Source organism: Cavia porcellus, unplaced genomic scaffold, assembly GCF_034190915.1.
Source record: "Cavia porcellus strain 051 isolate PalLab524CR breed Dunkin Hartley unplaced genomic scaffold, mCavPor4.1 scaffold_1, whole genome shotgun sequence".
NCBI lineage: Eukaryota > Metazoa > Chordata > Mammalia > Rodentia > Caviidae > Cavia > Cavia porcellus.
This window is the reverse complement of record NW_026947484.1, coordinates 196996087-197068175: the sequence shown is the minus strand read 5'-3', so window position 1 is coordinate 197068175 and position 72089 is coordinate 196996087. Positions and strand designations below refer to the sequence as shown.

Genomic DNA, 72089 nt, shown 5'->3' with positions numbered 1-72089 from the left:
GAGGCCTACATGAATGCAGCAGAAAACAGAATGAAGAAGATAAGCAAACAACTGATGGCAAAAAAGAGCATAACAGAAATGAGGCAGAGATTTTATTCAAAACTGATATGATTGATAGTATCAAGTCTGAGAGTATAAGCAACTACACTGAAGATGACAAGACTCTACCATACACATTCTGGTTTGATAACTGATGGTTTTTGAAGTTCTATATTATATACAAAGTTGTGTTTTAATTAATACTGTTATGTAATGATATACTCAATTTTACTATGTCTGATTATATAGCCAATTCTATTGGAGATAACAAGAGATAACACAGGAACCATGGTAGAATGATTCATACAATGGTCTTATACGTTTATTTCATTTCCTGTGTTTATAAGAATATGTTTTGTTTTGCTTTGCTTTGTTTTGTTTCTCCCACTAATATAGTAAGGATAGAAATACAAAGACTCGTGCATGTGTAGAATCTATAAACAGTTTATAAGAACTGATCATATGATACATGATGAAATGAACAAATACTTTGAAGAAAAAGAGACGCTCCAGTGCTGATCCTGGAGTGTCATAATGTGACATCCAGCAATAGTATTATTCTTTGTTCAGAGTAATATTAGCCTGCTTGGGTTTATTCAATCTCAACATAATTGAAGAAATGGATAGCTGCGTGTATGTTTAAGTGTATAGGAATGATAACCATATTTCTAAGTTTTTGTTGGATAGTTGAACAGAACTGGTTACAATCTAACTGTTTGAATCCCCACTTTATAAGCTCCACTTTAGTATCTTGAATAACTATTTATAAGAAGACAATCTGTAATCGTCAACTAGTGATTTCTTACTGTTTTTTCTTTGAAATTATGTATTATTTCTATGCATTTCCCATTTTGTTTAATCTTTCTTTAAATTAAATTAGAAAAAAACACTACAGTACCCAGTGCTGATCATGGAGTTTCATGATGTGAGATCCAGCAATACTATTATTCTTTGTTCAGAATGATTTTAACCTGCTTTAGTTTGTTTAATCTAAATATAAATGAAGATATGCATAACTGCTTGTATGTTTAACTGTATAGGATTGACAACCATGTTACTAAGTTTTTGTTGGACAGTTGAACAGAACTGTTTGCATCTCACTGTTTGAATTCCCACACATGTTCCATTTTTGTATTTTGAACAACTATTTGTAAAACGACATTATGTAAACATCAACTAGTGATTTCTTACTGTTCATTTTTTTCTCAACATATGTATTATTTCTACCTATTTTCTGTTTAGTTTGGTCTTCCTTTAAGTTAAAATAAATAAGTAAATAAATAAATAAATAGTTCTGGAAAAACTGATTCTCAATATGCCAAAAACTAAAACTAGATCCATGTCTATCACCATAAACTAAAATAAATCAAAATGGATCAAAGATCTAAATATTAAAACAGAAACACTAAATCTGTTGGAATAAAAAGTAGGTAGAAATCTTAAAGCCATAAGGGTAGGTGGAGAATCCATGAGCAAAAATCAAACCACATGGGAAATACTTCCCAGAATCAATAACTGGGAACTCCTCTTATTAAACATACTGATCTTCAAAGAGTTTCTCTTTGTCAAGGAATTCAAGCAGCAAAAGAAATCTCTAACAGTGAAAAGAAAACCCAAAATTTGAAAACAGATCCTAGCCAACTGGCTTTCAGACAAAGGACTTCTGTCTAGAACATACAAAGAATTTTTTAAAAACCTGAAAGAATTTTAAAAAGAAATTCAAAGACCTAACCCAAAACTGGGCATCTGAGATGAATACACAGTTCTCAGATAAAGAAATACAAATGGCAAATAAATACATGAAAAAATGTTCAGCTTCATTGGTCATTCGATAAACGCAAATTAAAATCACAATGAGATTCCATCTCACTCCAGAAATAATGGCCAAGATCAAGAAAACTGCCAACAACAAAGGCTGGAGAGATGTGAGGGGAAAAGAACTCTTCTGCACTGTTGATGGGAGTGTAGACTGGTGCAACCACAGTGGAGGTCAGTCTGAAGATTCCTCAAAAATCTGGGATTGGAAGTCCCATTCAACCCAGCTATTCCACTGCTAGGCATATTCCCAGGAAAACTGAAAGCATCATACCACAGTGATATATGTGCACCCATGTTTATAGCAGCACAATTTGTAATAGTAGATCAGATCCTGGAAACAACTGAAATGCCCATCAACTGAGGAATGCATAAAAAAGATGTGGTGTTTTTATACAATGGTGTACTACTAAGCTATAAAGAATGATCACATTGAGATATTTATAAGTAAATGGATGCAACTCGAGACTGTACTCATAAGTGAAATAAACTCATATGTGTAAATACCAATTATCTCCCTATAGTAAGAGTACATAAGATATAAAATATGCAGTAAATACAGTGAAAAGTAAGAATCTGCTCACAGAGGAAAAACTAATGTTTCAGGGAAAAGGAGGAAAAACAAAAAGTAAGAGAAAATAAAAAATACCTAAATTTGTATAAGCACATTTAGGATAGCTAAGATGATTGTGCTACAAATTCTGCAAGTTCGTGGAACAAAAGAGTTAACATTCATAGGATAGAAACAATTTTGCATGTTAGTGCCTTGTGCTCTGAGGATCTCTTGAAGATCAGTATGTAAAACAACAATGTTAGTTCATTCCTGCCACCTTGTTTTGAAGGCCTATATCGTCAGTGTTTTGAGCTCTTTGCTATTGTTATTTGTCTTTTTTGTTTCTTGCTTTTCTAGTAATCTGTTCTGTTTTGTTTTGTTTTTCCCTCTAATACAGAAAGGATAGGTATACATGGAGAGACTTGTAGATGCCTAGAACTTCTCCTAAACAGTTTACAAGAATTGATTATATTATGCATGATGAAATGAACAGCTACTTTGAAGAAAAAGAGATATTATGGTATCTATTGCTGATTCCCTATTTTCATGATGTGAAATCCAGTAATTGTTTTATTCTTGGTTCATAGTGGTTTTAGTCTGTTTTGTATTGTTTAATTTCAACATACATGAAGGTATAGACAGTTATTTTGAAGAGAACAAGAGACATTATGGCAGCCATTGTTGATTTCCCTATTGTCTGGTTTTGAAGGCCTATAATGCCTTCATCACTCTTTTCTGATCAGTTTAATACTATTTTGTTGTGTATGAATTCATTGTGTGTGAAGATATGGACAATTATTCGGAAGAAAATAAGACATTATGATAGCCACTGGAGATCTCCTGTTTTCTTGCTTTGAAATCTGTGTTTTCTTCTGATCTGCTTTGTTCTGGTTTGTTATGTTTAGTTTTACTCTCTTTAAAATTAAATAAATAAAAATATTGCTTAATTAATTTCAGTCTCAGTGAGTTTATTAGTGGTGTATAAGAATACTATTGCTTTTTAAATGTTGACTTTGTAACCTACTATGCTACTGATTTTGGTTACTAGTTATAGTAGTCTTTTGCTGGAGGTTTTGGGATCATCTACGTAGAGGATCATGACTTCTGCAAATAGTGATAATTTAATTTCTTCCTTTCATATTTGTATCTATTTTATTTCTTCTCCCTGCCTAATTGCTCTGGCTAATGTTTTGAACATCAATAGTGATATCAGACAACCTTGTGTTCTTTCTGACTTTAGATGGAAAGTCTTAAGTTTAATATGAGATCTCTATTTAGTATGAGGTTAGCTATTGACTTGTCATGGATGATTTTTATCAGATTGAGTGAAAGAGCTCCTAATCCTAATTTCTCCATGGTTTTATAATGGATCGGTGTTGAATTTTGTTAAATGCTTTTTCTACATCTATTGAGATGATCATATGATTTTTGTCTTTGCTTATATTCATGTGGCATATTACATTTACTGATTTTCATATGTTGAACCATCTCTGCACTCCTGGAATGAATCCTCCTTGATCATGTTATATGATCTTTTTGATGACTTGCTGCATCCTATTTGGAATATTTTGTTGAAGATTTTTGCATCAATGGTTATTAAATAAATTGGTCTATACCTCTTTTGGTCCTTTTCTGGTTTTGAAATCAGGGTAATACTTGCTTCCAGGGATGATTCTGAGAGTACCGCTTCCCTTTTGGTTTCATTGAACAGTTTAAAGAGTTTTGGCATTAGATTTTCTCTGAAGTCTTTTTAATAGAATTTAGCTGTGAATCCATCAGGGCCTGGGTTTTTCTTAGTAGTTTTTTTTTATTACTTCTTCAATTTCATTGACTGATATAGGATTATTTTGGATTTTTATATCTTCATGGTTCAGCTTCCATAGTTCATATGTATCTAAGAATCTATCCATTTCTTCTGAATTCCCCATTTTATCAGAGTAAAGTTTCTCAAATTAGTTTTTAATGATCTTTTAGATTTTGGCAGGATCTATTGTGATATTTGTCTTCCATTTCTAATGATATAGATTTTGGCCTTTTCTTTCTTTATTTTAGCAATATTTGCTAATGGTTTGTCTATTTTGTTTTTCCTTTGAAAAACCAACTCATCAATTTATTGATTCTTTGTACTTTTAGCTTCTATTTTGTTAACTTCTCCTCTGATCTTTGTAATTTCCTTTCTCCTACTAGCTTTGAATTAGGATTATTCTCGTTTTTCTAGAACCTTGAGGTATAGCATTAAGTTATGTATTTAAACTCACTTTGTTTTTCTGATGTGGAAGTTCACTACTGTGAACTTCTCTCTGATGGTTACTTTTTTGTGTATTTGTGTGTGTCCCATAGGTTCCAGTATGTCCTATTGGTATTATCACTTGGTTCTAGAAACTAATTTCTTCTCTAATTTCATCTGTGATTCACTGATATTTCAAGAGTACATTGTTTAATTTCCATATGGCTGCATATTTTCTGTGGCTTCTTTTGCCATTGATTTGTAGTTTCATTGTACCATGATCTGATAAAATGCATAGGATAATTTCAAGTCTTTTGTATTTATTTCAGCAAGCTTTATTAGCTCATATGTGACCTATTTTGCTGATAGTCCCATATGTTACTGAGAATATCTATTCTGTTGTGGTTGGATGGAACAAACTCTAGGCATCTGTCAAGTCTATTCCTTTGAATGTGTAGTTCAACTCTGATAATTCTTTGTCTACTTTGTCAATCGTGACAGTTGAATATTGAGTTCTTACATTACATTGTACAATGTTACCTCAGTTCATGAACTTTATTTGTTCTATGATTTTAGAAAAGATGGTTATGTTCATGTAGGAAAGATGGCCATGGTTGTGCTTGTCCTCTGACACAGAGTTGGCAAACAAAAACAAAATTTTGCTAAACATTTCTGTTTGCAATCCAAATTGATTTTTTAAGAAAAGCATTCATGAACTGAGGTATTACTGTATTAGTGTTTATCTGATATTTCATGCCTGCTAGTGTTTGTTTTGAAGTTAAGTATGCCAGTATTTGGTGCATATATGTTTATAACTGTTATCTCTTCTTGTTGAATTGTTCCCCTAACCATTATATATTAATCTTTGTTGTTTCTTTTCATCAGCTTTGACTTGAAATTCATTTTATCTGAAGTTAGGATAGCTACTCTTTCCTGCTTTTTTCTGGGTTCCAATTATGTGGAATATTTTCCATTCTCTAGTTTTTAATTTGTAGAATTTTCTTTTTAATTAAATATGTTTCTTGCAGCCCACATATTGTTGGGTCCTGTTTCTTGATCTATTCTGTCAATGTATGTCTTTTTATTGGGGAAATAAGATAATTTACATTGAGAGTCATTACTAACAAGAGTTGATTTATTCCTATCATTGCACTACTTTCCTGTTACTGATTCTTTAATTTTTCCCTTCCTCTTAGCTCTCATCCCACCAGGTATACACATTCTTTTTTGATCATTGGTATTGTTGGGAGGGACTGGTTCAGGTCCAGGAGGCAACAGCCAGCCCTGCCCCTGTGTGCACACCAGCCACCATCAGGGACACTTCCTGCAGGTGACCAGCTTAGGTCTCAGAGACAGTGACCGTCCCTGCCCCACATGCCACCAGCCACTGTCAAGGATGCTTTCTGCTGGCAGTAGCTAGCATGGGCTGGGAAAAGAAACATCCAGCCCCACACCAGTGCACCCAATGGTCACCATCAGCTACCCATAGCCAACACTGGCCAGAAGAACCAAACAATCATGCGTCAGAGAAAGTATAGCCAGGATGAGAAGTGCCTGGGATCTCACTATCCACTTGTCTGGAAGAACTCAGGAAAATGTCAAGACAAAGAAGCAAAAAGCAGTCTCTGGCCTCCAATCACACAGAGTAAGTAACTCCAGGAGATGTAAACATGGAAGAGACTGGGAGTTGCATTCCAGAAGTTTCTGAAGTGATGGCAACTGAAGTGAAGAAACAACTTGATGAGGCTATAAATGAAATTAGAACAGAAATACTATCTCAGGTTAAAAAAAAGAAATGAAAAACATAATAAAAGAATTGATAAGCATCTCTAAAGAAGACATAGATAGCATACAATAGAGGAAAGTAGGAAAATGAAGGAATGTTAAATGAACAATGTAAGAAGGATTTAGAATGCATGAAGCAAATTCAAAGAGATACCCAGGATATTTAAAACGCCATTGAAAGCTGGAAAAATCACTTAAAAGAAACTGAAGACCTTAAATACATGTTTGCAGCTAGCCATTGTGAAAGGAAAGAGCTCTTAAAAATAACAAAGAACCAGGAAATAACAATTCAACAGCTGTAAGACTCTGCAAGGGAAAATAATTTAAGAGTAATAAGTGTCAGCAAAAAAGCAGGAGTCAACACAAATGACATGAAAAATTTATTTACAGAGGTAACAGCAGCAACTGCAGCCTTCTCTGTAGATGACATCCTGAGACCTGGGAACTCCAGCCAGAGGTGCGCATAGGGCCGGGTTAGACTTGGGTCCCTTCTTCAACTCCAGCCTTCTCCACAGACAACCTCATGGAATCCGGGAACTCCAGCCAGAGACACACATGGGACCAGGCTAGACCCAAGCCCCTCATGTGACACCAACCATCTCTGCAGTTGACCTCATGGGATCTGGGAACTCCATCCAGAGGTGCACATAGGACTGGGCCAGAACTCAGTCCCTACCATGTCTCACAGTTCTGGCCACCCACCTCAGGATCTAGGGACTCCAACCTGTGATGTGGGCCCTGCAGTCCCATCTCTGCCATTTTTGGGGACTCCCAAACCTCCTGTATCTAGCATTCCTGTAGATTTTCAGCTCCCAAACCTCCCCCCAGAACCTTGGACTGCAGTGGATTAAACTATGAAGTATCAAGAGGAGACTCAGTAAGAAGAACTCAGCAGGCTTCCATCAGTGAGGTGAGTTTTCACCTAGAACAGGAATAGAGTTTGCCACCTTCAGTGGGTAAACAGGAGCAATAGTGAAGCTTCCTCCAGAAGTAGGCCATAGGTGAGCTTGGCAAGAGGGTGGGTGAGTCCTTCCTCCATACAGAGAATATCAGGTAGCTTGAGGAGGATGCCAACAAGGCCTCCCTCAACCTGGAGAAAATTAAGGGGGCCTGTGGCACATCCAGAGTCACACTAGGGTCCCAACCGAGACAAACACTACAAACAGGGAGATCTGGTGACTCTGAACAACCTGAGGACATAATAACAGTGGGAATTAGGAATTCATTTCCATCAATACTCCTAAGTTGGTAAGCCTAGGAAGAACATAGGACTCACCCAACAGGCCCTGCAGGGGGAATTCAAGTGACTGACACATCTCTTCATTGTGGGACTCAGCAACTGGACCAACATCAACCTTACATAGTAGGACCCCAAGATACAAACTACCAACAGTTGACATTAGTGGAGTTGAAGAACCAAATATTAACCCAAAAGGGGAAATGACAAAACAAAAAAGCAAAATGCAGTTTCAAACATCTAGTCCAGCAGGAACCAGTACAAGAGACATTGAAATAGAGGAATTCAAAAGTAACACAATGGAAATCTCTGAAAAGATAGCAAGTGAGATTAAAAAAAAAAAAAACTCCATGAGGCTATCAAAGAAATCAAATTAGAAGTAATCTATCATGTAAAATCAGAAATGACAACCTTAGCCAAGGAGTTTCTCAGCGCAGATAGAGAAGAGATAGGGAAAAAAAAAGTACAGGAGCATGGGAAACTGATTGAAACCTTGAATGAACAATATAGAAAACAAGCAGAATTCATGAAACAAACTCATCCAAGAGACATCCAAGAAAGAAAAATTCTATTGAAATCTGGAAAAACCGTTTAAATGAAGCTGAGGATAGAATTTCAGACCCTGAGGACAGGATTGCAATTAGCAATCATGAAAGGATAGAACTTTTAAAAATAACAAAACAGTATGAAAAGACAATCCAGCAACTTCAAGATGATGCCAAGAGAAACAATATAAGACTAATAGGTACCAGTGAAGATGCAGGAGTCAATGCAAATGACATAACTGAAATATTCACAGAAGTAATAGAAGAAAATTTCCCAAACCTGGGGAAAATATCTGATATGCAGATAAGTGAGGCATATAGAACACCAAACAATCACAACCAACATAAATCTACACCCAGATGTATAATAAATAAGATCTCAGACATTCAGCATAAAAACAGAATATGAAAAGTTGTTAGAGAAAAGACACAACTCATCTATCAATGAAAGCCCATTGGAATCACAGCAAACTTTGCAGCACAAACTCTCAAGTCAAGATGAGCTTGCAGTGAGGTATTTCAAGTTACAAAAGAAAACAACTTTCAACCCAGACTGATGTACACAGCAAAATTTTCATTCAAATTTAATGGAGAAACAAGACACTTCCATGACAAAGAACTGAAGAAATTCATGCCAATGAAACCAACTCTAGAAAGAGTGTTGAAGATATACTAGACAGAGATAAAAATGACCACAACCCTCAGAACAAAAACAGAAAGAAACCACCAAGTAGGACAAGCAATTAAACAAAGGGGCAAAGCAGAAAGTAAACAACTAGAACATAACATGGCAAAGTCAAGCCAGTACAAATCAGTTATGTCTATAAATGTAAATGGCCTCAATTCACCTATCAAAATAAATAGATTGACAGAATGGATCAAGAAACAGGATCCCACAATATGCTCTATGCAAGAAACACATCTGCCCCAAAATGAAACACATAGGTTAAAAGTCAAAGGATAGAAAATAGTTCTCCATGCAACAGGAACCCAGAAAAAAACAGGTGTAATTACTCTATTTGCAGACATGAACTTCAAACCTAAAATGATTAAAAGAGATAAAGAAGGTCACTACAAACTTAACAGAAAAATTCAAAAGGAAGAACTAACAATTGTAAATATGTATTTCACCAAATACAAGATCACCCAAATATATAAGACAAATACTAATGGACATGAAAAAACAAATACACAAGAACACAATTATAACAGGGGCCCTTAATACCCCATTGTCCTATCAACTAGACAAAGACGCAGCAAAAAAGTAATAGAACTGAATCATACTTGTGAGCAATTAGATTTAATAAGTCTACAGTGTGTTCCACCCAACCATATCAGAATACACATTCTTTTCAGCTGCACATGGGACATTCTCCAAAATAGACCATATATTATCACATAAAACCTTCTTAAGTATAGTTTGGGATCCTCACTCAGCCCTGGACAGGGAACTTCACGGCTTCCTGTTACACTGGACCAGCATGGTGGGTCTTGAACCAGCCTGCACAGGTCTTACCACTCCCTGCTGGGCTTGGTGGACTCTGGAGTTCTGGGTCTGCCAGTGCCATCAGTTCCAGAGGCTGGGTGGCATGGGGTGAGTGTCCCCACATCATCCCCAAGCCCAGCTAGTTTGGGATCCTCACTCGGCCCCAGAGAGGGAACTTCACAACTTCCTATTGCACTGGACCAGCTTGCCAGGTCTTGAACTGGCTGGCACAGGTCTCGCCACTCCCTGCTGGGCTTGGCAGACTCTGGAGTTCTGGGCCTGCCAGTGCCATCCATTCCAGAGGCTGAGGGGCCTGGGGTGACTGTTCCCATACCATCCCCTGAGCCCAGATAGTTTGGGATCCTCACTTGTCCCCGGGCAGGGAACTTTGTGGCTTCCTGTTGCACTGGACCAGCTTGGCAGATCTTGAGCCAACCTGCCCCATCCCCAATGACCCTCTTTCATTCCAGGAAACTGGGCAGCCAGAGTCCCAGGAGCTGAGGGCATAGAAGAGGATTTCTGGATTGAGAAAAGATGGCAGATAGATAACAGCAGCTACAGAGGCTCTCTGAGATTAGCCAAATTAGATTCCAAAAATAATACAGTGTGGGGAGGCCCAAACAGAGGAAGTTACATGCTGCCAACCCAGGAACAAACTAAGCTGAGAGAAACCAATTAAAAATACAGTCCCAGTGCTACGACTGGAACAGCTAAAGTCTCAGTGCTGAGGCTTGAACTCGCTGGCACTGCTGCGCCTGAATTGGCACAGCTGGGATAGCCTGCTAGTTTCAACTCTCAGACATGAATCCTCTGAGAGTGGGAATTGGCAAACCAAATTGAGAGCAGAGCTGGTGGGGAACCCTGCATACCAACTGCGGTGAGTGAGAGGGGAAAAAAACCCTTCCATAGACAAAAAGGCTCAAACAAAGGACATTCTGGGTCCAGGCAGACTGGCCAGAACAAAGCTCTGCAGTGACTTCAGTCACATATTCCCTTCTTAAGCAGAATTGGTGGGGAGCACCTGACCTGGGTAACACCATGGCATGAGGCCAAATAGGCTAGCCCAAACCAACTCCCTGTGCCTAGAAGTGCACCCTAATGCAATGAAGCCTTCAGTAGGTTGACCTGAAGGGGCAGGACCAACATAGGCTGCCTAGGTCTGTTCCTCCTAGTACACTGCAGTGGGCAGGACCACCTAGTCAGGGCACTTCAGACAAACTGAAACCAACAAAGAAAAAAAACTGGATTTCCTATATACATCTGTATGGAATGAACAAAAAATATAAGAAGAGGAGGCCACAAGAAAGGGTCCTCAGCACCAATCCTGAGAACACTGATCCAGGAAAGGTAAATGCAAAGCAGAATGAGGACAGAAAACATACAATATCAGGCATGGCACCAATAGGCATAAAGTGATAACTTCAGGACCTCATAGATGAGTTCAAAAGTGAAGTATTTAACCAAATAAAGCAAGATATAAATAGAATAATTAAAGAAATGCTAAACAGCTCCCAAGAAAAAAAAGATGATAGAATGGAAGAACAAAAAAAGGGAGAATTATTTGATGGAGAAAAGTAGAGAAAACATAGAACACATGAAGTAGATTCAAAGAGATTACCAGGACACTAAAAACTCTATTGAAAGCTGGCATAACAACTTGAAAGAAAGTAGGACAGATTATCTGAACTGGAAGACAGGTTTGTAATGTGGGAGCACGAAAGGAAAAACTTCTTTAAAATAACAAGGAAATAAGCAGTAACAGTACAAAGGCTCGAAGATGACAAGAGGATCTATAACTTAAGAATGAAGAATGTGAATGAAGAAGTGGGGCATGAACAAAGGAACTGCAAGGCTATTCACAGAAATAATTAAGGAAAACTTCCCAACCATAGGAAAAGGAAAAGATGCTCAGATGTATGTCAGGCATGCAAAACTCCAACCACCTACAATCAAAACAGAACTACATCCAGGCATATAATAATCAAGATTCCAGAAATCCAATATAAGAACAGAATATTAAAAGCTGTCAGAGACAAGAAACAGATCTCTTACAAGGGAAAACCCATCAGAATTGCAGCAGACTAGTTGGCACAAACTATCAAATCATGAAGAGCGTGGGGCAAAATAATCCAAGCCTTGAAAGCCAATAATCTCCAGCCAAGATTGATATATCCTGCACAATTGTCTCTATAAATTAATAGAGAAACAAGGTACTTCCAAGATAAAGAGGAACTGGAGGAATTCACAACCACCAACCCAGCTCTACAGAAAATAATGCAGGACATTCTAAAGAGAGAGAAAAGTACCAGGATTCCAGAAACAGTGGCAGAGAGGCCACAATGAATGGAGCAGAAAGCAAAATGAAGACAAACAGACAACTAATGAGAAGAAAAGAGCACAACAGAAATGGGGAAAAAAGGTTGGATATAATTTCTAATAAAGATGGCCTAAATACACCAACTTAAGGGAAAAAAGAGAGAATCGCGGCAGAGTGGATCAAGAGATAGGGTCCACTGAGAGGCTCTTTATAGGAAATATAATTAGCCTAAAGAAGGTTGTATGGACCAAAATAAAATATGAGAAAATGGAACTCAATGTGATAGGGAACCAGAGAGTAATAGGGGTAACTGGACAAGTATTTATGGATAGGTTGAACATACAGGCTTTAATAAATGAAGAAATATAACTAGAAATCCAGTCCAGAAGTTAGAAAGTTCAGAAACACTTGGGTAAATAGCAGGTTGCTCCCCCACTATAAAACCGTGAGTGTTGGGAGACCCAAAAATACACACTTCATTCTGGGAGAGTAAAGGGGAGGAATAGTCTTCAAAAAAACAGCAGAGTTTATAGGTAATTAGGTATCAAAAACTAAAACCCTTATTACTCACACCACTCTGCTTTGATGGAACTTGTTCCATCTTTGTTTGTATGCAAGCACTGGATCTGAGGGCATAGACAGCTGTACCAAAGATAACAGGACATAGCACAGTGGTCATCTTTAATTTCCTATTAACTCAATCAGAATCCCTGTATGACTTGTACTGTTGTATCCTGACTGATCCTAGTTAAATCTGACTTGTTTGATTGCTGCTTATTATTGACAGATTTTATTCAAAACTGTTAGGTTGCTGGCATCAAGCTGAGGAGTATAGACGACTATACTGAAAATGACAATGATTAACCACAATATCCATTCTGACTTGATTACTACCTGTTTTTGTAGCTCTACCCTATCTACAAAGTTACATTTCTATTAATTCTGTTATGTACTGATATGTTCAATTATACTTTATCTGATGATATAGCCAGATCTGTTGATGATAACAAAAAACAGCACAGTGACCATGGTAGAACTCCATGGTAGAACAGCAGTTTTATGTCTTTTTAGTTTTATGTATCTATAGGAAAAAGTTTAGTTCTGTCCTACATTGTTCTGTTTCTCCCTCTTCTAAAGAAAGGATAGAAATATATTTTAAGACTCATGCTTGTGTAAAATCTATAAGCAGTTTATGAGAACTGACCTTAAGACACATGATGAAATGAAAAAATACTTTGAAGGGAAGAAAGGGGCACTGCAGTACCCAGCACTGATTCTGGAGTGTTATGATGTGAAATCCAGGAACATTATTAATCTTTGTTCAGAAGGATTTTAATCTAATAAGTTTTGTTAGGTCTCAACATAAATGAAGATATAGATAAATGTGTACATGTCTAAATGTATAGGATTGATAACCATATTACTAGGTTTTGTTGGATAGTTGAACAAAACTGTTTGCAGTCTCCCTGGGTGAATTCCCATTTACATGTTCCACTTTTGTCTCTTGAAGAAAGATTTGTGGGGGGACAATATGTATACATCAATTAGTGATTTATTACTGTTTATTTCTTTTTTTGAAAGTATGAACTATTTCTAACCATTTTCTATTTTGTTTTGTCTATCTTAAAATAATAATTTTAAAAAATAAAAGGATTTCCAATAGGCCCTGGGTAGGCCATGAAATAACACTTGAAACGCTGAAATTGAGGAAAATGACAAAATGAAAGAACAACTTACAATCTCAAGCCTCCATCCCACCCCTATAAACCTTAGAAGCTATGTACATATAAGAAAATATATGCCATACACCTGAAATATCAGACATAAAGCAACTGAAATAAAGAAGCAACTCCAGGAAGCTTTAAAGGAATTCAAACTAAAAATAATCTCCCAGGTAAAAGAAGAAATGATAAAAGAAATGAAAGAGATGCTGAAAACATCCAAAGAAGACACAGTTTAAAAATTGGAGGAATTAAACAAAAATGGTAGAATCCCTGGATGAACAGTATAAGAAACAAATAGAATACATAAAGCAGATAAAAGAAATATATAGGAAATCAAAAATTCCACTGATACTTATAAAAACCACCTCATTGAAAATGAAGATAAAATTTAAGACCTTGAAGACAAGATTGCAGCTAGTGAACAGGAAAGGAAAGATCTTTTAAAAATAAGAAATGAGGAAATAATAATTCAACACCTGCAAGATGATGCTAATAAAAGAAACATACAATTGACAGGGAAAATGAAAAAGAAGGGGACAACATAAAGGATGTCAAGAGGATATTTAGAGAAGTAATAGCTGAAAATTTCCCAAACATGAGATTGGAAACTGGTATCAGTGAAGCATATAAAACTTCAAATAGCCATAACCAAAATAAAACTACACCCAGACATATAATAATCACCATCCCAGAAATACAACAAAAGAATAGAATATTAAAAGCTGTCAGAGAGAAAAGACAGATCATCTATAAAGGGAAACCAATCAGAATCACAGCATACTTCTCAGCATAAACAATAAACTCAAAGAGCATGGAGTGAAGTATTTCAGATCCTAAAGGAGAATGATTTCCAACCTAGACTGATGCTGATTTTACTACTGTTGCTTTGTAGTATAACTTCAAGTCAGGGATTGTGATGCCTCCTGCTTTGTCTTTGCTGCTTAGAATTGCCTTTGTTATTCTAGATCTCTTTTTTTTATTTTTTTAATTAAAGGAAAATTTTTTTAAAAATAAGATATATTATGTTAACTTTTTGATTTCCTATTAACTTGATTTGAAACCCTGTATTGAAACCTCACCATCTTGTTTTGACTGATTTTACTCTATTCTGCTTTGTTTGATAGTATCAAGTTTGAAGGTATAGGCAACTACTTTGAAGACAATGAGATTCACTATGATGTCCATTCTGATTTGAGTATTATCTTCTTTTGAAGTCCTATAATGTCTCCAAAGTTTCAGTTTATTGTTTTTGTTCTGTACTGTTTTGTTCAATTTTATTATACCTGATGATATAGGCAATTTTTTTGAGGATAGCAAGAGGCATTATGGTAACCATGGTTGATCACCTTGTATTCTGTTTTTACATCATGTACTATGTCCATCCTTTTGTTTTGACTGACTCTATTTTGTTTTGTCACATTTGGTTTTATTCTCTTCAAAAAATATAATAAGAACTGTGGGAGTAATAAAACCAAATTGTGCAATTTTTAATGTAAAAAAGAGAGAAAAAGAAAGTGCTCTAAAGGATATAACTGCATATATATTTAAGTGTGTAAGCTAGATAACCATATTACTAAGTTTTCATTGGATCATTGAAGAGAAATGTTTGCAGTCTCACTGTTTGAATGTCCACTATGTATGCTTTAATTTTGTAACTTGAACAACTATTTCTAAGATGACGTGTGTAATCTATTAACTAGTGATTTCTTACTGTTCATTTTTTTGAAATTCTGTATTACTTGTACCCTTTGTCTGCTTGTTCTTTTTTCTCTTTAAATAAATTTTTTTAAATCCTTCTTAAGTAAATGCAAAGGTATTGAAATTATCCCATGTGTTATATCTGACCATAGAAAACTGAAATTGGAAATTAACAGCAAAAGAAATTCAAAACCTGCATCAATACATGGAAATTAAATAACAACCTTCTGAATAACCAGTGGACTACAGATGAAATTAAAGAAGAAATAAAGCAATACCTACAGTTCAATGAAAATGCAGAAACAACATACTGCAATCTGTGGGATGCCATGAAAACAGTCTTAAGAGGAAAATACATAGCAATAAATTGCCATATCAAGAAAACAGAATGGGCAGAAATAAACAACCTAATGCTTCATCTTAAGCTTCTAGACAAAGAAGAGCCAGTTAAACCCAAAGCTTGTAGAAAAGAGGAAATTGGAAAGATTAGAGCCAAAATCAATGCAATTGAAACCCAAAAAAAAAAAAAAAAAAATACAAAGAGTTGGTTATTTGAGAGAATAAACAAAATTGACAAACCTCTAGCTAACTTTTTCAAGAAAAAGAGGGGGAGAGCAGAGAACATTGTGGATAGATAACAGCAGCTACAGTGGATCTCTGAGATAGCCAGCTTAGATTCCAGAAATGGTGCAGTGTGGAGAGTCCTAAGCAGGGGGAGATATACCGTGTCGACCCAGGAATGAACTAAGTTGAGAGAAACCAACTGGAAATGCAATCCCATTGCCACGACTGGAACAGCTAAAGTCTCAGTGTCACCACAGAAACCCGCGCCTCTGGAAACAGCGGCTTGAATTCCCCTGCCACTGCTGCATCTGAATCTGCACAGCAGGGATAGAGACACAAAAGCTCTGAGAGTGGGAATTGGCGAACCAAATTGAGAGCAGAGCTGGTGGGGAGCCCTGCATCAACTTATGGTAAGTGAGAGGAACGGGGACCCTTGCATAGATAAGGAAGCTCCAACAGAGGACATTCTGGGACCGGGCAGACTAGCCAGAATAAGGACACTGCAGTGACTTCAGTCAAATATTCCCCTCTCAAGCAGGATTGGTGGGGAGGGCTTGACCTGGGTGATGCTGTGGACTAAGACCCAGTAGGCTAGTCCAAACCAGGTCCCTGCACCTGGCAGTGTACCCTAACGCAGTGAAGCCTTCAGCAAGTTGACTAACCTGGAGGAGCGGGCCCCGCATAGGCTGCCCCCGTCTGTGTCTCCCTGGTACACTGCAGTGGGTGGGAACACTGAGCCAGTGCAATTCAAACAGTTATATGGGCCTCCTACATATGCCTGTATGTAAGCAACAAAAGATATGAGAAGAGGAGGCAACAAGAAAGGGTCCTCAGTCCCCAATCTGGAGAACACTGATCCAGGAAAGATAAATGCAAAGGAGAATGAAGACAGAAAACATGCACTGTCAGACACAGCACCAGTAGACATTAAGAGATATCTTAGGGATGTCATAGACGAATTCAAAAGGGAAATATTTAACCAAGTAAAGCAAGATGTAAGTAGAACAGTTAAAGAAATGCTAAACACCTCCCAAGAAAAAGCAGATGGTAGAATGGAAGAACAGAAAAAAAGAGGAGAATTGTTTGATGGAGAAAATAGAGAAAACATAGAATACATGAAGCAGGTTCAAAGAGATTACCAGGAAACTAAAAACTCTATTGAAAGCTGGCATAACACCTTGAAAGAAACTAAGGATAGATTATCTGAACTGGAGGACAGATTTGTAATGTGGGAGCATGAAATGAAAAACTTCTTAACAATAACAAGGAAACATGCAATAACAATACAAAGACTAGAAGATGATAAGAGGATCTATAACTTAAAAATTAAGAATGTAAAGGAAGAAGCAGGGATACAAACAAATAAACTGCAAGGTCTATTCACAGAAAGATTATTTCTGTGAATAGGAGAAATTTCCCTAGTATAGGAAAAGGTAAAGATACTCAGATCTATGAGGCATACAGGACCCCAGCCACCTACAACTTAAACAGAACTACGTCCAGGGATACAATAATCAAAATTCCAGAAATCCAATATAAGAACAGAATATTAAAAGCTGTCAGAGACAAGAAACAGATCACTTACAAGAAAACACCCATCAGAATTACAGCAGACTTCTTGGCACAAACCATCAAATCTCAAAGAGCGTGGGGTGAAATAATTCAAGTTTTGGAAGACAATAACCTCCAGCCAAGATTGATATATCCTGCACAGCTGTCCCTGGAAATTAATGGAGAAACAAGATGCTTCCAGGATAAAGAGGAACTAGGGGAATTTGCAACCACCAATTCAACTCTACAGAGATTACTGCAGGACATTCTAAAATTGAAAACTACCAAGATTCCAGAGACAGTGGCAGAAAAGCCACAATGAATGGAGCAGAAAGCAAAATGAAGAAGACAAAGTGACAACTAATGACAGAAATAGAGCTCAACAGAAATGAGGCAGAGAAGGTTGGATATAACTAACTTAAGTGAAAAAAGAGAAGATTGCCGGCAGAGTGGGTCAAGAGATAAGGTCCAAGGAGCATATATTTCCTATAAATATAGGAAATATAATAAGCCTGAAGAAGCTTATATGGACCAAAATCAAACATGAGAAAATGGAACTCGATGTGATAGGGAACCAGAGAGTAATAGGGGTAACTAGACCAGTATTTATGGATAGGTTGAACAGACAGGGTTTAATAAATGAAAAAATAAATAGAAATCCAGCCCAGAAGTGAGAAAGTTCAGAAACACTTAGGTAAATAGCAGGTTGCCCCCCCCAATACAAAACTGTGAATGTTGGGGTGAGTCAAAAATACACAGTTCATTCTTGGAGAGTAAAGGGGAGGAATAGTCCTTTTTAAAAAAACAGCAGAAGATATAGCTAATAGTATATCAGGAATTAAAACCCCTACTACTCGCACCACCTGCTTGGTTGGAACTCGTTCTGTCCTAGTTTGTATACAAGCACTGGATCTGAGAGGCACAGACGACTGTCCAGAGCATAGGGGACATCTTTAATTCCCTATTAACTCAATCAGGATCCATGTATGACTTATACTGTTGTATCATGACTGATCTTAGTTAAATCTGACTTGTTTGATTGCTACTTATTATTGACAGATTTTATTCAAAACTGTAAGGTTGACAAGTTGAGGAGTATAGACAACTATACTGAAAATGACAATGATTAACCGTAATATCCATTCTGACTTGATTACTACCTTTTTTTGTAGCTCTACACTATCTACAAAGTTGTATTTCTGTTAATTCTGTTATGTGCTGATATGCTCAATTATACTTTATCTGATGATATAGCCAATTCTGTTGATGAAAACAAGAAACAGCACAGTAACCATGGTAGAACTCCTTATACAGCAGCTTTATATGTCTTTTTAGTTTTATGTGTCTATAGGAAAAAGTTTAGTTCTGTCCTGCTTTGTTCTGTTTCTCCCTCTAATATAGAAAGGATAGAAATACATGTTAAGACTCATGCTTGTGTAAAACAGTTTATGAGAACTGATCTTATGACACATGATGAAATGAACAAATACTTTGAAGGAAAGAAAGGGGCACTGCAGTACCCAGTGCTGATTCCAGAGTGTTATGATGTGAAATCCAGCAATGTTATTAATCTTTGTTCAGAAGGATTTTAATTTAATAGGCTGTGTTAAGTCTCAACATAAATGAAGATATGGATAAACGAGTACATGTCTAAGTGTATAGGATTGATAGCCATAATACTTAGTTTTTTGTTAGATAGTTGAGCGGAACTGGAAATATTATCTTTCACAATAGCATCTTAAAAATTGAAATACTTAGGAATCAACCTAAGAATGTAAAAGACCTATATGCAGAAAAAAATACTTCACTAAAAAAGGAGATTGAAGAGGATATTAGAAAATGGAAGGATATTCCTTGCTCTTGGCTAGGAAGAACCAACATTGTGAAAATGGCCATACTCACACAACTGCTATACAGATTAAATGCAATCTCAATCAAAATATCATTAACATTCCTCAAATATCTAGAGAAAACACTCCTAAAATTCATTTTGAAACAGAAGAAACCTAGAATAGGAAAGGTAATTCTGGGCAACAAAGGCAAGGCAGGAAGCATTCCAATTCCTGACTTGAAACTATACTACAAAGTTACAGTGATAAAAATCAGCATGGTACTGGCAAAGAGACCTGAGGATTAATGTAACAGATTAGAAGATGCGAACACAATTTTTAATAGCTAAATCTTGGAAACAGCCAAAATGTTCATCAACTGTAGAGTAGATGAAAAAGATGTGGTATTTTTATGCAATGGAATATTACTCAGCTATAAAAAATGATGATCTTGAGGCCTTCATAGGTAAATGGAGACAACTTGAGACTATCCTCATACGTGAAAAATAAGAATCATATTTATAAATACCACATTGTGTCTCTAGTGTAAATGTTGTAAAATGTTACAAGAACTGTTGGAGTAATAAAACCCAAAATGTATAATTGCTATTATAAAAAAGAGAGGAAAAGAAAGTGCTCTAAAGCATATAACTATATGTATGTTTAAGTGTGTAAGATAGATAACCATATTACTAAGTTTTTGTTCAATCATTGTGCAGAATTGTTTGCAATCTCACTGTTTGAATGTCCACTTTGTATGCTTTAATTTTGTAACTTGAACAACTATTTCTAAGATGATAGTATATAATTTATCAACTAGTGATTTCTTTTTTTGAAATTCTGCATTATTACTACCCTTTTTTATGTTTTGCTTTTTTCTCTTTAAATAAAATAAAAAAGAAGTAATAGTGGAAAACTTCTCAAGCATGGGAAAAGGACATGACATACAGATAAGTGAGGCATATAAGCTTCAGCTAGCCACAACCAAAATAAATCTACACCTTGATATATAATAATCAAGATCTTAGAAATTCAACACAAGAACAGAATATTAAAAGCTGTAAGAGAAAAGAAACAGATCACCTATAAAGGAAAAAATTCAGAATCATGACAGACTTCTCAAACCATCAACTCATGAAGAGCTTGGAGTAAAGTATTCCAAGTCCTGAAAGAAAATAATTTCCTACGTGTGGGAAATTTTCTGCCATTATTTCTGTGAAGAGGTTTTAAACGTCGTTTGTATTTTCCTCTGAATTGTCACTAATTATGATCATTCTTAGATCAGTCATTTTCGTGTCAGCTAACAGATACTGGACCCATGTTTCATGTTCTCTTATTGCTTTTAAGATGTTTCTGGATAGCTGGTCTTCTCATTATAATCCTTTGTCTTCATTTTGGTCCCTTCTGCTGCCCATACTTTCAAGACAATTTTTAATCTCCCGTATTTCTGACTTGAACTTTTTCATGGGCTGTAGTTCTTTACCAAACTGATCTTTCATGTTTTGTTTTGTTTTGTTTTCTCAGGTAGCTTTTTATTAGTGTATTACTTCCATCATCTGGTTAGTTCCATGTTTTGAAATCCCACTGGAAACTCCTTTGATCTGTTTTCTGATCTCTTCTGTTAACCTTTCTGGTAATTAAGGTGGGTGCTTTATGCTATTCTCTACCATGAAGCCCTCTGCATTGAGTGTTGTGAGCTTTAGGAGGCATTTTGTTGACTTGTATTCCCATTTTTCTATTGTTTTGTTAAGTTTGTTTGTTTTGTTACATGCTGATGTTTTTGAATGTTTGTTATGTAAAGACTGTTGTAGTGCAGAGATAACTTTAGTCAATTTTCATTGATGTGGACAGTCGATTTTAGTCAGTTTTGACATGACTGACTATAGTCTTTTGCCTCCACCCTGAGGTCCGACCACCTCAGTTAATCTGACAGGGGACAATGTAGAGCAACTGGCCCAAAGCCAAGTTCTCTGGAAACGCATCCTAGTATGGTTAATGTCACAAATTATGGAAAGTCCCATGGAGGTGGGCCCAACCCACCCAGTAATATGGCACATGGATGCAAAATAAAGAAGAGAATATTCTGCAGTGAGGAGCTCTGGGAAGATCCAATGTTCTCTGTGGAACAAAAGGCCTCATGTCCAAAAGCTCATGGCTGTTACTGGTTCAATCAAGGAAGTAGGTAGCGTAGCAGAGTGCTAGGAGGAAAGGAAGTTTGCAGGGATTGGCTGTGATGAGAAAGGGCAATCTTGTACCACTTTGCAATTAATGAGACCACTGGTGCTTTGGCTGGACTCCATAACATTCTTTTAGCCATTTAAGGAAACATTTGTTTCAATATAGGCAGCTCTGCAAATCTCAGTGAGTAGAATGAAGGAGAGGTCAGGGAAGGACAGGGCAGGGAGTTTTGTTTCTCTGAGGAGCACAGCTTGGCAGTCTCTCACAATAAATGTCATCTGGGTGTTGGCTTACAGGAAAAAAAATTAATAGGAAGGCAATTATGCAACCCTGGAAATACACAGCCAATCAACTTCAGTAGTGTCATCCCAGATGAATTGGATACTACATACCAGGAAAGCCAATTATGTATCATTCTTAACTCTACAGAAGAAATCTAGTATTGTGATGCAAACATGAAGAGAATCCAAGCATTGAGTTACAGCTTACACATTCTTATTGTGACAGCTATATTGCCACTAATAGTAGAAAGGAATTCAACAGTAATTTTAAAAATTTAGGTTTACATAAAAATTGAAAAATATCCATATATACTTTTTCCATTACCCCTTTCCAAGGGTTCCCTATTCATATCTTAGATTCCCTTATTCATATTGTCATAGTGTAATTCATTTGTTACAACTAAGCTAAATTTGTTGCTACTAGATTGTTACAACTAAACTACTGACACATTGTTATCAACTAAAGTTCATAGGTCACATTAGGATCAAGTCTGTGTAATAGAGGATTTTTTTTCTTTGTTGGCTTGCTTTCAACAAATACATGACAGATTGTTATGGCATAATACAGAATAGTGTTTATTCCCTAACAATCTCTGTTCTGCCTGTTTATCTGTCCCCCTCCCTGACATCAAACTCTCAGCTTTTCTGATCATTTTATTATCTCTATAATTGTATTTTCTAGGGTGTCACATGGTTGGAATCATATAGTTATATGCCGTTTTCAGACTCACTTTTCACTATGAATAATTTGTAAAGATTCTAGTACTGGTAGGTAAATTGGATATGCACATTCTCTACAATCCAGTAATTCTTGTGGTTAGTTTCCAGTCTCTTACATACATAAACTGGATACACAGACAGGAATTTTTGAACCAGCACATAATACCAAAATGCTCAAAGCAAAAAAAAAAAAAAAAAAAGGACCTGAAATACTTAGACCCAATAAGAGCAAAATATGAATATATAAAAATGCATTTACAAGGACACTAATGGATAACTGAAGCAAAATTATCATGATAAATGTAACTTGATTCCTTTACATGTGTTCTACATCAAGCAAAACTGAAAGATCAAAATAGTTAAAATTCAAAGAAGAAAAGATTATTGACAATACTCAAGACACCAAATATCTTGAAGAGGAAAGAAGATAGAATTGAAGAGAGACTAAAGAAACTTCAACAATATTGTTAGTTTTTTGTTATTTAAACCTAGAGGTTTTAAATCAGAATTTATTTTAATATATTTAAAAGTGTATTTATATGCCACAGATATATGAACATATGCATAATTACAACATTCTGTGTACAAATAAATTATATATCATTTGTTTGTATATTACTTCAACATTTTTATAAAGAGGAAAGCAAATTTTCCAATAAAATGGGAAGATAGCAGCTCAGCTTTGAAAAAACATTTAGGTAGTTAATAGGTCTCAGAGCTTGACCTCATTAGTTTGAGGTCATTTCTGTTAAATATTTCTTAGTAACATGGGGAGAGTTACTAATCCTACCTTCATAACAAAGACTAGAACTAAATTGAATAATGGATATCAAAATATCATGACAGTCACCAGCTTATAGCAAGAAAGTTAAGTTTCTTTGCCTTGAGCAGAAGTAAGGAACTACATTGTATTGTTCATTTAAAAATAAAATGTAGTCAGAATAAACCACACTGAAGCCCTGCTTGAACTCAGTTCATGTTGCCTGTGCTCCTGACATCTTGCCTGGTCTTTCTATAGCCTGGACCTGGAGAAGCTGAGCCTCCTTATCTGAATGCCCTGACCACCCACCATCACTGTACCACCTGGAAAGCTGTAATAATCCCTTCTCTCGCTGATGTGCTTCACATCCAGCTCACCCATCTAGGACTTAGAAGACTACAATCAAGTTTTTAGTCACCGCTTAAGACTTGTATCTTGCTGTCTGTGCCACTATCCTGGTCACTTACTGAAAGCAGTCTTGCTGGGTGTGGCTGCGTATGTCTGTAATTCTAGCACTCAAGAGGAAAAGATAGGAGGACTGCTTCAAATTTGAGGCCATCCTAGACTATATGTCATGAGCTCAACTATATGGTGAGACCCAGTGTTGGGGAAAAAAGAAAACAAAACAAAACCCCAGAAAGCCATATAATTTTGATTTTGATCCCATTCAGTTGGTGGGGAGGAGGTTTGTACACGTACATATCATTAGTTTAAAAAACACATCTTTTTAAAACATCAAACAATAAATAAGAAAATTATAACTAGAAGGGGAAGATCCAGGGAAAAGAAGGATATCTGGGGAAAGTTTGTCAATGTTTAATAAGACATCCAGATAAAAAAATAAGTCCTACTGGTCTATTACACCCTGGCTACCTAAGAATAATGAAGACATACCGTATGTCCCAAAAAGGCTGCAAGAAAGAATTTTAAATATTTTCACTAAAAAAGAATCACATACATTTAAAGAAATGAGTTTTTTATCTTTGCACATTACACAATATATGCATATATCAAAGCATTATGTGGTATCTAGTAATAAGTATAATTTTGTCAATTAAAATGAATAAATAAGTTATTAGAGAAACAAAAACCATACGCAAGGCTATGAGCAAAATAAATTCAAGTGTTATTATGAAATTAAATACAAAAACAAAATCATAGCAAATGGAAAAAATTTTATTGTGAGAAAAAAAAGTTCTTTTTTGAAAAAGGCTGGGGTGTAAGGCCTGCTTGGAAAACACAAGGTCATGAGTTCAATCCCCGGCACCAAAAAAAACAAACAAAAAAAAAAAGATGAAAATATTTTTAAAAGCATAAAATCTTTTTACAGGACAAAGATGCTATACTAATAAGGATAATATAAGGAAAGGAAATTTAATAGGTAGGCTTCCAGAAACGATCCCAAGACTCTCAAGGTCAACAAGGACATGAAACAGAGAGGAAAACTATGTCCAAGGTAAAAGACAAGTTTTTTTTAAAAAAAACAGTGCCACATCAGTAGTCACTAAACAGCAAATCAGAGAGGAAAGGATGGATGTAAGATATTGACAAGATCCCATACCTAGTGTCTTACTTTTCTTTTTGCTCAGACAATATACCTGACACGCAAAATGAAGGAAGGAAAGTTTTCCCAGCTCACAGTCTGTGATCAGCTGGCTCCGAGGCAGCGGCATTGTGAGGGACAGTCACTCGAGGGGCAGAAGACAGCAAAAGAGGAGAAGAGCAAGCCTCTTTTCCTCCCTCGCGTTATAAGCAGGCTACCACCCTCTGGGGCTGGTGTGTGCAGCACTCACCCCATTTCTATGCCCTCCTCCTGCACAATGAGAAGATGTTTACAAAGTGAGGAGCCTGGCCCCCTGCTGAGTTGCCTAGTCAAACTTCTAAATGTCTCAAGTTGACACAATCTATCAACCACTACATCTAGTTAATACGAAGAGTGGTTCCCATTACCCTGAAAAATTTCCCCTACCAAGTAGATTTCTCAGAGCTCCTTTCATATCTCTATTCCTCAGACTGTAGATAAAAGGATTTAGCATGGGTGTGACCAGACTGTACAATGCAGCCACAATGACATCTTTCTCATTACTGTTATTGGATGAGGGGAAAAAGTAGAGCCCAATAATTGCTCCATAGTAGAGAGAAACTACACAGAGGTGAGAGCCACAAGTGGACAAGGCTTTGCAGATTCCCTTGGTCGAGGGAGCTCTCAGGATGGTGGCCCCAATGTGACCATAAGACACCAAAATGCATATGAATGGCAAGGTAATGGCCACAGTTCCTACAGTGAGAATAACCATCTCATTCATGGTGGTGTCTGAGCTGGACAATTTAAGTAAGGCAGAGAGATCACAGAAGAAGTGGTGCAGGGTATTGTCTCTAGAGAAAGACAGTCGGAGCAGGAGAAGAGTGTGCACGAGGGCGATGGCAATGGATAAGACCCAGGACACAATAACTAGCAGGAAGCAGAGTCTCTGGCTCATGATGGTGATGTAGTGCAGGGGGTGACAGATGGCCACATACCTGTCATATGCCATCGAGGTGAGAAGGAAGCTGTCAAGACAACCAAATACTAAGAAAAAAAATTCCTGAAAAATGCACTGAGTATATGAGATGGATTGACTCTGTGTCTGCATATTCATGAGCATCTTTGGGACAGTGACAGATGATAAAGAGACATCAGAAAAGGCCAAGTGGCTGAGGAAGAAGTACATGGGAGTGTGGAGGTGGGAGTCCAGCCTGATGAGCAGGATGATGAGCAGGTTCCCCAGCACTGTGGTCAGGTACATGACCAGGAACAGGGTGTAGTACATGCCTTGTTCTTCCAGCTGGATGGGGAGCCCCAGGAGAACGAATTCAGATGCAGTGCTTTGATTATCCCACCTCATGTTCTTCATCTCATTTTCTGTAGATTAAAACAGAGGTGGAAATATGCATAAGGAGTAATTGTGACTATCCCATAGCACAATCTGGTTTTAACTAGTCTATGTGTGATTATATTTCTGAGTATCACAAGCTTTTTGCTATTCTAATGGGCTAGTGATGGTATGAACAAAGAATAATCAACAAGATGGTGATTCTCACTGTAGGAACCCCATAAAAAATCTTTTAGTAAAACCATGAAACATCTGTATAATTATCAGATTAGACTATGGGGCAAACTTGAGGAGGCCAAGAGTTCATGATGCTGTTTAGAAAATTTAAATCTATGTGATCACTATTGTAATATACTATGACATAACAAGAGACTAATGCGATAAGGAAGCAGTTTTTGGTGTGTTCTTTAAAAGGAGTCCCAGAATTGGACACATGGTACCTGCCTGTAATCCCAGCACTCTGCAAGGCTGAAGTAGGAAGATCACAAGTTCGAGACCTCACCTGGGCGGTTTAGTGACTTAAGGAAACCTTGTCTCAAAGTAAAAGTTTTAAGAACTTGTCTCAAAGAAAAAAAGAGCCAAGGGTTATAACTCAGTGCAAAGGCCATTGTTTCAATCCCTAGTGCTACCAAAAGAGAGAGAGAGAGAGAGAGAGAGAGAGAGAGAGAGAGAGAGAGAGGTTCTCCAAAACAAAAGCAAAAATTTAAAAAGGGAATCCTGAGTAAAAGACTCTTTCCTATTAAGATTATAAAAATGGACATTCTAATTAAATGTTTATAGAAGAGACACTTCAGGCAATTAAGGAACAAAGCAAATTTAAGATTGGGGTCATTCCAGGAAAGATAATGGGGTTGGAGAATTATTAAAAGCCAGAATACATCAGACTTTTCCTGACATATTGAGAAAGTTTTTATTCTTCTCCCAAAGCAATAATTTATCAAAGAAAAGGTTTAACATTAGAAATGATCAAAAGTTTTAAACATCTTGCTGTCTACTGGTTAAATAGTTTACAGCAAGATGAGAGTGTCTGCAGGAACAATATGAGGTTTTTGCAGCAATTTAGGTCCAAAATAATATCTGCTTGCACCTGGATTGTGGCAGGAGACATGAAGAAAATTATAGAGATTTGGTATAAAATTTGGAAGAAAATCAGTAAGACTGATGAGAATAAAGGTAACCAAGAAAATTATTTTTTCACTATCCTCTCAAGAATAGTTATAGAATCAGAGATTATAGAGAGTTATAGAGTCAGAGATAAAGATGTTAACCTAGAGGTTGGGTTTTGTCCTATTTTTTCAAAATTTGGATACAATCTCAATTCAAGATAAATTACCTTACATGCAGTGGTCTATTATACCCTGGTTTGAGAAAAGATAGAATCCAGGGATCAATAGCTCACACTGGATATATACACACACCAAGCCATGTATGCAGTCATATTGAATATAAATTCTACTCCTGCTCTGACTTAGTCCCTTAGATGATCAGCGCAGATACCTTTAGCTATGAAGCATAGGAGGATGTTTCCATTTCTCTCTAAAAGGCATAGAAGGCAGTCAAATAGGCAAATTCTATAGGGTTTAAGGGTACTTTGCAACATGTGGCCATGTTATCAGTGAAGAATCAAGCAAGGTAGATATATCAATGCGCATTTGTTCACAGCCACTGAGAAACTGATGTAAGTTCTAATTTTACAAACCATAGACAGGACTCAGGGGACAATCCTCCATTTCCACATCCAAATTAGAGACAAAAAGAATGTAATTGTTTCATTGCCTGCCACTCTCTTGAGGGAAAGGACTACTTTCTTGAAGCAGCCATTAGAGAATTCACCTTTGGAGGAATAACAATCATAACCACAAGGCAGCCATTAGAAATTTAGTAATCTAAAAAACTTAGATTATCAGTTTACCAAGGGGAATATGTAATCCAGAGTCCATAATAAACCAAGTGAAGATGTAGTGTAATAACCAGTCTCTTGTTTCTGAACGCCGTACTATTTCAAAGACACCAAAACACCTTAGCACCTTCACTCTCTGAATAAAAAAGTGAGAGATCTTGTGTCTCATCATCACCATTGGAACAGAGGAATGCAATATGGTTTTCATAAATCATATTTTCTTGCCCCAAAGCTACAATGTCAGCCTTCTATTCTTGCAAGATTCTCACAATACCATAAAATAACCATGTGATGTTTTTTCTACTCAGCCTCTTGCAAAGTTGATTCCCAGATCCATTCCTTACATTTCCAACTCCATTTCTTCAATGCCTGATAGAAAACAAATATCATGTGGTCATTATTCAAGGTTAACATGTGTTAGTTTTTATAAACATTTTAATTGGTTTATGTCAAAAATTAACCTGTACCTGAAATTTCTGCTTGAGTGTAGAATTCCTGTAAGATATTTAGACTTCAGGCATGGTGTGTAGGGCCTGTGGATTATGGTTGACCAACTGTTGCCCTAATTATAATGTTCCCATTGGCCTGCCTGTTTTCCTGAAAGTCAAGGATTGACAAATTTTATTCTTATACCAAAAGAACACCATTGATTCCTTTCTGTTGCCCTAAATTCATGGAGATAAAAAACATCTGTGACTCTACATGATTTTTCTTTTCATTAAACAGTATGAGAAATAATAACTCCTTGAAATAAGAATTGACACACATCCCCAGGTTCTACACCTTCTATGGCTAGAAGACTTTTATCTATATCTTCTTCCTTACATTTTATCCCATCTTCCTGCATTTGATTCCTATCTTTTACCATGTGACAGCTTATTATTTGGCAGTAAACTATACTCACATATGCTTACACCACAAAATTGATAGACAAGATAAATAAGGATCTCAAAGAACATAACTCTAAGTGGACTGACAACCACAAAAAAGATGATTATTTCAATAATACCCCTAACAAGGCAAGTTCAAACCATGAAGCAGAGAGGAAAGAGGGGTGCTGGGGAAAAGATAAACCCTTCTAGGCCAGGTCCACAGCGATCCACCTCTTCCAGTGCAGCGCTCTCCTAATAACAAGTCAGCCATAAACCCTATAATCCAATCATCTTTCAAAAGCCCCACCTGTGAACACAAGAGGCTTTTTGGGGGAAATAAATCATAATGATAGGGTTGCAGGATATGACATTGTTAGTCAGCTTTCCACCACTGAAACAAAATTCCTGGGATAATTTAGTAAGACAAAAGGTTTACTGTGGTTCAAGATTTCAGAGGTGTCAGTTCTTGGTCACTCGGCCATGTTGCTTTGAGCCTGTGGCATCATAGTACATCGTGCCAGGGAGGCCTGTTCACTGAATAGCAGCTCAGAAACGCAGACAGGAAAGTGGCCAGATGCTGAAGACACCTCCAAGGACACACTTCTGTGACCTAACTTCTACCCACCAGGTCCCACCTCTTAAAGATACCACCATCTCCCAATAGTGCCACAGGCTTGGGGGTCATTCTAGATCAAAATGAAAGTAAAGGTCAATCAATAAAAATTATCTGATTTTTATATAAACAACAAGCAGAATGAAATATTTTAATTTACAGTATTTAAAACACCACCAACATAGAAAACATTCGCTAAATAATTAGCAGAAGCTGCATAAAACAGGTATGTTGAAAATATGAAATGTTGTTGAGAATAATGTTGAAATATCTTTGTTCATATAAAGAAACATATTATGCCCATGGATGGGAGAGGGTGGTGTTGACATAAAGATGAACAATTTGATCTGTCTATCCAGAATGGAAGTCTACTTGTTGGGAATTCAAACCCTGAAAGGAATACAACTAATATTTTATTAGTGGTCTTAGAAACACCGAAGTTATTTCCCAAGTAGAGAATATTCTAGACGGATACAGACAGCATTGTCTCAATTCCTTAGTTTGTTGTAGCAATAAAACACAAAGGCCTCCTTCACAATAACATGGGACATCAGAAATCATTTATTTTCTCCAATTTAATGGCCAGTGGTGATGCAAGTGGCAGAACGCTCCACAGGGCTTCACGTTCTTGCCTGGGTCTGGGACAAATCTGAATGCTCAGGTTGTCATCAGGTGCACGCCAGGAGACAGACAGTAGCAGGCCTTCCTGGGGCTGGATTTCACTGTGATGGGGCAGATATTAGGGACTGAGGCAAGTCTAACACTGATTTCTTTCCCTCTCCCCAAGACAGATAATATCTCTCTGTATGCTGCTCTACATGGAATTGAAGGACAGTTGATTTTCATCCAGATTGCCTAAAGGTTAGTGTTCTACCATTTTTTCTTTATGTATATGTACATGCATATGTATGCAGGTATTGCAAGTGTATTTCAGGCTATAGATTTTCAGTAGATATACCAGAACGCATTTTATCAAAAAACAAATGAATATTCATTTTTTTCCTATTACTACCATTTTTATCCTTGATTAACTGTTTAAGATGTTGTATCTCAGATTCTGAACTATAAAGTTACTATTTTTATATTTATGGTTAATAAAGTTCATTTGGTCAGATATTCTGAGTATATATTAATAAATGTCTTGTTATTAAAATGCCCATTGATAATTTCTGTGTTTTAAAAAGTAGCAAATGCAACTATTATATCTTCTATGTTTATTAAATGTAGTTTCCTATAAGAACTTGTTATATTTATGAATTTATTTTTTCATTGACTTATTTATACATTATGGAATCACACTTTCTTATTTATTCTCCGAGGTGGTTTCATACTGTGATTTTAATTTGCACTTCCCTAATGATGAAGGATGTCAAAAATTTTTAATACCTATTGGACATCTGTATGTCTTCTTTTAGGAAATCTCTACTCAGATCCTTTACCAATTTTTAATCTGGCCCTTAATATAGCTTAATTGGGTAGAGCATGTTTTTAGTATATATAAGATTTTTCATTCATCTTTAGGATTCAGTAATTATGGCATATTTTGTAGTTTATTTTTGCCTATGGCTTTGCATTTCCCATTTCTTCAACTTATCACTTGATGTCTTTCACTAATTACAGAATTGTTAAGAAGTAGCTATTTATTTCTGATTTTTCTCTATATCTTCTTCTGGATCTCAAAAAATGTATTTTTACGTTTTACGTTTTCCAACATTTACCTATGCTTTTTTCTATATATTTTACTCTTTTATTCCTTTATGTATGTCACTTTGCACACTTTCATGGAAAACATCCACTTGTTTGTGAAGACTTTTACTGTTATTCAGTTTTCCATTAATCCATCTCCAACATCTAGTTTATGTTTCCACACAAGCATTCAACAACTTCTCCCCGCAGGTAAGGCAGCTTACGGTGAAAAAACCTTCATTGACAATTTAGAGGGCAAATTCCCACGAAACTTCATAGGATCCCTTCTCTTAAATTTCATCCAAACTGCACAATAATGATTTCTGTCATCTATTGAGCCACATTCCTATCCTCTACGTTACAATCTATGTCTCAGTTTGAAGCGGGGCCTCCTTGAGTGTGTTATTTCAGCTTGAGAAATACTCACTGCCTTGCCCATAAATGGGAATAAAGTACTCATGCAGGCTACATAATGAATAAACCTGGAAAACATTATGTGAAATCAAAGAACCCAGACACAAAAGGTCACATACTTTAGAGTTATATTTATGTGAGTATCCACAACAGGCAAATCCAGAGACAGTAGCAGTTTAATGTTTGCTAGGGACTAGGGAAGGAGGGATAAGATGATTGCTTAGTAGGTATGTGTTTCCTCTTAGGGTTTTGTGATGCTTATTATTGCATATTATGAATTTACTACTAGATGACACTGAGTTGTCAAACAGATGGTTAAAATGGCCGGGGTTTTTTTGTTACAAATGATATGCTGCAATTTAAAAAAATTTTTAACAGAAGCAAAAAGCAATCAGTAGAAAAAAGCACCCACAAAGAAAAATAGTAATAATAACGTATGATTAAGTAAGTTAGTAGGGGTGAAGTAGAGTACAAAGGACATATTTAGTTAATAAAATACAGAGAAAAATGTAAAACAACTGTCCTAACTAGAAAACAAAAATATGGAAAATATAAACTTATTTTTTCTTTATTGGGGGAGTAGATGAAACAAGAATTCAGATGTATTCTGTACATGTAAAAAATCCACACAAGAATGTAATCATTATGCACCACAAACAAGTCCTAATGAAAGATAGTGAGAAGGAAAATACAAGCTTAAATGAATCATGATTACGTTAAATATAAATACAGTATAGCAAGTTTCCCAGGAAAGTAACAATGTACATATGAACTTTATATTGTTTACAATGAACATTTATTTCACATATATAAGAACATAGAAAAATTCAAGTAAAATGACAGAAAAGAAATCATATGTACTCACTAATCCTAGAATAACTGTGTATCTATGCTAATATCAAAAGTAGATGAGATACTAAAGTAGAAGCCACTAATAAAAACTAAGTGAAATATCTATTTCTAAATGTAATGGTGTCCTGCCAAATAAATAATGAATGTCTGTAAGATTTAACAGCTCCATGGTGTCAGTATTCTCAGGACGGCTGATTTCTAGCCACCAACACAATTGTCATAACTGTGCACCTGGGAAGGAATAATCTCAGTGAACTTAGCCCACTTCAGCACACTCCTACATCAAAAAGTCACCCACCAAAAATAAATCATAGTGCTAAACTGATTGTCTCCCATTACAAAGTTTAAAAGATACATAATTAAAACATGACATACCTAAAAGGAGAAAAGGACAAATCCACAACTATAATGGTTCACCATGTTTTGTTTACAATTTTATACATCTTACTGTATATGATAAATAAGCAAACATTGATTAAGAACAGAAAAGATATAAGAAGCCACTTAACAAACTCGATCTGCCTAGTAAGAGTGCTGAACATAAAAACAGAGTACAATCACTGTAAACCTAGATGGAGTTGTCAACTACATGATAATTTTAGGACACGGACTTCACAGAGCTCATGAGTGAAATAAGTGAAATAAATGTCACTTATGGAAATTGACCTTGTAGACAAACATTTCTAGGGCTTGTTTTATATTTTTGTTCCTCAGGCTGTAAATGAAAGGATTTAGCATGGGTGTAACTACTGTGTAAATGACAGAAGCAATTATGTCCTTGTCACTGGAATTTCGCGATGAAGAGAAAAAGTAGACTCCTGCAAGTGTCCCATAGTATAAAGACACCACAAAGAGATGGGAACCACAGGTAGAAAAGGTTTTATAGACTCTCTTAGTAGAAGGAAACGTTAGGACAGTGATTCCTATACGGATGTAAGAGCCCAGAATGCTACTCAAGGGCAAGATGAAAAGCATTCCTCCCTCGGTGAAGATGACCAGCTCATTGAGGGAGACATCTGAGCAACTCACCTTCAAGAGAGCAGTGAGGTCACAGAAGAAGTTGGCAATAATATTTTCAGCACAGAAGGACAGTCTGGCCAAAAGAAAAGTGTGCAACAGGGCATGGGCAAAAGAGAAAAACCAGGACCCAGCTACTAACAAGACACACAGCTCCTCTCTCATGATAGCAACATAGTGCAGTGGGTGACAGATAGCCACATACCTGTCATAGGCCATCACTGCAAGAAGAAAATTGTCAAGACAGCCAAACAGAACAAAAAAATGCATCTGAGAAATGCACCCCTCACAGGAGATGGATTGCTGCTGAACCTGAATATTCACCAGAAGTTTTGGAACTGTGATAGAGGAAAGGGAAATGTCAGAGAAGGCCAAGTGGCTGAGGAAGAAGTACATGGGGCTGTGGAGGCGGGAGTCCAGCCTGATGAGCAGGATGATGAGCAGGTTCCCCAGGACGGTGGTCAGGTACATGACCAGGAACAGGGCACAGAACACAGCCTGCTGCTCTGGCCGGATGGGGAGCCCCAGGAGGAGGAACTCGGACACGCTGCTCAGGTTCTCCCTTCTCATGCTGCTCTGCTGTCTTTTGGGAACTGGAGAAAGGGAAAGATGACAGTGAACACAGTCATAACATTGTAGTAATTTCATTTCTAGTGTGAAAATTCTTAGCTTTTCTTCTGTTTATTTCTCAATTTGGTGCACAAATCATGAATCTTCCCATTCTAGTTTCAGTGACTCATCAAACCTTCACATTAAGCAAATGTCTTTTCAAAGAAACAAAAGATCACTAATTCTTTAGTTAACATGTATTTATTGAGCAGTAGCTTTGTCCCAGTCACTATCCATGTTCTGAGTACTTAAATACATAACTGAGAACAAGCAACACATAGAAGTAGGTTATGTACGTTCATCAAGCCAAATTCAAGTCTCAGCACTTTACTCTGAAATAAGAATTGGGCACCAGGAAATGGGTTTCATTTATTTCTTTAAACTGCTGAATATTATTTATTTACTTTATTTTCTGTAGCATAGCTTAGCTTCTCTTAATTGGACCCAGGAGAAAATATGGTATAGCCTTGCTCATTGTGGTGCCTAAAATATCAAATACACAAAAATAGAAAATGAAGTAATGGTTACCAGTCCTTTAAAATTAATACTAAGCTTCCTAAATTGAAACAGAACTACTAAGGCTTAGTCATTAAAGCTTTGTTCAGCATACAGTGCCATTGGCTAGATCCTGCCTGTTCTGACACATTTAAAATTACCTGTCATCAAAAGTGTCCAAGCCAGATTTTCAAACTAAATTAATAACAGTTTTCCAAACTAAATTAATAACAAACTAAAGCCCAGTTTCCAAACAAGATTAATAACAATGCCAAATGTGTACTTTCTGGCAAAATATCACCATAAGCCTGATAAACTGGGTATTACATCCATTTAACAAAGAAAAAATAAATCATAAAATCATGGCGTATTTAAATGTGCAATTTAGAATAATAAGTGGAAAGGATATATGTATCTGATATAATGCATGCTCTGAAAAAAGGAATTTATAGATTTAAAGTCAAAAAATGGAAAATAATACTCTATGCAACAGGAACCTAGAAAAAAAAGCACGGGTGGCTATCCTATTTGTAGACAATGTAAACTTCAAACCACTCCTAATAGGAATCACACTGCTTAACATCAGAATATCCAAAGACAATATATAATGTCTATCACCTCTGTCCAAAAGTCCTTAACTCCTTGCTACTCACATCATGCAACTTCCAAGACTTTCACATACTGTACTTAAACTTCTTTCCAAAAAAATAAATATATAGTCTAAAACTTTCAGGTGCATAAAGTAAATATGATGTTCTTCATTTCATAGATATGAAAACACTTTGGCCACAAATGACCAACCCAAGGTCACTCAGCTAATTGATAATGGATTTTAGATTCAATATTTCTAAACCCATATCCAAAAGAAGGAATATCATGTAAAGGAACACAACAATAAGTTATCTTTGAGACTTTCCCAGGAACACGGGCTATCTCAGTTCATGGCCACCAAGCAGGACAGTGGTTGGATGCTGATAAGAACTTGGCTACCCACTGACCAGTCATCCATCCTCACCAAGAAACCAGAAAACACCAGAGGGTGAGAACCAACCAGGTACCTGATCTCACAAGAAAGCAGGTGGGCCCTTGTGTCATAAAGGGTCAGGTTGTAGTGCTGCGGTGTGAAAGGAGACCTTTGGCAAGCCAGTCTTCTCTGACAACTACTCGTTCTTCCTTAGACAATGTCAAAGCAAGGAGCCTCTGCGATGCAAGCACTAGATTTTGGGAAAGGCAACAAAGCTACCTATTTTTCCCGATCACCAAGTACCAGGGATGGTGCTGGATAATTTGCATATACTGGCTCATTTATTGGTCAAAGTATTATGATAAAATAGGACTACCTGGGGCTGGTGACACAGGACTACATTCCTAGCCCTCTAGCGGATGAGGCAGAAGCACTACAAGTTTGAGTGGATGGTTTTGTGACCTAACAATATCTCATCTCAAAATTAAAAGTTTAAAAAAAGATTGAGAAAGGTTAGTGAGAAGGTCCAGGGCTCAATCTCCAATAACAAAGATAAAAAGGTAGGATTAGTTAGCCCTCCTTTACTAAACAGGAAGCTGAATCTCATAGGGTGAAGTCACTTGCCAGGGTCACAAAATGTACAAGGTTTAGCTCAGCGGGGTAAGTGACTGCCTCGCAAGCATGAGGTTGGTATCCCTGATACCAAAAAAAAAAAAAAAAAAATGTAAGCTTAACACAGAAACCAAGCTCTTACCCATTAGATATGAGCTGCACAGTGGTAAAAACACATGTGAACCTGCCTGCTCAATGCAGGAAAATAATTGTTTGAAGACACTCAGTGAAATACTTGAGGACATAAAGGCCAATTATGAGCTTTTAAAACACACAAATGAAACACAGACACATGCGCGCACACATGCACATACTTAAATGCTGATTTATGACTTTTTGCCATCTGTAACTGACCTAAGAAAGACAGTAGGGGGCTGGGGATTTAGCTCAGTGGCATAAGCGCCTGCCTTGCAAGCAGGCAGTCATGAGTTCAATCCCTGGTACCAATAAAACGGAAAAAGACCAAAAAAAAAAAAAAAAGAAAGAAAGAAAGAAAAAAAGAAAAGACAGTAGTTATGTGGCTCAGTTATCCAGAGTCATAAAACCAAAACACAAAAAAGTGCACAAGATTTAACACACAAAGTACAAGTAACTTACACAGACACACAAAAACACCTGCATCATAAACATAACACAACCAGGAACATAAAAACCTAAATTCACACAGCTATGTCCAGGCCGAACCGGAATGGCGGCGCGTGGAGGATGAGGAGCCTCCCCAGTCGGTGGCTGGCAGCCTGCTGCAGCAGCATGGCCAGAACAGGAGTGAGCCCGCTTCAGGCAACAGGCAGGCTTGAACGTTGGCGGCTGAAGTCGAGGGTCCTGGCAGAGGATCTGACCCCCGCCGCCTCCCTCCCCGCACACGCAGTACAGCCAGTCCCACCCTACCCTACCGTGAGGGTGCAGCAGGTGCAGGTGCCCGGGAAAGGTGTTTACTCAGTGAGACCACACCTCTGGCGCACAGGGCCAGTTCCAGACCAAGTTCCCCTGGATCCAGAGAACCGGACTGATAGGCTGCAGCTTGAAGAAACTGTGAAAACTCCAGATAACCTTTATGAGAAGCAGGAAACTGGGGCGACGGGGGGGGGGGGGGGTCCCAGATTTCAAGGCTATTTAGCTTAACAGCAAATACCTTCTTACGCATGGAAATGAAAATCCGTGATAAGGTTCTGAAAAAAGGCTCCAAGTATATCCAAGAGCTATATGAGAAGCTGTATGCTCCCCAAGGCCTCCTGGTAACACCATTGAGAGAGGACTTCAAGTTAATGAAATTACCGTTTAGGAAGACAAAGGCCTCAGTTGTGGAAGATAAACCACCCATTTCAAGACCCCACCTCCTGCTGAGACCCTCCTCTATCTCTTGACTGCTCACAGAATGTTCCTACCTCCTCCTTTGGATCTGCTGCCAGAGCCATGGTACCACTTACTCTAAGGACTAACTTTGTAAAATTATATGCCTGGAGTAACCTCTAGTCACTTAGCAATCGCTTTATGTCTCCAAATTATGTAGGACTCTGTAACTTTCTGGTTAGTATCTGAGGAAACACAATGTACTATTTGGCTTTTTAAAGTCAGAGTCATTCAGTAAAATATGCAGTTAATCACCCAATGCAATTTTATTTCTTCCCTGTCATCAGTAGCACCTTATTCCTTGGGCCAGTTTCCCCGGATGGCTTTTGACTTTAACAAGTCCTGTCTTAGCCAGTGTTCATCCTGACTCACCAAGTAAATAAAGGGCTGTGTTTTGGATGGGGTTACCTGTGTCTGTGGTTTTGCTACTGTAGTACCCAGATTTCGAAGAACTATCCATTTTACTATGATTCAAATCCTAAGACTGCTTTCTTCTCTGCAGTTTCTCAAACTGAAGATCATTGAAGAAAATAATGCATAATGAGATTTGTCTCCTTACAGCAACTGTTGCTGACTAAACCAGTATTTAATGCAATTTCCAATTAATTTCTTTGGAGACTTATGTATTATAGGTGATCTGTGTTGCTTGTTCATTACACCAATAAGTAAGCACAACAAAGTGGATGCTGAAGCATCAAACACATAAATGTCTTTGCTGTGTCCCTGCATAAGCAAATGTAATACACATACTGGCACTCCAGCTTTGTTACAACTGTACCTTAGAGGGACAAATTTGATAGGAAAATTACTATATGTTGCTGATTTTTTCACCCTACTGGCAAACATAATGATTCATAAACTCCTCATATACAGTATTCAGTACACAAAAATCTTATGATCGGTTAAGTTTAAGTGACTTTTATGTTAAACTTTCAAGTCTGAGTCTGTATTTGTAGCTCTTTTATCTGCATATACCTAGTATTGGGTTTCTGATGCCCTTAATTCTTTGGGGATTTTGAGAGCACTGTATTTGAGAGAGAGTTAAGAAAAATATTAGGAAAAAATGAAGCAGTTAAAAGTTTTATTTTCAGAGGTATTATAGGTGCTAATACTGGATTAAATCTTTCAGATTTAATTTCTTTTATGTATCTGGTAGTTACTTGGTAAATTCCCATCAGTTTGTATAATATTTTATCTGTATAAAACTCCTTTACTACTTTATAGCCTATAATAATGCCCATTTGCCAACAGGTTTACCCGTTGCAATAACTTTCCTGAAACATTAACACATTATGAAAAGTTTTCTTTCAAAATAAATAAATAAATTCACATCAAACACACATGCTAAATAATAAAAACATAAGGTCAGATACATCACACAAAAATCATACAAAAGCATACAAATTACATGTACATGTCTTTCCAATCTAGCAATAAATACCATGCATGGAAACACACAAACACACACACACACACACACTCCTTCATTGCAGGGTGAGGTTCCCAACCCCCTGACTGCCCTGAACATAGGTCAGTCAGTGAGCTACTGGAGCCCTTTTCACTAAACGTTACTTACAAATAAAACAAACAAGCACACACACATACCACAAGTCTCAAACACACGTAATAATACACACATATCCTTGCTGACTGCCCTCTCTCACCCGAAGGGCACATGGCAGCTGCCCTCCTGGAGGAGGGAGTTGGGCCAAGCCGTGGGACCCTGCTCTGGCCTTGCCTGCAACCTTCTTTCGGCCTGGAGAGCACCAGCACTACTGCCACTGCCTGGAGGAGGGAGCAGCCCTGCTGAGGAGGTTTGAGGCCTATCTAGGCCATAGGGGGACCTTCTATCAGCCTGGGGAGCCTTGCCATCCAAGGAGCTGGATGGTTACACAACATCCAATCCCCAGGAGAGAATGAGATCCTTGCTCTAGGGGGTTGGGGGCCCACTGGGCTTGCAGCCATGCTAGATGGGGCTTAGCAGGATTTGAGATTGCCTGGACCACACCAGGTGGCCTTCTTTCCCTCAGGGGACCTTTGCTGCCAGAAGGGGGAGCTGTGTAGCTTGAGGAGGCTTTAAGTCTACCTGAGAGGAGCCTGGCAACCTTCTTTTAATTCGGGGGTGCTGCCCAAGGAGAGAGCTACGCTACTAGAGGAGTCCCAGGAGCCCAGAACATAGGAGACATGCAGAAACTTTTTAATAAGAGGTGATCGCAGTTATTGATTCCGGGAAGTATTTCCCATGCGGTTTGATTCCTGTTCATGAATTCTCTACCTAATCCTATGTCTTCAAGGTTTTTACCCAATTTGTCTTCCAATAGATTTAGGGTTTCTGTTTTAATAGTCAGAACTTTGTTCCATTTAGATTTTAATTTAGTACATGGTGATAGGTATGTGTCTAGTTTTAGTTTGCAGCATACAGAAACCACTTATTAAGGAGACTGTCATTCTTCCAGTGAACATGTTTGGCCCCTTTATCAAAGATAAGGTGGTTGAGTGTGTTGGTAGTTGTGGCTGTATCTTCTAATCTATTCCATTGATCTTCAGCTCTGTTTCGATTCCAGTATCATGTTGATTTTACTACAGTTGCTTTGTAGTATAACTTCAAGTCAGGGATTGTGATGCCTCCTGCCTTGCCTTTGCTGCTTAGAATTGCCTTTGCTATTGTAGGTCTCTTCTGGTTCCAGATGAATGTAAGGAGTGATTTCTCTAGATCTATGAGGTATGTTGATGGTATTTTTATTGGGGTTACACACTAATGCATTTCTTAAGTTAGAAAAGTTTTAGAACATGAGTTGCAAATTATTTGTCACCTAAAAACAGCTATCAACTACAGATAAAAACAGCAGTCAAAGGTAACAGTGAGAATGTATTTGCCTTGGGCAAGCAGAATAGTGGATTTCTCATATGAATAGAAGAATTTAATACCCACCTAAGTCTGGCAGAGGCCTTTCTTACCTGAAGAATATAAAGATCGGAGGCAGTGGAGGCAGTGCCTACATTTTCAGCAACAAAAACAGCAACATGGGCTTCAAAGAGCATGAAAATATCAACAAAACACAGCACCAGCAAAGTAAAGCTCCTGTGGTGACACCTAAGAAACAGGGACCCATTAATCACATGGCAAATAAGTCAAAATAATCATCTTGAAGCTCAGCAAGCTACAAAAGAATACCGATAGACAAGTAAACAAAATCAGGAAAGAAGCAAAGTTCATCAAGGAGAAACCATAGAAAGTTACCAAACAAAAATTGTGGAGCAAACAAAACACAGTGATTTCAACTGTTTAGGAGTTGAGAAAAATCCTTAGGAATGTTCCTGTTCATGTAATAAATATCTGTGCATTGTATGTGTTGGGTGTTCACCTTTGAATCTCACTTATAGTATGACGTTTGCTTGAACTTCTTGAATCTATAAATTCATCTTTACCATTAGATTTTTAAATTTATCAGTCATACTTTCCAAATATTCTTTATGTTTCAAAGTCTATTTCCTAGAAATACAACTACATCTACCTTAGACTATTAGTATTGATCAGAGGTCAATAAAACTCTGTTTATGCTTGTTCAATCTTCTTGTTATTATTCTCCTGTATGTTTCAATTTGAATAGTTTTATAGAACTGTTTCTAAATTGACCCTTTTTAGTCCATAGTTAAGTCCATCCAGTGTCTTTTCCCACTTAATATGCTGTATTATTCATTTCTGGAATGTTCATTTTCAGTTTCCATTTCTCTATTGGGTTTCTCCATTCGTGCACTTAGTGCAAATTGGTAATAGAGTTTTAGCATTTTTCTGTACTAATTCTACCCTCTGTGTGACCTCTACATCTTTTTTCCAATGATATTATTTTTCTCTTTCATTGTTTTATCTTGTTTTTATATGCATGTGAATGTGGTTTCCAGCCTTTTTGTGGTTGTGTTTATTTTTGTTCTTTTTATCTTGTCCTCTTTTTTCTTCCAGTGTTCTGCACTAGTTTTCCAAAGTTAGTGTGATTCCCTTTGTTCTCCAACCTTACTTCAAATTTCTTCCTCTTCTTTAACTTCTCTATTTTCTCCTTAATCCATTTCAAATTTTAACCTCTGAGGGCAAAATTGACATATTAATGATTTGCATAGTGCATATAATTTTTTGCTTTGTTTTGGATTTTGTTATATAGACACAAATCTAGTTCATATGGTTAAAAGTGGCAAATTAAGGTTAGCTCATTCTAGGCTGTGTTTGATATTATTGATACCACTATAGCAAAAAGTGACATAATTATTCTAAACAATTATTCTTCTTGCTAGTCCATGACTGAGATTTACTAAGGTCACATAAGATATTGTGGCACAGTGCAAAAGAACCAGAGACTGAGCTAAACAAGCAGCAACAAACTGAAGGGATAAGATCTTCCAAAAACTCAAAACCCAAAAACCAGCTACACTTTGAAAATAGGTCAGAAAAGTAGTCATTACCTAAGTGTCCTAAATACTACTAGCAGTAAAGCGACAGACAGAATGGATCAGGAGGCAAAATCCAACAATATGTTGCATACAAGAAACACACTTAATTTAAAATGAAATTCATAGAATGAAAGTCAAAGGGTGGGAAACAATGCTCCATGTGACAGGGACCCAGAAAAAAGCAGAGGTAGCTATTCCATTTGCAGACAAAGTGAATTTCAAGCCAAAACTGATTAAGAGAGATAAAGAAGGTGATAGCATCCTTATAAAGGGAAAAATCCAAGAAGAAGAGATAACAATCAGAAATATATGTGCAACAAATACCAGTGCACTCGACTGTATAAAACAACTAATAAGCATGAAAAATCAAAATTCTTAGGTCTCTGGTGTAGGAAGTTTCCTGCACAGCAAAATGTGCAGTTTGCATTTTGATACATTTGTTTGAGAGAAAAAAGCATGTGGCCGTATACAGACCTGTTGAACATAACCACATCTCAGGCTTTCATGTTTCCTACTCTTTTCATCCTCTATAGAGAGTAGAGGACCACGAGACGGGAGAACCAAAGAAGCACTTCTGCGTTCCTCCTCCTGAAGGTCCCCATCCAGCCAGAGCAGCTGGCTGTGTTATTCGCCCTGTTCCTGGTCATATCCTGGGAAACCTGCACACCATCCTGCTCATCAGGCTGGACTCCTGCCTCCAAACCCCGAGGTACTTCTTCCTCAGCCACTTGACCTTTACAGATGTCTCTTTCTGATGTGTCGCTGTTCCAGAGATGCGTGGGAACATGCAAGCTCAGTATTGGTTCATTCTGTATGAGGGGTGCATTTCTCAGATGTATTTTTTTTCTTATTTTTTGTATGTATTGACAATTTCTTCCTTGCAGTTGTGGCATATGACAGGTATTTTCCATCAACACTCCACTCCACCACGATCATAATGGAGGGGCTATGTGTTTTGTTGATGGCTGGGTCCTGGTTTTTCTCTTTTGTCCATGCCCACTCTCCTTCTATCCCACCTCTCCTTTTGTGCCAGTATCATCCCTCATTCCTTCTGTGAATTCAATGAGCTCCTGAAGCTGAACTTCTAGGTACTTTCCTCAATGAGCTAGTTGTATCCGCTGAGTGGGGAGTGTTGTATTCTCCTGCCACTGAGTATGCTATTTTGGACTCTTATGTCTGCTTTGGGGCAACCATTCTAAGGGTCCCCTCCACTAAGAAAATCTGTAAAGTTCTGTCCACCATGGGTTTCACCTATTCTTAGTACTGCTATGCTATAGGACTCTTAAAATTATTTATTTCTCTCTTTCCACAAACAATTCCAAAGTCAAGAATATAATTATTTCAGTTAGATATACAGTGGTGATGCTCATGTTAAACCCCTGGTTCTGAGGATACTTAACAGAAGAAGGCTTATTTTGCCACATGAGTTATTTACTGATATTTTAAAATTCTCCCCATGATGTTTAAAGAATTCTTTCTTGAAAAATCAGGAATGCAAGGATAGTTTAACATATGCAAATCAATAAAGGTAATATACCATATTAACAGAGCCAAAGGCAAAACTCACATGATCATCTCAATAGATGCAGAAAAAGCTTCTGAGAAAATCCAACACTCATTCATGGTAAAAACCCTAGAGAACATTGAAACAGATGGTCTTTACCTCAATCTAATAAAAGCCATCTATGACAAACCAACAACCAACATCACACCAAATGGCCAAAAACTGAAAGATTTCCATCTAAAATCAAGAACAAGAACAAGACAAGATTATCCACTATCACCATTCCTATTCACTATATTTCTGGGAACATTAGCCAGAGCAATTAGAGAAGAGTGAGAAATAAAAAAGAATAAAGATAGGCAAGGAAGAAGTAAAATTATCATTATAGGTAGATAACATGATATTCTGTATAGAAGATCCCAAAAACTCTACCAAAAGACTTCTAGACTTATTAAGCAAATTCAGCAACATAGTTGCATATGAAATCAATACTCAAAAATCAAAAAGCATTCCTGTACACAAAAAACAAACTCACTGAGAGGGAAATTAGGAAAACCACACTCTTCACAATAACATAAAAAATAAGTACTTAGGGATCAGTCTAAAAAGGAAGTAAAAGATTCATACATTGAAAATTACAGTACTCTGTAAAAAAAATTGAAGAGGAACTCAGAAAATAGAAAAATATTCCTTGCTGATCGATAGGAAGAACCAACATTGTGAAAATGGCCATACTCCCAAAACTGTTACACAGATTTAATGCAATTCTGATCAAAATACCATTAGCATATCTCACAAATCTAGAAAAAAACATTCCCAAAATTCATACAGAACCATAAGAGACCTAGAATAGCAAAGGTAATCCTGGGCAACAAAGACAAGGCAGGAGGCATCACAATCCAAGACTTGAAATTATACTACAAGACTACTAAAATAAAACTAGCATGGTGCTGACAAAAAAAAAAAAAAAAAACAGGCCTGAGTATCAGTGGAACAGAACAGAAAATCCAGACACAACTACAAACATACTCAGCTACCTTATTTTTGACAAAGGGGCCAAATATCTTCATGGAAGAAAGATAGCCTCTTTAGCTAGTGGTGTTGGAAAAACTGGCTTTTCACACTTAAGTGAGCCACTCCCGTCCAGGAGAGAGCTGTGTTCCTGGAGAGGGTGCCTGCTTGGATGCCTTTTCAGGAGGGGGCCAGCTGAACCCCAGACTCAGCAGCTGTGGGCGCTGAGTGATTTGTTAGGGATTAAAGGTTGATACCTGGTTGGCCTAGCACCCAGTTCTTCGGTACTAGACTATGGTATTGTTTTTGACTTCCAGGGACTCTCGGGACTCTCAGTGTTGAAATTCCATAGCAACATGACCGTGGAAGACACCCAGGGTGAGGGAGCTGCGGACAGGCTGGTGAGGGACATCCAGAGCGCTGCTGGCTGAAGACTCAGGCCCCAGTTCCACAGCTGGAGGCCAGGATCAACCTGAACATCTGTGGAGCTAAAGACAACCAGAATGGACACCCCGTCCCAACCCTTCTGCAGGCTTCCTGGATTATCCCGCACCCTGCCCTAATCCACTGCAGACTTCCCAGGGTTACCAGCACAGATCTGGGCTCTGACTTGAGCACTACCACAAAAATGTAGACACCAAAAGATAATCACAGGCTTAAAATAGCAGAGGGCGCTCCTTTTTACTTTCTTTTCCTTTTGAGGGTGTCACAGAGAAGTGGTTCTAGATTGTCTCTTTTTGCTTTTTCATGGAAGTGAAAATTGGTTTTTGTTTTGTTTTGTTCTTGTTTTTGTTTTATCCTTCTTTCTTTCCTATCTTTTTTATAAGTTTGCCAAAGTTTGAGTGATATTCCTTTGCTCTTCAGCCTTGTTTCTAATCCCTGTTATTTTCCTGTTAAGTGGAATTTGACTGAATATAATTTTCTTCTTGGTTTTAGATTTTGTTATATAACTATACAGCGTATACCTAGAGTAAAAGGTGGCAAATTCACAGTTATCACAGTTTGCCATTTTCTGGGCTGTGCTGGATGCCATTGTTATCACTGGTCATACTGCTTTAGCCAAGGTAACACCATTGTTGTTTACCCTGTATGCCAATACCGAAATTGCCTGGAAATCAAAAACAATACCATAGTCTAGTACCGAAAACTGGGTGCTAGGCCAACCAGGTATCAACCTTTAATCCCTAACAAATCAAAGAGGCAGGATCTTGGGACAGACTCACAAACCAAAAGCCAGCTATGCATTGAAGACATCTCTGAAAAGTAATCATTTCCTAAAGAGGTCTTGATATTAGTAACAGAGCTATCTACCATAAGCAATTTATAAACGTCAAAGCAGAAAGCAAATTTTAAAAATAGAAAATGAGAAAACACAGAAGCAAAATGCAACCCCAGACTCCCAATTTGCCCAAAGCAAATCCAGGAGACTTTGAGGTGGAATAAATCAAAGGAAATGCTAAAGAGACTAATTTACCTTGAAAGAAGAAAATGATGATTAGTAACATTAGAAACATGACATTGGTAATAAGTACATAGTAAAATTCAGATTTTTCAAACACAGTAAACACAATAGGTAAATCAGCTATATTTTTAGTAAAAAAAAAAGTTTTTAACTCCAGCCTCACTCCCTGCCTCTACAGAAATCCAACTAGCAACTATCCACAGACAGGAATAACGCCTTGAATATCCCAGAATGTGAAAGTGAGTCTTTTGGACCACAAACCAGGAGAGTTGTGATAAAACAATAATAGGAATGGCTCTCTTTATGCTGCCCAAACCAGTAAAGTAGCATAAATGGAAAATTCTCAGCACTCATGATTTCTACGCTTGCAAAAGGGAGCTGACAGCAGCCATTCAGCTTCCCCATCATTGTGGGGCCCTTCACTGGGGGCCCACTCTCTTCCATCTGATGACAAATTCAGGAGTCAGAAGAATGGGGTAGGGATCTCAGCAAAAAAGCATATGGATCTCTGAGGTTGCTCTGTATTCTAGTCAAAGGAAGCTGCAGTCTGCCAGAAATTGTCCAACAGCATCACACTGAAGGAAGCACAGTCCATGAGTTTCCAGGCTTGAATCCCTGGCTGGCTTTCCTGCACTTTCCAGATGTTATTCCATCTTGTCTGGCTGAATCTAACCAGCTGCAAAGTCAGGACACCAGGCCAAGTGGTGCTGCTCATAGCAGTCCTGAGCCCAGCGCTCCCTCTAGAGGAAAAGTAGTGAACTCCAAATAAACTTTGAAGTTTGACTGTGCTAATACAGTTCCTTATAACAATGAATTATGGTAATACTAAATGTTAACAGAGTACACCAGGCATGGTGGTGCACACCTGTAATCTCAGCACTCTGAGAAGCAGAAGAAGCACAAGTTCAAGTCCATCTGGAGTTGCTTAACAATTTAGGGAGACCTTGTTTCAAAAGCTAAAAATATTCAGAACTGGAACTGTAGCTCAGTGCACAGGCTTTGGGTTCAACCCCCAGTAGTTACTCTGGGGAGTAGGAGAAACGTAAGGGGTATCTGGTAAATTCATACGACATGCTTATCAGTTTTCTGTGAATCTGAGACTATTCTAGATTAAAAGTTTATTGAAAACAAGAAAACTCCAGAATGCTATCTATAAAAATTGGTAAGTCAATTCTAAAATTTAAGTGAAAGTGAAAAATACCTAGAATAATGAAGAATACTTTGAAAGAAATCACAAAATTGGAGTATGTATACTACTAGATTTCAAGACTATTGCAAAACAAAAGGAATAAAACAAAGTGATAGTTGTATATGAATCAGTAAATAGATCAATGGAACCTGAAAGAAGCCAGAATTAGAACCACATACATGCAGTCACTTGAATTTTAGCAAAGGTGCCTATGTAATTTCATGGGGAAAGGAAAGCATTTTCAATATATCATCCTGGAGCAACTGGGTGTGTGCACAGAAGACTAATAAATCCCCATCTCTACCAAACGCCATCCAAAGTGGCTCACAGACATAAATGTTAGGGTATTAAGGCTGAGCATAAAATTTCTCAAACTGGCAGGAACCTGCTTGGGCCTTGCTGACCACCTTCTCTCCTCCCCAGAGGGCATGCCGCAGCTGCCCCGCCTGGAGGAGGGAGCTGAGCACAGCCGCAGGAACCTGCTCCAGCCTGGTGTGTGACCTTCTTTCGGCCTGGAGAGCACCAGCACTACTGCCACCACATGGAGGAGGGAGCAGCACTGTGGAGGAGGTTTGAAGCCTACCTTAGCCATACAGGTGACCTTCTATCAGCGCAGGGAGCTATGCCACCCAACGAGGTGGATGATTACACAACATCCAATTCCTGGGAGAGTATAAGATCCTTGCTGTAGGTGATTGGGGGCCCACTGGGCTTACAGCCACTTTAGATTGGGCTTAGCGAGATTGGGCCTGCCTGGACCACACCTGGTGGCATTCTTTGCATCAGGGGAGCTATGTTCCCAGGGGGCAGAGCTGTACTGCTTGAGGAGGCTTTAGGCCTACCTGAGAGGAGGCTGATAACCTTCTTTTAATCCAGGGGCCTCGCTGCCCAAAGAGGGACATACACTACCAGAGGAGTCCCAGGAGCCCAGGACATAGCAGACAATTTGCAAAAAGCCGAGGGGAGGTTTTGGAACAACACTTGAAACACAGAAATACAGGAAAATGACAAAACAAAAGACCAAAATGCAATCTCAAACATCCAGCCCATCCTAAGAAATCTTAGGAGCTATGCACATAGAAGAAAATATGTGTGATACACTTGAAATATCAGACATAATAGTAACTGAAATAAAGAAGCAAATTCAGGAACCTTTAAAGGAATTCAAACTAAAAATAATCTCCCAGGTAAAAGAAGAAATGATAAAAGAAATGAAAGATGCTGAACACATCTAAAGAAGACACAGTTAAAAAATTAGAGGAATTAAACAAGAAGAAAGAATCCCTGGATGAGCACTATAAGAAACAAACAGAATACATGAAGCAGATGCAGAGAGATATACAGGAAATCAAAAATTCCATTGAAAGTTGTAAAAATCGCCTCAATGAAAGTGAAGATAGAATTTCAGACCTCAAAGACAAGATTGAAGCTAGTGAACAGGAAAGGAAAGATCTTTTAAAAGTAGCAAGGAATCAGGAAATAACAATTCAACAGCTGCAAGATGATGCAAAGAAGAACAACATAAGATTGACAGGGATAAATGAAAAAGAAGGGGATGACATAAAGGATGTCAAGAGGATATTTAGAGAAGTAATAGCTGAAAATTTCCCAAACATGAGAATGGAAACTGACATCAGGATCAGTGAAATATATAGAACTCCAAATAGTCATAACCAAAATAAAACTGTATCCACACATACAATAATCACCATCCCAGAAATACAACAAAAGAATAGAATATTAAAAGCTGTCTGAGAGAAAAGGCAGATCACCTATAAAGGAAAACCTATCAGAATTACATCAGACTTCTCAGTGCAAACAATAAAGTTAAAAAGAGCATGGAATGAAGAATTTCAGCTCCTAAATGAAAATGATGTCCAATCTAGACTGATGTACCCTGCAAAACTGTGCTTCAAAATCAATCAAAGACAATGAGATACTTCCATGACAAAGAACAGCTGAAGAATGCCATGATCACCAAGCCAACCCTGCAAAGACTACTGAAAGACAGTTTAGATACACTTAGGAAAAAACCACTAAGCAAAGCAGACAACTAAATAGAACAGAAAGATAAAGATGCAACAGCAGAATGATAACATGTCAACAATAAACCAACATATAACAGTTGTAACCATTAATGTAAATGGTCTCAACGCACCAATTAAAAGAAACAGACTGGCAGAATGGATCAAGAAACAACATCCAACCTTATGCTGTTTACAAGAAACCCATCTAACCCAAAAGGATACTCACATACTGAAAGTCAAAGGATGGAAAACAATGTTTTATGCAACAGAAACCCTCCCTCTCCCCTCCAAAAAAGCAGGAGTAGGTTTCTGTTTGCAGGCAATGTGAACTTTAAACCAATAATGATCAGAAGTGATAAAGAAGGTCACTACATACTGATTAGGGGAACACTTCAAGAGGAAGAGATAACTATCTTAAATATATATGCACCAAATTCCAGAGCACCCAGTTATTTAAAACAAATATTAACACAAAGGAAAAACCAAATTAGCAGTAACACAAATACAACTGGAGGCCTTAACACATCATTGACACTCAGGGACAGATCAACCAGATAGAAAATCAGCAAAGAAATAACAGACTGAATCACGCCTGTGAACAAATGGACTTGATACACATATACAGAGTGTTCCATCCAACAACATGAGAATACACATTCCTCTCAGCAGTACATGAGTCATTCTCTAAAACAGACCATATATTAGCTCACAGAACATATTTAAATAAATGCAAAAGAGTTGAAATTATCCCTTGCATGTTATTGGATCATAGCGCCATGAAATAAGAAATTAGTGATAAAAGATACTGCAAAAATCCCAGAAACACGTGGAAACTGAATAACACACTCTTGAATAAACAGTGTGTCATAGGGGAAATTAAAGAAAAAATTAAACAGTACCTACAAAGCAAACGAAAATACAAACACAACTTATCAGAATCTGTGGGATACAATGAAAGCTGTCCTCAGAGGAAAGTTTTTTCCACTGAGTTCCCACATCAGTAAAAACAGAATGAATACAAATAAATAACCTGATGCTACACTTCAAACATCTAGAAAAAGAAGAGCAAATCAAGCCCAAAGCCAAAAGAAGAGAGGAAATTATAAAAATCACAGCAGAAATTAATGCAATAGAGACTAAGAAAATAATCCAAAGAATCAATGAATCAAAGAGTTGATTCTTTCAAACAATAAATAAAATTGATAAGCCCCTAGCCAACCTTATTAAAAAAGGGAAGAAAAAGCTCCAATTCATGCAATAAGGAATGAAAAAGGCGAATTCACTACAGACTCTGTAGAAATACAGAAGATCATTAACACCTATTTTGAAAACCTCTACTCTCATAGGTTTCATAACACAGAAGAAATAAACAGATTCCTAGAAACATATAAAGTACCAAAGCTAGGTCAAGAAGATGTAAAACTGCTGAATAACCCAATCTCTATTAATGTAATTGAAAATGTAATTAAGTCCTTACCTACAAAGAAGAGCCCAGGCCCACATGGATTCACTGCAGAATTCTACAAGAAGTACAAAGAAGACTTAATAGTGACACTCCTCAAACTCTTCAATGAAATTGAAAGGGCAGCAATCCTTCCTAAGACATTCCTGGAATCAAATATTACTCTAATACCAAAACCTGAGAAAGACCCAACTAAAAAAGAGAACTACAGACCAATCTCCCTAATGAACACAGATGCAAAAATCCTCAATAAAATATTGGCAAATAGAATGCAGCAAATCATCAAGAAGATTATACACTAGGACCAACTGGAATTCATCCCAGGCATGCAGGGATGGTTCAACATACGTAAATCAATAAATGTAATCCACCATATCCATAATCAAAACTAAGAATCACGTGATCATTTCTATAGATGCAAAAAAAAGATTTTGATAAGGTTCAACATTCATTTATGATAAGAACCTTACAGAAAATTGGAATACATGGTCTTTACCTCAGTATAATAAAGGCCATCTATTACAAACCAACAGCCACTATCAATACTAAATGGCCAAAAATTGAAGGCCTTTACTTTAAAATCAGGCACAAGACAAGGATGTCCTTTTCACCACTCCTATTTAATATAGTACTGGAAATACTAGCCAAAGCAATTAGACAACAGAGAGAAATAAAAGGGGTAAAAATAGGAAAAGAAGAAGTTAAATTATCATTATTTGCAGAGGACATGATACTCTACATAAAAGATGCCCAAAACTCCACTGAAAGACTCTTAGATATAATAAATAAATTCAGCAATGTAGCAGGATACAAAATCAATACTCAAAAATCCATAGCATTCCTATACACTAACAACAAGATCACAGAGACAGAAATAATAGAAGCCACACCTTTCACACTAGCACAAAAAAATGAAATATTTAGAAATTACTCTCATGAAAGAAGTAAAGATCTTTACAAGAAGAATTTTAATACACTGAAAAAAGAAATTGAAGATGATCTCAGAAAGTGAAAAGACATCCCTTGCTCATGGATAGGAAGAATAAATATTGTGAAAATGGCCATTCTCCCAAAACTGTTATAAAGATTCAATAAAATCCCAATAAAAATACCATCAACCTACCTCATAGATCTAGCGAAATCACTCCTAAAATTCATCTGGAGTGAGCAGAGACCTAGAATAGCAAAGGCAATTCTAAGCAGCAAAGGCAAGGCAGGAGGCATCACAATCCCTGACGTGAAGTTATACTACAAAGCAACTGTGGTAAAAATCAATATGGTACTGGAATAAAAACAGAGCTGAAGATCAATGGAATAGATTAGAAGATACAACCACAACTAGAAACACACTCAACCACCTTATCTTTGATAAAGAGGCCAAACATGTTCACTGGAAGAATGATAGTCTCATTAATAAATGGTGTTGGAAAAACTAGCTCTCCATATGCTGTAAATTAAAACTAGACCCATGCCTATCACCATGTACTAAATTAAAATCTAAATGGAACAAAGATCTGAATATTAAAACAGAAACACTAAATCTATTGGAAGACAAATTGGTAAAAACCTTGAAGACATAGGGATAGGTAGAGAATTCATGAACAGGACTCAAACCGCATGGGAAATACTTCCCAGAATCACTAACTGGGATCACATCTTATTAAAAGTTTCTGCATGTCAAAAGAAATCTCCAGCATAGTGAAAAGAAAACCCACAAACTGGGAAAAAATCTTAGTGAACTGTCCCTCAGACAAAGGACTTCTGTCTAGACTATATAAAGAATTTTTTAAAAATCAGACCCCCGAAATTCAAAGACCCAGTCCAAAAATGGGCATCTGAGATGAATACACAATTCTCAGAGGAAGAAATACAAATGGCAAATAAATACATGAAAAAATGTTTATCATCATTAGTCATTAGAGAAATGCAAATTAAAACAACACTGAGATTCCATCTCACTCCTGAAAGAATGGCCAGAATCAAGAAAACTACCAACAACAAATGCTGGAGAGGCTGTGGGGAAAAAGAAACTCTCCTGCACTGTTGGTGGGAGTGTAGACTGGTACAACCATTGTGGAGGTCAGTCTGGAGATTTCTCAAAAAGCTGGGACTGGAAGTCCCATTCGACCCAGCTATTCCACTTCTGGGCATATTCCCTGAAGAACTGAAAACATCATACCACTGTGATATATGTGTACCCATGTTTATAGCAGCACAATTTGTAATTGCCAGATCTTGAAAACTACCTAAGTGTCCATCAGCTGAGGAATGTATAAAAAAGTTGTGGCATTTTTATACAGTGGAGTACTACTCAGTTATAAAGAATGCTCACATTGAAATATTTATAAATAAATGGACACAGCTCGAGACTATACTCATAAGTGAAATAAATCAAATTCACATGTATAAATACTGAATAGTTTCCCTAGTATACGTAATCATAACAATACATAAAAGCATGTGGTAATCATGATTCCCCATTATATTGCTTTGAAGCCTTATAATGTTTTCATTCATTAATTGGAATGGTTTTATTCTGGGCTGTTTGATTTTATTGTCTGTAATGGTATGAACAGCTATTTTGAAGAAAACAAGATATCATAATAGCTAGTGCTGATTTACTATCATCTTGTTTTGAAGTCCCATCAAGCTTTTGTTCTTCTATATCCATTGGTCTTAACATGTTATATGTTATTGGATTTTATTATATGTAATAGTATAAACAAAAACTTTTATAGACAAGGAGATAATATAGAAACCCGTGTTCGTTTTCTGTCAGGTCATTCTAAATACCCTGTAATACTGTCTTTCTCTTGAATGTTTTTACATTGTCCTGATATGTTTGATGCTACAGTATACAAGGTTATACTCAAATATTCCAAGGAAAGAGACACGATAGTAACTACTGTTATGTCAGTATATCTTGTGGTGAAACACTATGTTGCTTAAATTGTTATGTTCTGACCTGTGCTGTTGTGTTGTTATGTCCTCTTTTATCTCAATCTTCTTTTTCTAAATTATTTATTTTTATTTTTTTAATTAAGGAAAAAATAAATTTAAAAAAATAGCAGAATATACTATAGTAACCACTTTGACTTCCTATTAACTTGATTTGAAGCCCTGTATCGCTCTCACCATCTTGTTTTGACTGATTTTACTCTATTCTGTTTTGTTTGATAGTATCAAGTTTGAAGGTATAGGCAACTACTTTGAAGACAATAAGATTCACTATGATGCCCATTCTGATTTGACTATTATCTTCTTTTGAATTCCTGAAATGTCTGCAGTGTTTCAGTTTTGTTGGTTTTGTTCTGTACTGTTTTGTTCAATTTTATTATACCTAATGATAGAGGCAATTCTTTTGAAGATAGCAAGAGGCATTATGGTAACCATTGTTGACCACCTTGTATTCTGTTTTTACATCATGTACTATGTTTATCCTTTTGATTTGACTGACTCTGTTTTGTTATGTCAAATTTGGTTTTATTCTCTTCAAAAAAAAAAAAAAGTAGTAAGAACTGTGGGAGTAATAAAACCCAAAATGTGTAATTGTTATTGTAAAAAAGAGAGGAAAAGAAATTGCTCTGAAGGATATAACTGCATGCATATTTAAGTGTATAAGATAAATGACCATATTACTGAGTTTTTGTTGGATCATTGATCAGAACTGTTTGCAGTCACACTGTTTGAATGTCTACTTTTGTATGCTTTAATTTTGTAACTTGAACAACTATTTCTAAAATGACAATATGTAATCTATTAACTAGTGATTTCTTACTGTTCATTTTCCTGAAATTCTGTATTACTTGTATCTTTTTTCTGTTTTTTCTCTTTTTCTCTTTAAATAAAATTTTAAAAAATAAAAAATTTCTCAAACAGAAAGTACAATAGTGTGCTTGCAATCTAATAGTGAGTGAAGATTTCTTGATCGGGAAACAAAAAGAACTAAACATATAATAAAAATTATTAAATTGCATTTTGTCAAAGTTTAAAATTTCCACTTATCAAAAGATAGTACCAAGTAAATGAAAAGGTAAAAATATTAATTACCAATATATCTGACAAATGATGTACCTAGAATATACAAAAAACTCTTAAAAATCCATAAGCAAAGGCATACAAATAAAACTTTTTATTTGTATAAAAGCATACAAAGGGTAGGTGGACAAAAAAAAAACTTGAACAGACTTTTTACAAAAGGAAATACTGTATTTGTTCCTTATCCACTACTTTGCTTTCTACAATTTCAGTCAACTATGTTATAAAATATTTAATGGAAATTTCCAGAAATAAGCAACTCCTGTTTTAAATTGCATGGTATTCTGGGACTGTGATGAAATCTCCCACTGTTCTGCTCCATTCTGCTTGAGATATGAATCACCTCTGCCCAGTTACCCATACCTATGTGATGCCTTCTGATTGGTCACTGAGTAGCTTCATCAGTTATCAGATTGAGTGTTGTGATGTTGAAAGTTTGTATTCAAGTAACTACTATTTTACTTCAAAATTTCCCAAAATTGAAAAGCAGTATTGCTGGCAATGTGAATATGCAAAAAAAAAAAAAAAAAGCTGGAAAGCATCTCCCTGAAATGAAAAGATAAAGGTTGCTGACTTAATTAAAAAATCACATGCTGAGGTTACTAAAATCTACAGTTAAGGAAGAAAAAAACCTCTTCTACCCATGAAATTGTGAAGGAAAAGAAGATATTCGTATTAGTTTTGCTATTGCCCCCTCAAACTGCAAATGTATGACCAAGGTGGTGACAAGTGCTTAGTTAAGGTGGAAAATGTGTTAAGCTTACGAGTGGATAATGTGACTGAAAATGTGTTCCAACCAGTGACAATACTTCAAGAAGTAAGAAAGAGCCTATAAAAACACTGTAGCCAGAAATTCCCCTGAAGAAAATGATACCAAACAGTTAACACAGATACAGGACTGAAAAATGTAAAAATTACTAGACAGGTTGCATCTGAGTTGAAGCTGATTAAGGAGAAAGGATACCTCCCAAAGGAGGACTTCAGTTCGGGGGGAAAACATCCAGTAGAACTACATTCATAAAAAATCCAAAAGAGGAACAAAGTAATAAAATGTAGGAGAGATTAAGGGAGGATTGTGCTGTTTCCAGCAAAAGTCTTGGAATGTATCCCCCAAGGGTTCAGGACTACTACTGAGTTTTCACTTTCTGTGGTTTCTGTTACCCACAGTCGACCACGAGCTAAAAACATTACATGGAAATTTCCAGAAATAAGCAATTCATAAGTCTGAAATCACATACTTTTCTAAGAAGTATGATGAAACCTCATGCTGTCCTGCTCTGTCCTAACACATGAATCATCTCTCTGTCCAGCAGATTCATATTTGTATATGTTTCCCACCCATTAGTCACTTAGTAGCTCTCTGGGATATCAGACTGACCTCTGGTGTTGCAATGCTTGTTTTCAAGTAACCCTTATTTTACTTAATAACGGTCCCAAAGTGCAAGCGTAGTGGTGTTGGCAGTTGGAGTAGACCAATGAGAATCTGTAAAAATCTCCCTTTGAATGGAAAGATGAAAGATCTCAGCTTTCTCCTAGGTATGAGTGAAATACATGCAGATTCAGCGCTATCAGCCATTTGAGGCATCTGCAGGGGGTCTTGGATCGTATCCCTGGGGGATAAGCATGGACTACTTAACATTCAAGTCATTTTCCTATATGTAAATTAAACCTCAATTTTTAAAGAAGGTAAATGACCTGGAGATGATAAGTCAAGGCTTTGGGGATTCTTTGGCATTGGTGTGCAATACACGTTACTACAAGGCACGTATTGCCAAAGGTATCACTTTGGAAATTTGAAGGGTTGCAAAAGCAGACATGAAAGGGCCAGAGATGGTGTTACCCATCATCAAAAACTACCTTCATTTCATAAAATGTCTGTGTCTTGTGAATCCAATTGGCTTGAATCCAGATACTGTTTGTATGTCCTGACAGGAGACTTCGCTGCCCCAAACTCTGAATTCCTCTGAATTTGACCATATGTTCCTAAAAGAATAATGGGCTGGATAGTAACTTGACCTCATGGGGTAAAATTTTGACTTTGCTCCTGTATCCGAGATGATCCCATTACCCTTTGCCTTCCTCACCCTATGCTTTTTTCTGCAAAACAGGAGCAGCTTTCTAGAAACCTCAGTCCTGCCATGTGCCTGTAGAGGGCAGTGTAGCCGAGCCATTTATGCCTGGGCACGGATGCCTAGAGTGGGTTTTTAGACAGGCAGTTATCAGAAAAAGTGGAGAAACTGTGGCAAATGAGAGGAGGCCTTATTCAGGGAAATAATGGCCTGGAAAGGAGTTTTCCCTCTTTTCTTAAAGAAATATCTCATTGCAAGAAAGTATTCTTAGCTATTTCTCTCACCAGTGGTTCCAAAGCATGGGTGATACAAGATACACCTGGATTCATTTTCCCCTGACAAGGAGAACTGGACTCAAGCCACATTACAATCGCCTGAGACCATAGTAGGAGGCTTGGAGAGAAGACATCAGGGCTCCTTGATGACTTGCCTAATAGTAGGTTGGCATACTGTTTTAGTCTCGTTGAATCATGAGGCTTATTCTCCATAGTGCTGCTGATTCTGAGCACTATGAGATTTTGAGAATCTTCTGATTCTCCGTAGTGCTGAAAAGTTTCCTATCTCTGAACCTCCCTGAATATGCTGTGACTGACAGCTAACAGCTGCTATGCTTTGTTGCTATAAATCAGGAGATATCCTGACTTAGCAAGAACCTAGATAGAAAGGAGACTCACTGCCGTTGTCTGTCTGGTATGCTAACGTTTAGTTTGCTCTTTCAGCGATAGTAGATATCAGTATGTTTGCAAAACTGTATAGACAGGTACTCAAGGAATCACAATAATGTCCAAGAAAGGAACAGTTATGGCAGTGACAAGTCAATGACAATTTCTCCCTGGAACTTCCAAAAATAATTATAGAAAAACTTCAGGATACTTGAACTGAACAACATCTGGGAGTTGAACATGCTCACCTTTCATTCTTTTAAGAAATGTAGTACATACAAAATTTTAGGTGCCTGCCGTTTTCTTGAATTATACCCTAAAGGAGTAGGGTAGCCACACTTGTAACCACACCAGCAACACTAGTCCACTACACTAAGTGGGCCTTAAGAGGCTGGGAACTTGACTATGACGAGTCAAGTAGACATGACCTTACTTAAGACTCGCCATTGTGGTCTAAACAATCACTAGAGGGAGATCTCTTTCAGGAAACTGGCTGAATTTGGCACTCAGCTCATAACTACAATATTTGGATACATTATGCATTTTACTACACTGACTCAGCATCTTGCTTCTCATTATCTCAGGGTGAAAAAAATCCACCCTTTGAGGAAGGAACAGCTCTCATTTGGATAGCAATGACTCCCAAATGTTATCAACAATTAAATAGAAACAGCAGTGCCCAGGTGTGCTGCAGGCTTAGGCAAGAAGTAGCATATTTGTGACTCTTTAGTTGGCCTACACTGTGGCATATGGCAAGATGACTGGTGAGCGAGGTATTTCCTGCCTCTCAGTGCCACAGAGTCACAGTAGAAAGGGACTTTGGGGGGCTGGGGATTTAGCTCAGCGGCATAAGCGCCTGCCTTTCAAGCAGGCAGTTGTGAGTTCGATCCCTGGTACCGATAAAAACGAAAAAAAAGAAAAGAAAAAGAAAAAAAAAAAAAAGAAAGGGACTTTGGATCTCTGTGATGCAGCTGGTACAGTTCCAATGAGTTAAGGGACAATCTGGATTCACCTCATGGGAGACAGATGGATAGGGATCCACAAGAACGTCTGGAAGCTGAGTTAGTATAAAATTTATGGCGTGGTATAATTACACCCCTGCATCAGAGAGAATTTAGAATGTACTGAGAAACGACTTCTAGTCATTACACCAGTTATGGGAAAAGTGTGGTGTGTGAGAAAGAAATGGTTCTTTTGTTGGGAAGGTTAGGAAATTGGCATGATTATAATAACCAATGTGTTCTCTCTGCCACAGGCATGTGGTAAAATAAAGAATTGTCAGACTGTCATGGTTTTCTGTTCCTATAAGAGAATGCCACAGACTAGAAAATTTAGAAAGAACAGAAATTTATATCTGGGGTCTGGAAAGTCTAAGCTCACTGGTGTTGGCATAGGGTGAGGCCCTCCTTGGTGTGTACTAACAGGCAGAGACCATCGTGTATTCCCCTCACATCTTCCTTCCTCTCCACATAAAGCTACTAATCCCATCACAGGGACTCTATCCTCATTATCTCATCTAACCCTGGCCACTCCCCAAGGACACACTTCCAACTACCATCAACATGGGAATTTGAGAATTAAATTTCTAACAAATGAAGCTTCAGAGGATGTACTAAACCATAGCATGAACTGGATTATAAAACTAAATGGAAGCGAAACAGGCATGAAAAACTTCCTGAACTAAAAAGGTATTTTGAGAAGTCAAACCAAAACCTCCAACTAACGTAGTACTCATGCATATTAATTATCTAGAGAAACAAATAAATTTAGCTGTAAGAAAGTGCAGCATGTGACTGAATGCATCTGTTGAAGGTGGTAAAAATGCAAGTGATAGAGAAAAGGGGCCAGAGAGAAAAGTTCAACTAAAACAAGTAGAAGAAATCTTATAAAGGAATATAATCATAGTTCATTGTGATTACTGGAAAGGAATTTCAACTCATTGGTTGATAGAGGTCCTTGTGAACACAGAGTTTTAAGATGTCTATCTTTGTGTATCACATATTATGGAAAAGTTGCTACATTAATTTTTTTGAGACTGTGTTTCACTATGTAGTATAGGTTGGTCTCAAACTTTCAATGACCCTCCTGCCTCAGTCTCCCAAGTGCTGGGATTGCAGGCATGCACCACCACATGTGACCTTTTGTTTTGGTTTTTTGGAGAGTTTATTTCATCCACTTTATATATATTCATTCAAAAAATATTGAGTCCTTGCTTATCTCTGTCCTAATAAAGTTGGTGAGGAAAAAAACAAACTAGTATTACAGCGTTCTATGCTGCTTTAGCATAGTACTCAATAAGTCCTAACTGATATTATTAAAACATTAACCAATAATAATAGCAACAGGGCTGGGGATTTAGCTCAGTGGCATAAGCACCTGCCGGGTAAGCCCAAGGTCTCAAGTATCTATCCCCAGTACCAAAAAAAAAAAAAAAAAATAGTAGCAACAGTAGCCGGTGTCTGTAAGACACTTACACTAACAATCTTTTAAAGCAGGAAATTACTCACACCTGTAATCCCAGCACTTGGGAGGCTGGGGCAGGAGGATCGTTGTGAGTTCAAAACCAGCCTAGGCTACAAAGTAAGCTCAAGGCCAGCCTGAACTGAACAGCAAGACCCATCTCAAAAAGATTTTTTAAAAAGGCAGGAAATTCTGCCGTTTGCAACATGAATAAACATAGAAAATATATGCTAAGTGAGATAAGACAGGCACAGAAAAACAAATATCACATGACCTCACCTATCTGGAGAATCTAACAAATCCAAACTCGTAGAGGAGTAGAATGATGGCTATCAGGACTGGTCCAGGGGTGGGGCTGTGAACAAGGAAAGGAGGGATATGGGTCAAAGGAGATGACGTTTCAGCAAGAGCAGGAACAGGTTCCGGCGATCTACTGCACAGCATAACTGTGGTTACTAATAATACACTGTCTATTTCAAAACATCTAAAGAGTTGTTTAAGAATTGTTTCTTAGCCAGGCATGGTGACACACATGAAATCCCAGCACTGAAAGGCTGAGACAAGAGAATCACAAGTTCAAGGCCAGATTGGACTACACAGCAAGGTCCTGCCTTCAAAAACAAAAGAAGGAAATAAAAGGAGAATTGTTTTTTAAATGACAAATATTGAGGTGATGTTCATTGGCCTAATCTGATCATTCCACAGTGCATACATGCATCTTAACATTACATTGTCCCATAAATATGTTATTTGTCAGTGAATAAATACAGAAAAGCAATTATTTTAAAATGTCTAAGGAGTATGTGGCAAAAAATTGGAGATAAATGGGAAACAAAGAATGAATAGCTAGACTATAAGCTTTCTTCAGCTCAAAAAAAAGGGACATCAGTGATTTAAAAATTCATCTCTTCTGAGAGTAATTCAGAAAACCAAAACACATACAGAAGTAGATCAGATCTACGGTGAATTAGGGTTTTGCTGTGTAGTGAATCAGTGTGCTGTATCTGTAGCATACAGTCTGCTATATGCTGGCTCTGTGATTGCCTATTGGTTAACAGTCCATGAGAGATAGCAGCACAGAAAAATAAGAGTTAGAAATGTACCCCAGAGAGGGTTACCTGACCCCGAAGATATAAATGCCAAAGAGATCCAAATCCAAATGAGTGCAATGCCTGAGCTAAGTCTGGTTTGTTTCTCATGCCCATTTACATTCCAGTGTGAAATGATTGTAGATACAGAAAAAAGAGCAAAAGATAAACAAATCTACCATAGTCCTACTGTGATGCTTGGTGTTGACTTAGTCTGTTTTCTGTTGCTGTAACAGACTACCTGAGACTGGACAATTTATAAAGGAAAATAGTTTATGTTGGCTCATGATTCCAGAGGGTGAGATGTTCAAGAGCATGGGATTGGCACCTGGTAAGGGCATTATTCTACTTCATCTCATGGTAGAAAAACAAAAGGGCCAGCAAGGACATTCAGAAAGACAAATAACAATCCACTGTCAGAGTAACTAGTACACATACACACACATACTCTCTCTCTCTCTCTCTCTCTCTCTGAAAACCCTTCTATTTTGTTGCTTAAAAATTGCTCTTGTTAATCTATCCCTTCCCAAAAATAAATTAATTAATTAATTACTAAATAATAAATAATAGATTACTTCTCCAGACATCCTCATCTTTCAAAATTCCCATCACTGTTTCTCAATCTTGGTCATCTAAGAGGAGGATGCTAAGACAAAGCTACGAAACATGAATTCAAGGAGGCTCTGGGAATATTCTCAATATCAGGAGAGGTACTGACATTCCCTAAGCCCCTAGGGCTGCCCTTACTCTGCTTTCTAAACTTGGAGAAGTCTCAGAGAAGAGTTTCCCGCGGGAGCAGCAGAGAGAAACAATGCCCTGTTCCCTCAGAGGTCAAAAGGCTGCAAAGAGGCTTGGCAAAAAGATAAACATCACAGGCTGAGCGAGGCCTTTGGACCCCAGCAGTCATCACCTCCACCGCTCTGCGTAACTGTCTCCTGAAATGAAGAGTCACATCAGTGCCACCATGGGGAATGCGCGGGAAATCTGAAGTGGTCTGGAAAATCTGTTACCCCTGGTGACTGGGGTCTGCTCTTCCTCCTATTCACCTTGTTCTGTTCAGGGCAGTAGGTGAAAGGGAAATGCCAGGAAACTGGAGCCTTTAGTTGACATGCGGAACCTGAGTAAGTTCACAGGCATGGCATGAAAAAGGTTCCAGCTGCTGCAGAGACAGCAATAGAGAGAAAACATCTGGATATAGAAGCATCCAGAAGTAAGCGGCCCACATTTATGATCCACATCTGTGAGTTATGGCTTCCTCACTACTAGCCTATCAAGAACAGTCATTTCCAGAATATCTATGAATCAAGCGCTGTCTAAAATCATTTTAAGCATTTTGATAAGACATCAATGAATCATAAAAAGGTTATCCATGTATTATCATCCAAACTGACCGAATGCAACCAAGCACTATCTGTGTGTACAAAAAGGAGTGGGTGGTCACTATGACTAAGCCTCTGGCTTTCACATATTTGATTGACCTAAGTGCGTGCAAAGGCACATTTCCATAATTAAACTGTGAAAGGCTGCTTACTTTGAATTGTTTCTCTCTGCCTCACAGAATACATGGCTAATGTTTGAAGGTGGGGGTGCTGACCACCTGCTAGGCATTGCGATTTGTACCTACTTTTGCTCATGAAGTCCACCCTCTATGAGATACATACCCTAGGATCCCCACTTCACAGAGAGAGAAGCTGCATCACAGGGAGGCTACAGGACTTGCTTTTGACCACTTCTCTGTTAACAGGAAGGGCCATGTACTTAGGAAATGGATCAGAGCCCATTTTCCTAGTCTCTTGCAGCATGATCTCTTTTTAGAAAGAAGCCAAAAGCCCTCAGTTCCAGTCTCAACTCTACCAATAAAACTCATGATAATTAAGGTTCTTATTTCCACCATTTCTCAGTTTCTCACTTCTGTGATCTGTAAGAGTTTTTTTCAGATCAGAACTCCTAGGAGTTTATCTTAAAGCGCAATCAATGAAAAACCAAGAGACACCTTCAAGGATGGTGGGCTCTTGACATTCCTAACAGCTCTGTGCTCCAACCACAGTGAGTTAAGTAGAACAAGTGCTGCTCTTCAGATAGTGGCTTGAGATCCACTGCATTTTCCCCTTACATCTGGTCAGAATCCTAAAGGGCCATCCAGGCATTCTTTCATTCTGAAAATATTCATCAGGGGACCACTGTGTTCCAGGAAGCCAGCCAAACTGGGTGGTGCAACAAGGAACCAGATGTAGCCTTCATACGGTCTCAAAGGGAAGACTATGTCGTAAGTACGAAGATTCAGTTCTGCATCATGTGTGAGAGGACACCTAATCCAGAATTGATGGAAGAACATCAGAGCAGGCTTCTGAGAGAATGTGGTATCTAATCTGAGCCCGAGGGTGGAAACCAACCACCAGGGTTAACAGACAGGAGGAATGGGCATTTTCAGGCAGATGGAATAAGGAGTCCTGAAGGCAAAAAGAAGCAAGAAATACTTTATAACTGGAGCACAGAACACAAGAGATCAGGGAGAGAGGCAAGCAATGAGGCTGCATAGTCCAGCAGGGTCAACGTCAGGGAAAGCTCAGGCTAGCCGAAGTCCATCCACAGGTGAAGAGGAGGTCTAAACAGAACAAAAGCAGTTATGGATTGATTTGTGTCCCTGAAAAAAGATATGTTGGAACCCTAACCCCTAATACCTCAGGATGTACCCTTTTGTGGAGCTTTTATATGGGCAGTCAAATTAAAATAAAGCCATTAAGATGAGTCTTAATCCAACATGACACTTAAATCCTTATAAAAGAAATTTGCACACAGAGACACACATGGCTAGGGAAGGTGATGTGAGAGACATGAGGAGAAGACAGCTGCCTATAAGCCAAGAGAACAGCCCAGAACAGAGGACTTCCCTCACAGCTTCACATAGAACCAACCTTGTCAACCCCTCAGTTCCAGACTTTCACACCACAGTGAGAAAATAAATTTCTGTTTTTTAAGCCACGCAGTTAGTGGTATTCATTATAGTAACCTTTGCAAACTAATACAAAGCCTTGTTTGTATTTGTGTTTCAGAGAACTCTACCTGCTCTGCGAAGGCAGCAATGGCTGAGTCAGAGAGAGGTTGATGGACTGAGAAACTTTATAGAGACAAAACCTCCAGGATGTGATTGCAGGATTATAGGCTGGACATGGGAAATGGGAGAAAATAAGAGAACAAGGGCCGCTTCTGGTCTGTGTTTGAAGCTCAGGTAAACATATAACTAGAGCAAAACCTCACCAACCACCTTATCAAGAATCCCAGACAAAAAGTCCACACACACAGGCAAATTAAGTGCATCTTGCCTTGACACCACCTTCATATTAGCATCCAGTTCTGGCTTCTACCTTGAGGTGCCCCAGCTTCAATGCCAGGCATGGTTTCATTTTTTTCAACAAATATTTACTAACCAACCACAAGGTGCCAGATATTGTACTAAGCTCCACATAATAAGGAGATGAAGGAAAAAGAGGATCCTGCGTATTATGTCAAAGGACAGACAAATATTAATCACTCTAATGAGTAATCACTGTTTGTGGTAAACTATAAAAGAAGGGAGCTTAATTCTATGTGAGCATGTGACAAAGTGATTTGATCAAAAAGAGTCATGGCTGAGCTCATGCAGAGGACAATGGAGAAGTAGGAGAAACACCCAGGATGAGGACATCATAAGCAAATACAGAAAAAACCTGACAAAGAAAGAATTGTGTGGAGCCCCAGGTGAATGTAGGCATGGAGAAGAGTAATTAGTGTTTACTGAAGGCAGCAAGAGTCATCAAATCATTTTGGAATTCCTGAAACACAATAGAGACTCAATAAAGTATTCTTCGAATGGAGGATAACTTTGTATTGGATTGAGCAGTGTCCCCCAAAACTTCACACCCACTAGCACCTCAAATTTTGACTTTATTAATTAGGGCCTTTATAGACAAAGATGTCTTTGTAAATTGAAGTCATAGTAAATCAAAGCTGACTCTAATCCAGTGACTCACATCCCTATAAAGAAAGGAAAATTTAGACAGGCACAGAAGAATGCTACCTGCAAACAGACAAAAAGAGGGAAGATGGCCATGTGAGGACAGAACAGAGGTTGAAAAGATGCATCTACGAACCAAGGATCACCCACAACTACTAGAAGATAGGAAAGACGTATGAAGCAGATTCTTCCTTGGAGTCTCCAGGAGAAATATATCCTGCTGTTATCTTGATTTTGGATTTCTAGTCTCCAGAACTGTCAGAGAATAAACTTCTACTGTTTTAAACCACTGAGGATAAAGGTCATTTGCTATAGCAGCCCCAGAAAATCAACACAACTTTAACCTAGTAAGTTAGATGGTCGAATGCATATTGTTAAATGATCTGGGGGAAGAGTATCAGAAAGATGGCATAATAGGAGGTAAGCTGCTAGCATCCTCCGACAGAGTTCTATACCATCCACAGACAATAGTTCTAGGTGACAGCCTTCAGATTCAGGTAGGAGGTTATAAAAAATGAATGGAAATCGAGATCTTAACGGATCATTCTGAATGTACAGACCTGCGCCCAAGAAGCAGACTTACCAATTGTGCTCCTAAATTCAAATACAGAAGTGGTCTTGTTTCCCAAAGTGCTAACAGCCTCATTTTTGACATCGAATATTCAAGTAAATCTATGTGCCAAGGGATCCAGGAATAATTCAGAATAGTGCCTGGCAGGCAGGCTCTTTTACTGGCAAGCAGGCTCTTTTACTCATCAAAATTGGTTTTAGCCATATACCTGAAAATTGCCTTGTGACTAAGCCCTGTCCCTCTCAGCTGTGATCCCAGCACAGTGCAGTTTGCACAAGGTCACAAAAGGAGACACATGTTTTGAGTCACTTATGTGGGCCTGCAGGCTTGCAAGCATCAAATTCTCAGCAGATCCAGAAGAGCTTCTGTCTCCAGCTCCAGTCTCTCTTTTCACAAACAGGCAAGTGTTTAGCTCATGGAGGAAACTGTAGGGAATAGGCACCTGTCTGAGCAATTAGGACAGGATTGCTCCACTCCATTACACAGAAGATCCTGGAGGGAGCCTATCCAGTCCCAGCCCCTCTCTACTATTATCCCCATGTTAATCCATCTGTGAAGATAACTCCTAGGAGATACACTCAGATAAGCCTGCCGGCCTCCTCCCATAGCAATTCTGGGCGGGGCTTTCAATGACAGTCCTAGTCCCTCGCAGCGATGGTATATGAAAAGTCCTGCCTGCAGAGGAAAGTACGGGGAATTTGCCTACTGAGACCACTAGATGAGAACGCCAGTGTCAGACCCACAGCAGATTTGGAATTAGCCCTGAGGCTCAGGTGTGACCTCTCCCAGATGTGATCTGAGAGCAGTTTTACCCAGCTAAGGTCCTGCCAGGAGACATGACTGCCTGAGCCTCTGTGGCAGACTTGGTAACCTCTGTCTTTCAGCAGATTCTCAAATGTCCATGGGTTTCAGTCTTGACCTGTCTTGTCTGTGCACCACAGAAGCACAGCCCAAGGAGAAACTAGAGGAGGGCATGCCCTCTGGTGACTGATGCTCTGATCTTGCTCACATTGTAGATCTTCAAATGTTCCAACAAATTAACATCAATCCTTCTCAAATAAAGTTTGAGGGTAGATTTGTTCACCTAGGAATTCACTTGAAGCCATGTTCTCCAGATCCTGGAGACAGACCGAAAAAATCCAGTCTCAGGTATTGCCAGAAATCCTTGTGTCTCAGTTCCATCCCATCACAACTATGGACATGAATAGTATGGCCAAAACAGAGACCCCTCCAGTGATCCAACAGGGCCCTTTCCAGAGAAAGACTTATCCATCTTCCAACAGGAGACCTTCTAAAGGAAAGACTCGTCCATCTTGATACCAAATCCAGCTGTTTGAGAACACTGAAGCAGATCCTTTCTTAGGTACAGCCCCTCGTGAGACTCTTAGCTAAACTTCACTGGTTGTACTGGGACCAGGTCATCCTCTTCTGTAGAGGTTATGGCAGTAATGGGTTTAAGGATAGTCTGTTCAAAACTCCGAAATGGGTCTATTACAGAAGGACAAACAGAAAAAAGCAGACTACAAAGACTGGAATAAATACTTACGTTATCAATACATACTCAATAATGCACAGTTCCCAAAAATCAAGAACAACCAAGAAAATAGCATGCCAAGTGAACAAAATAAGGTGCCAACGATTGAAGCTGAAGACACGTAGTCATATGATTTGCCTGTCAAGTAATACAAAGTAGTTGTTATAAAAACTTCAGTGAACATCAAGAAAGCACAAAGAAATAATTCAGAATATAGTGGAGTGACTTAACAACAGAAAACCCACTCAGAAATTCTGCCCAAGCCAGGCATGGTATCATGTACTTGTAATTCCAGCACTCAAGAAGCCAAGGCAGGAGGATCCTTGCAAGTTCGATACCAACCTGAGCTACAAAATGAACTCAAGGCCATCCTAAACTTCACAGTGAGATGCTGTCTCAAAAAAGACAGAAAAAAAGAAAAGAAAAGAAATTCTGCACAGGAATTCCAACAAAGATTACAATAGATGAAATGAAAAATGCAACAGAGAACATCAGCAGAGGAATAGATCAACCAGAAGAACAAGAGTCAGTGAGACCTAAGGCAGGATATTTGTTTTGTTTTGTTTTGTTTTATGTTATTTGTTAATATTAAGAAGAAAAGGTAAAACAAATTTTCACAACAAAATAATGAAAAAGTAACAATTGTTGATAAATTACACATCATTATCTTTAGTCACTCAAGTACAAAATATGGGCATCAAAATTCCTTCAATCAATATTAGCACAACCTTTCCTATTCATGATCATAAATATAGAAAAACCTAAAGACTTCACACAAAAAACTATTGGAGTCAATTAAAATACTTAGCAAAGTTGCAAGATAACAAAACCAACATGCAGAAATCAATAGCATCATTATGGAATAATAGCAAACTATCTGAAACAGAAATCAAGACAATGATCCATTTACATTGACAACAAAAAATAAAATACCTAGTCATAACTTTAACCAAGGAAATGACTTCAACCACGACAACTGTAAAACAATAAATAAAAAACTGAAAAATACAAAAATAGAAAGGTACCTCATGGTCATGGAGTGGAATAATTAATACAATTTTTAAGTGTCCATATTATGTAAAGCAATCTACCAATTCAATGCAATCTCTATCAAAACGCCAATGATATTCCCCATGCAAATGGAAAAATAAGGCTTCAAATCTACATAGAACCACAAATAACCCCAAACAGTCAAAGCAAAAGGAGTTTGCTTGAGTTAAAAACAAAGCTGGAGGCATCATACTGAGTTCAAAATGTACTACAAAGCTGTAGTAACCAGAGTCTTAAAGAATTAGCACAAAAACAAACAAATGAAATAGATTCCAGAAATATGTCTGCACATTTATAACTGACTGATTTTTGACAAACATAGCAAAAACAATGAACAAGGACAGCCTCCTCCATAAATTGTGCCGGCAAACTGGGTATTCATATGAAATGGACAGAAACTCACCATGTGCAAAAGTCAACTCAAAGTGGCTTAGAGACTTAAATGTAAGACCTACAAAAGTCTAGAAGAAAACTTAGAGGAAACACTTCATTACATTAATCAGCACATGAATTTTAGACAAGACCTCAAAAGCACAGACAACAAAAGCAAAAGTAGACAATGAGGATAATATCAAAATAAAAACATGCAAGACAAAATAAGCAATCAATAGTGAAAAGACAACCTATGCAATGGGAGAAAATATTTGCAAACTATATGTGTGAAAGGGTTATCATCTAAATGTACAGGGACCTCACGAACAACTATAAAGGAAAACAAACAAACTTCTTAAAGTTTTGTTTTTAAATGCACTTTAAAAAAAAAAAAAAAACCCTCAGGGACTGGGGATTTAGCTCAGCGGCATAAGCGCCTGCCTTGCAAGCAGGCAGTCGTGAGTTTGATCCCCAGTACCGATAAAAAGGAAAAAGACAAAAAAAAAAAAAAAAAAAACCCTCAGCATACATTTTTCAAAAGATATACAAATTGCTATCAGGTATACGAAAAAATGCTTATCATCACCAGTCATCAGGGAAATGCAAATCAAAACCAGAGTGGGCTGCCAGGTAAATTGACTATTCTCAAAAAGACAAAAGGTAAGTGTGGAAAAGGATGTAGAGAAAACAGAAGTCTCACACATCATTGGTTGGGATGTAAAATAGTATAGCCACTATGGAAAACAGTATGGAGGTTCCTCAAAATAGTAAAAGCAGAACAACCATATGATCCAGCTATTCCACTACTAGATAAATATCAAAAAAGAGAAACAAAAGAAAGAAAAAATAAGCAAAATACCTAAGACACAAGTATCCCTCAACAGATAAATGAATAAAGAAAATGTGGTATGTATATACACAAAGAAATATTGCACCATAAATAAAGAACCAAAGCCTGCTGTTTTTGGAAACATAGAAGAGTCTGGATTGTGTTAAGTGAAATAAGCCAGGCACAGACATACAAATAATTCCTACGTAGAATCTTTAAAAGTTTATTTCATAGGAGAAGACAGTAAAATGATAGCTACCAGATGACTGAGTAGTTAAGGGAGAAAAGGAGAATTCTCAAAGCATATGTAATTAGTTAGATAGGAACAACACTTTTAAAGTATGTGTCCAGAATATACCAATACAAAGAGACAAGACCAGCGATTGTCTGAAGCCAGGAGGTGAAGGAGAGAATGGAGGCTGGACAAGGAAGAATAACCACTAAACGTTAAGGAATCTCTTTCTGTGTTATCACAGAACGTTTTAAAATTGATTGAGGTGAGTACTGCACAACCCTGAACATACCAAGAACCAATAGATTGTACACTCTAAGTAAGTGAATGGTGTGACAGATAAATTGTATTGCAATGAAGCTGGTTTGCTTTTTAAAAAGAAGAAAAACATCTCTGTACTTGCAGCACAGATAACAGAATATGGAAACACCAAGACACACCACTGGGATGACACTGCAGGAATCTAAGCGAGAAATGATGGCTTGGGCCACAGTACTCGGCGGAGGGGAGAAAAGAGCTGTACTATTCAAGAGGAATTTCAAAGACAAAAATTCATGAACATCCTTAGAGAAATAACATCTAGTCCTGAATCACGGCAAAACATTCACCTTTCATGGTCATTTTGATGGGGAAAAGCCAGCTTGCAGCGCCGCATTCAGTGAGTAAGGTGCGCGGGCACACGCTGCAGTGCTCTCACCAGCCTGCGGCCCTGTTGGAGGGCGGCAGCAGTCACGGTATTTATCAGAAAGACTCCCGTTGGAGGGGACTTCCGGAAGCGCTGCAGAAAGTGCATGAGCGATGGCATAAACGTGTTCAAACAGGGGAGCCTGAGGGAGATAAATAGCAGTGTGTCTTTCACTGTAATAAACTTTTTAAAGGGTAAACATTCGTGGTGGCTTTTCGGCACCCCTTCGGTTACGTCTAGCTTACAAATTGCTTTTACACGTAAATGCTTCGCTTTTCTTCTGACAACATTAGAAGCATTAGAAATGGGTTTATTGTGTGTATGAGGCTGAAACTCAGAGCAATGATTCCATCAAACATATTAAGAGTAAATGGTGGACACGTCCTTATCTTTCCCTCTGCATCTCAAGCTCTCTGCCTTGCCACAGAACCATAAAAATGCAGTTACCATTCATCGTGGCCCAACACTGAAGTCCTGTCTCCAGCATTTGCAGTGATGGGCCAAATAAAGTGTGATTTCAAAAGCTGATGGTCAGTGCAAAAAAAGATGTTAAGGTAGAAAAATTTCTACATTGGACTGATGACAGAGCGCAGAGATAGAGAACTTGCCAAGGAAATTCAAGGAGAAAAGGGAAGACAAAGGTGGCAGAAGATCAGCTATGAAGAAGGATAACTTTGGGGCTTTTCTAGGTAAATGGAGGCAGTTTGAAATAGGCCAGATAAACCAAACTCACATTTGTAAACATCGTATTGTCTCCTAGTGTAAAAATAAAACTGAAAGTAATAAGATCCAAAGTGTACAGTGTGTATTGTGATATGAAAGGGAAAGAAAGTGCTCAAAAGGACAGACCAACTGGGACAGAGAAAAGGAGACAAGGAAGGAGGGAAAAGATTGTATAGGTATATTGTGTGTGTGTGTGTGTGTGTGTGTGTGTGTGTGTGTGTGTGTGTGCATGTATATATATATACCACATAGATAACTATACTACTAATCTCTGTTAGTTCATCAAAAAAGGACAGTTTATGCTCTCACTGTTTGACTATTTTATCATTTGTTTCATGCTTAAATCTTGTATCCTGAACAACTACTTCTAAGGTAACAATTTGCAATATATTAACTAATGTGAATTTCCTACTTTTAAAAAATTTTTGTATCGTTTCTATGCCTTTTTTGTTTTGCTTTTTAAAATAAAAAAATTAAATATAAATAAATATAAATTAAAAATTAAATTAAATAAGAAAATAAAATTCAAAAACTAAGTGGCAGAAGAAATATTTGAAGGGATCATAAGCAGAATCTTTCCAGAGGTATAAAAAGCGTTGTGAAACCCAAGGAGAATGAACACAGAGAAAACACATGCAGGCATAGCACTGTTGTCTGCTGAAAACCAAAGGTAAGAAGGTAATATTGAAAGCAGCCAGAGGAAATTGATATATTCCATGCAAGAGATGATGTGAGCCGTGTGGCTGTTTATCTGAAACACTGTCAAAGGACAGTAGAGCACCTGCTGTGAGAAACTGAAAAGTAAAAGAGGACCAAAATGCACAATAGATGCTGAGAAACGGGAAGAAATTGCTCAAAAGGAAAGAGGAATTATGGTTGGGGAACGGAAGCAAGGGAAAAAGAAGAAGAACATGAGATAGTTGTACTACTAGTTTCTCTTAGTTCATTGAAAAGAAAGGTTTGTGCTAATACCGTTTAGAGAATTTTTATATCCACATCTTGTACTCTGAGTAATTACTTTGAAGATAACAATATGCAATATCTTGTTATTCTCCTATTATTTTGTTTTGAAATTTTGGGTTTTTTTCCACAAAATAAAAAAGAAATTGTTCTTTTTA

General features: G+C 37.7%; 2 protein-coding genes and 1 pseudogene across 2 annotated transcripts; 1 reads left to right on the top strand and 2 right to left on the bottom strand.

Moving 5' to 3' along the window:
- Nucleotides 1-25255: 25255 nt before the first annotated feature.
- Nucleotides 25256-26203, bottom strand: LOC101787195 (olfactory receptor 1J21-like). Its single transcript, XM_005004131.2, has one exon. The coding sequence runs from the start codon at nucleotides 26201-26203 to the stop codon at nucleotides 25256-25258; it is 948 nt and encodes a 315-aa protein (XP_005004188.2).
- Nucleotides 26204-32043: 5840 nt separating this feature from the next.
- LOC100713470 (olfactory receptor 1J4-like) lies at nucleotides 32044-34106 on the bottom strand. The gene has a single exon (XM_003470660.3). It carries the CDS (start codon nucleotides 34104-34106, stop codon nucleotides 33168-33170), a length of 939 nt encoding a protein of 312 aa, XP_003470708.2. The 3' UTR covers nucleotides 32044-33167.
- Nucleotides 34107-36885: 2779 nt separating this feature from the next.
- LOC134477581 (golgin subfamily A member 7-like) lies at nucleotides 36886-37580 on the top strand (annotated as a pseudogene).
- The last annotated feature ends 34509 nt before the right edge of the window (nucleotides 37581-72089 follow it).

Bases quoted from the DNA above. Each gene is read 5' to 3' on its own strand.
- LOC101787195 (XM_005004131.2), bottom strand. From the start codon at position 26,203: ATGAAGAACATGAGGTGGGATAATCAAAGCACTGCATCTGAATTCGTT.
- LOC100713470 (XM_003470660.3), bottom strand. From the start codon at position 34,106: ATGAGAAGGGAGAACCTGAGCAGCGTGTCCGAGTTCCTCCTCCTGGGG.